General features: G+C 38.0%; 2 protein-coding genes across 2 annotated transcripts; both read left to right on the forward strand.

Moving 5' to 3' along the window:
- The first annotated feature begins 28,660 nt into the window (after window positions 1-28,660).
- On the forward strand, window positions 28,661-32,672 carry LOC140167825 (uncharacterized). The gene is made up of 2 exons (XM_072191116.1): window positions 28,661-29,630; window positions 32,554-32,672. Exons 1-2 carry the CDS (start codon window positions 28,661-28,663, stop codon window positions 32,670-32,672), a joined length of 1,089 nt encoding a protein of 362 aa, XP_072047217.1.
- Window positions 32,673-35,201: 2,529 nt separating this feature from the next.
- On the forward strand, window positions 35,202-35,900 carry LOC140167826 (uncharacterized). The gene has a single exon (XM_072191117.1). It carries the CDS (start codon window positions 35,202-35,204, stop codon window positions 35,898-35,900), a length of 699 nt encoding a protein of 232 aa, XP_072047218.1.
- The last annotated feature ends 36,189 nt before the right edge of the window (window positions 35,901-72,089 follow it).

A 72,089-nucleotide genomic window follows, 5' to 3' on the forward strand; every position in this document is an offset into this window, starting at 1 on the left:
GTCATACTATCACGGTGATCATATTGTTGAATGTTGTTGACTTTAAAATAATCATGATGCAGTCATGTCTACAGTAGAATTCACCACGACCTTTGAAGGACTTAAACCCCATTAAAAGCTATTAAACCAAGATAACACTGAATGAAAACAGCTCAACTATGTTACATCAGATCTTCTCTGGTTAAATACACACTGCACTTGTGTCTGATTTACCTGTGTAATGAGCAATGAGCTGGTATTATAGTTTCAGTTGGGTGAATGATTATAAAGCGAACGCAAGGTAACAATACTGTCTGGGCTTTTGTTTACGAAATGAGACAATAGTCTGCTTATTGTTAACCAGCGTTCTTGAAAATGAGAAGCATAATGGTTTGCAGACTTAACACGGTTTAGAAATAATTTGTTCATATTTTTTGGTGTTATCTGTCGTTTACATATCCTTCCTAAAACACAAAAGTACCAATATTTCCAAACACCTAAATTAGCTAAAAATTTAGGAAATGTTACAAAACTATATTTTCTAGAATTTCAGAGAATACTTTAAATATTGGCTGGTTATTTTTTACACAGTGACGTCAACTAGGCAATGACATAATACTTCTAACATTATACTAGGTCACGCGTCAATGGTGAGCGCACTGAGTATTGTGTATAGGAAAACGGGCAGTACCGTAACTACAGTATGTATGGCCTACTACTAGTATATAAAGTAAATCCGAACTGGTTTGCTGAAGGTCAAATTCCGCAGGCCACGCCGCGCAAGATGTACAAATCAGCTCCCGGCGATACACTGCAGATCGCAGAATTGTGTGCATAGTTTACCACCACTCTGCCTAGCTATATAGTTGTGTACAATACTGTATGAGTTTCTTGTGAGTGCATGTCCATCTTAATAATAAGTCGGTTCGTACTTTTCATAAACTACTTTTTGAATCATAACTTTCGTGACCGAGGATATCTTGCAACTACGTGAAGCTCGTCTGGCAAATTCTTAATGAATAAATTCGCTTCACGTAATGAGTAAGTCGTACTTGATTGGTCAGTTTTACCTCCGAGTAATGAAAAACTCTAACATGATTGGTCAATTTGGCTCCACGGAGCAAAAAGTCCGCTACGCGTAGCAGCTCCACGTTGTGGCGGTTGCGGCCTACCATATCAGTATCCCATATGATATTTCTATTGCAAGAAAATTTTATTTGTTGTCACGTAAATCACAGGTTTCGTTTAAATTAACTACCTGGAAATTAAATTAACTAATTAGTGAGGGGAGGCAGTGCCTAGCACTGCCGAGGAGCTGAAATTTACCCTTACCAGCACCTCTTGGTGCTGGGTTTCCCATGGGTTTCTTTTCCCATGGGGGCTCCATGGCACGGGACCCTTTATTTTTAAAGGCAGCCCGTGGAGGGACAGTGAGACACCCCTCCCCTTTCCATAGACTTGGGGGCAGTGCCCTGGGCAAGCACTGGGTACCCTCTTAGCCTCCCTGGCCAGGGTTACGGCGAAGACCAACGGCGGATCTAGCGAGCCAACATCATTAGTTAGCATCGGTAGTGAAGGCGAATGAGTCACGACCTCCAAAGTCAACGGCAGTTTACTGGCGGATGAACAGAGGAGAAGGGACATGGTGGTCATCCTTAGTCCACCCTGTAGAAGGCAATGGCGAACCACTACAGTATTAGCCTAGTCATACCATGAGAATGTCAAGAAAATGTGTTAAGACTAACAGCGTTAAGGAGAATGCTTGTATCAAAAGCAATCTCTCGCTCGGTAGGGACCCCCATTTGCAGTGGGTGGGACCCGATCGTCATCAAGATACCACGCAAAAGGGAAATATGAACTTTAATACGTAAAATGTTATTGAGACTTGGAACTTGGAATGTAAGAACATTGCACCAGGCTGGAAAACTGGCGAACTTAGTGAAAGAAATGGAAAGACTCAAAGTTAACATCCTTGGAATAAGTGAGACAAGGTGGACGGATGCTGGAGAGTATACAGTGATTTTCTCTGGGGGCACAACTCATGAAAGGGGAGTAGCAGTTTTGTTGGATAAAGTTACTTCGAGGAGTCTGATAGGTCATTGGGGTGTGTCAGACAGAGTAGTGCTTGTTAAACTAGCTGCAAAACCTTTCAATCTTGCAATCATCCAAGTCTATGCACCAACCGCAGACAGTGATGAGAATGACATTGCTGCTTTTTATGAGGATCTGGAGAAGGCAATGAAACAGTGCAAGTCAGATGAAATCACCATGGTAGTGGGAGATTTGAATGCAAAGGTCGGAGAAGGAAGAGTTGGAGATACGGTAGGGCCTCATGGTTTGGGTGCAAGAAATGAAAGAGGAGATCGGTGGATCGAATGGTGCAACGAACAAGACCTCATGATTGCAAACACATGGTTTATGCAACCACCTAGACGGAAGTACACCTGGGTAAGTCCAGGGGACAAGGTGAGAAATCAAATTGACTTTATCACCATTAAAAAGAGGTTTAGAAATGCAGTGAAGGAAGCAAAGACCTACCCGGGTGCAGATATCAGCAGTGACCATGTGCCAGTTATCAGTCAAATTCATTTGCAGCTCAAGAAGATACGGAAGCAAACAGGTGCTAAAAAACTTGAACTCGCAGCATTAAAAGAAGACGGCAACATCAGAGATATGTACAAACTCAAAGTGAGCAACAGATTTGAGGTGCTGGAAGATGAAGGGGACAAAGACAATACCAAATGGCAGATTTTCCTAGAGTCGATCATGGAGACTGCAAAAGAAGTGATTCCACCAAGGAAAAAACAAAATAAACATAGCTGGATGACAAAAGACATTCTAGATTTGATGGAAGAGAGAAGACAACAAAAGGTCAAAAATGAAAACAAGTACAAGGAACTTGATGATATGGTCAAGAAGAAGTGTCTTGATGCAAAAGAATCATGGTTCAACAGCAGATGCGATGAGCTTGAGAAGCAGAGGCATACAAGCCCCAAAGAAATGCACAGGATTATTAAAGAGGTTTGTGGAAAGAAGGGATGTACCTCAGCTGGATGTATCAAGTCGAAAGATGGAGATATCATTGTGGAGAAGGACCAGATCATCAAAAGATGGACTGAATATATCTCGGAACTATTTGATGATGAGAGAGGTGAAATGCCAACTATCAATCGGGAAATTGACGGCCCAGATATTCTGCAATCTGAAGTGCAATCTGTGGTTCACAATATGAAGAACAACAAAGCAATTGGTCCTGATGAGTTAGCAGTGGAACTGATTAAGAACTTAGATGAGTTGGGGATAGTGAAGTTGACAGAAGTGTTGAATGAGATATATAACTCAGGTGAAATTCCTCCAGAGCTGAGCAAGTCCATCTTTATCGCTTTACCAAAGAAACCTGGAGCTATATTATGTGAGTTACACAGGACAATAAGCATAATGAGTCATGCAGTGAAGATCCTGCTGAGCTGAAGGTGTTGATGAAGAGAGCAAGGAATAAAATCAGACCAGAAATACCAAATCTGCAGTGTGGCTTTGTGGAGGATTGTGGAACCAGGAACGCAATTTTCATGCTGAGAATGTTATGTGAGAGGGCAATAGAAATGAAGCAAGACCTGTATATATGTTTTATTGATTACACCAAGGTATTTGACACCGTAAAACATGAGGAACTGTTGAATATTTTGAGTGAGATTAATATTGATGGAAAAGACCTGAGAATTATCAGAAATTTGTATTGGAACCAGACAGCAGCAATCAGAGTGGGCAATGATGTAGGGGAGTTTGTTGAAATCAAGAAAGGAGTGCGGCAAGGATGTGTTTTTTCGCCAGATTTATTCAATTTGTTCAGCGAGTGGATACTAAGAGAACTGGAGGATTTACCAGGAGTGAAGATTGGTGGGACAAATATTAACAATCTAAGGTACGCAGATGACACTGTCCTGATAGCTACATCTGAGTCAGATCTTCAACAAATAGTCAACAAAGTTGTGACTGAAAGTGAGAAGAAAGGACTGTTCATCAACTGCAAGAAAACTGAGTGTCTGGTAGTTACAAAGCAAAAGGATGTTCCTATCTGCAACATTAAAATCCATGAGGGTAATCTGAAGCAAGTTGATGGGTTTAGCTATCTGGGAAGCTGGATCACAACAGATGGGAGGTGTGACAGAGAAATCAATAGGAGAATTGCAATGGCAAAAGATACTTTCACAAGGATGAGGACCCTCCTTTGTAATTTGAATATCACCATGAATACAAGACGCAGGGTCTTAGATTGCTATGTACTACCAATTCTGAAATATGGTTGCGAGAGCTGGCTAGTCTCAAAGGCAATGGAAGATCGATTGCAAGCAACGGAAATGTGGTTCCTCAGACGAATGTTGAGGATCCCTTGGACTAGTCACACCACAAATGAAACAGTATTGCATAGAGCTGGCAGGCAACGGATGCTCCTGAGGAAGATCCGGAAACTGCAACTTGATTTCCTGGGCCACTGTATGAGGAAAGATGATCTTGAGTGTTTGTTTCTTACGGGGAAGATTAATGGAAGGAGAGACAGAGGGCGCCAGAGGACAACATATCTTCAGAGTATCGCAGCCTGGACGGGTGTGGATAACATCAAGCTGTTGAGATTGGCAAAGAACAGGATGGATTGGCATTCCATGGTCGCCCACGTCACTGGATATGGCACATAGAGAGAGAGTGAGGACCGGTATTTTGCTGTGGATATGTTTAACTGCAATTTTGATGTAAAACATTTGAAATCCGCTGTAAAAATTGTGATAATATTCAACTCTTTGAGAAAATATTTATATAAAGGAATGCATGTAAAACCAGGTGCAATACAATGTACATTATTGACACACTATCACTCTCTTTATCTACGTCAATAATAGAATAATCGATTTCAATCGAATTGAATACGTTGCTCCATTTTGAGTTTGTAGTTGACTACTGAGCGACCTAAGCGATCGATTGCTAGCCAATCAGATAGAACTCCTTTTCTTGCGTTCAGTGAAATACCACTCGCCTGTCGCTCACAACCACTCGCCCGTCGCTCACCAACGGAGTATTAAATTTATATTTATCGTATAGGGCGTCGACACTGTGCGTCGGTCAGCATAGGGGAGGTTTATGTAGTAGATAAAGGGTGAGAATCAGACCATTACCAAAGATAATCGGTGTCTTGTTGAGGTATGGTGAGCATGTTAGTCGCTCGGAAGGCGAGACCCCGATGGGGTCGAGCCTTCCGAGCGACTAACATGCAAACCATACCTCAACAAGACACCGATTATCTATGGTAATTGTCTGTTTTGAACCGTTTATCTTACATATACGGCGAGCCAAAATAAACGAATTTGTTTGCACTACGATCTGTTTCAACACCATAAAATTTATATCTTAGAAAAATGTGAGTATAAGCAGATATTTGACAAATCTAGTAACGTTGTGTCCAATGGTGCTCCCCATTATGGGTAGGTCACGGTAAGGCTTTGCACCCCAGCCTCTTGATTTGTAATGAGTACCGCAGATTAGTTGCGAAGCTCCCCTGGTCGGGTAGTATCCCGGGGGTTCTTGCCTAGTAGTATTAGGAGTATTACCACATAAATATCTGAACTCGTCAATTTTACCAATAAGACTATGGACATTAATATGTGCAAATTGTATACCCTTGGTTTTTAAATGGGGAACTTTGCCATCCTGAAGTTGCAAGTAGTCTGCATGGTTTGAACAAAATCAGTCTTATCAGTGACATTTTCATCTCCATTTACATGAGTACACGGTGGTTCAGTGCTGGGTAAAACAACATTATTATGATTAACATGATTACCAGCAACATAATTATCGACAGCATTATTATGATCTACATGATTATCAACAACATTATTATCAACAACATGGTTATCAACAACATAATTATCAACAACATTACTATGATCAACTTCATCATTAACAACATTATTATCAACAACATTATCATGATCAACATGATCACCAACAACATTATTACGATCAATATGATTATCAACAACATAATTATCAACAACATCATTATTAATAGCATGATTATCATCAACATGATTATGAACAACATAATTATCATCAACATCATTTTCATCAACATTTTTATCATCAACAAGCTTATCATCAACATGATTATCAACAATATTATTATCATCAACATGATTATCAACAACATTATTATAAAAAACATTATTATCAACAGCACTATTATCAGTAACATAATTATCAACAATATGATTACCAACAACCATGGCAACATTACTATTAACAACATTATTATTAACAACATGATTATCATCATGGATATACATAGTATTATTATTGTCAGAGGAACTCAGACTAACATGATCATTAGTGTCGGCACCCTGGTCATGGCCTACACTTCAATTGTAAAATACATTATTTATCTTACAGTAATTTGCTTTGTGACCAAATTTGTGACATTTGTGACACTGCAGTCTTTCACGATGGAAGCAAGTATCAGCGTCATGATTTTTCAACCCACATTTGTGGCATCCTGAGTACATTGCGTGACTTCCATCGTGACCATAGTGAACATGAATGTCGCGATTGGCATGTCTTATATTGTCCCGTTTCAATGCCGCCGAATAAGTTTGACGACGAGTCATTGAGAGGTTTTCATCCTGACTATAGCGTATATCATTGTCCCGATTGACATTTTTTTCACCGTGTCTTGTATTGTCACGTTTCAATGCCGCCGAAAAGGGTTGCCGACGAGTCATTGAGTGACTTTCATCATGTCTGTAACGAACATCAGTGTCGCGATTTGCATTGTTTACACCACGTCTTTGATTGTCTCGTTTCAATGCCGACGAATACGACGCTTGCCGACGAGTCTTTGGGATTACCGGTTCCCAGCGCGATGTTTTTTGCAGGCTTGGAACTGCATCAGCAAGGACATCTATTTACAACTTGTCTCCGCTATCGCTAAGATGGAGTCCATCACAAAGTCTAGTTTTATCAACAGTGCCGTTTTTGTAAGTCATATCAGGTCCAATGTCCACAAACCCACAACCAAGCCGCGTGGCAAGATCTTTGAGTCCGGTGTTAAGTTCATCAATCGCTGCTGGTTTCTTAATACGAGGACAAACGGCCGAAATATGCAATTTGGTGGTTGGCGCTTTAACCATGAGGGAAGTGACGATTGCCTCCATGGCAGCTGATGATTCTTCGACACTTATTCCTCGAGACACGTCGTTGGTTCCGGCGTGAACAACAACATCAGTATAAGTTGCGATGTTGTCCAAGGAGTCAATTTCTTTGAATATATCTGAAATTGTTGCACCACTGAAACTTCTTACTCGGGCATTTGAGAAGTCCGAGTCCTTGATATTACGGAGGATTGAATCACCGATTATCAGTGTCTTATGTGGACTCTTGGGTTCCGCAGTTTGTTTTGTTTGGGTGGTCTGTATTTCTTTCATTAGCTTTTTTAGTTCACCGTTTTCTTTGGTAAGTGAAGTTTGAGTCTTCTTAAGCTCCGCATTTTCCCTTTGCAGCACATTCCGAGTTTCCAAAAGGGATTGCTGATTGGATTGCAACTTGGAAACCGCGTGCTGAAGGGTGTTGACAGTCTGGTTAAGCTTTTTTAAGATGACATTAATGTTGCTTTTACATTCAGGGCATGTCCATTTGGTTGATTTTGCCGGCTGTTTTTTCAAACCTACACAACTTGTGTGGAAGTCTTTGCAAAATACTTTGGTTGTGATGTTTCCGAGGCTAATGTTACTTTGCACGCGGAGCTTGAACACATTGTGGATGTTTCTGTATCGGAAATAACATCGTAAGTGGCCGCACCAGCAGATTGTTTTGGAACAGTTTGTGTATCGAGGATGGTGTTATTGCTTTCTTTGTCTTTTTCGGTGAGGGATGCAACATATTTTGATAGGCCGTTGGGACTAGCTTGAACCATTTTGGTTGGGGCGATTGTTTTTGGTGGGTTTCGTTTCAGTTCACAACCATTGCATAACATATAGTCACTTTGACGACTACTAACATCGTTTGATGTGGTGTGACAGTCGTGACACGAACTGGCTTTTCCTTTAGTGGGCATCTTTGTGAGAACTGCTTGGTCTTCGCTTGACTAATTTGACATAAAAGTGTTGATCACGCCTTTTCAGACAAGGATCTTGGGAGACGAGATGGTAGCACTTGAGTGTTCAAACTCACAAAGTCAAAAATCAATCACCAATCAATCACTTCAATAATCAATTAACTCACCGAGTGCGTAGAGTACTGTACAGTTTATGCTATATACGTGTATTAAGCAATGTAACTTGAAGACACACGATAAAAATTACAAGATATTTATGGCTGAATCAGATCAAAAATGACTAAATCGCCAGTTCAAAAGTGTCTTTATGTACTCACACGGGTAGTTGTGAAGAAAGCAAATCAACAATCAAAGAAAATCCTAGGAAATTCAATGTTATTGCAAGAGCGAAGTGTGATACGTGCCACCACTATCAATCAATCATAAACATGTTGTGATCCTTTCCATAGTGTTTCTAGAATATCCATGGTATTCCTTTTGTTTAGCTCGCTGCCCGAGACCGTTATCTTGAGCTATTGTGTTGATAATGGTCTCTCACGGCCCTGTAAGGTGCTAACACTTCAAAGTGTTCATAGTTCTTGTCGCTAGGGTTCAAATCCCCGCACAGACATGGACTCCTACGTAATATGTATCATGTTCGCTTCCATCTAGCGATCAATAACCTGAATAACCATTGTGTAATTCAATTCAATGCACAAGCTCATACACATGTGGTTCTTTGGTGTCAATCGCATACAATATAACCCGTGATTAATAATGAACGTTGGTCAAAAGACGAGCTTACTGAAGTGAAAATTATGTACATGCAGATTCATCATTTATGCATATTGCCTTGAAAATCATAAAAAGCAACTGCTTGATCAACTCAAATGATTTTATTAGCGTTATTTCTAAACCAAATTTCAAAACCACAAAGTGTTTTACCTGACTTTTGACCCAGAAATGTATGAATTTGATGAGAAATTGTGATGAAAAATAATATTTTACAAGTCAGATTCAGAAAGAGAAAATCTCATTACACACGTTAATTACATCACAATCCAAACATAGATGGTTAAGTACATGGAGAATGTTACTAACTGTTGTATCTTTTGCCATATTGTTTTTGTATAGTGTTACGAGTCGTACTTGACTCAAGGCCAAAATCACCTTTTACCCGAACTCACACGAATGCACAACACAAATACACTGTTTATTTTTAAGCTAACAAAATCTAAGTCTTTAATTGAAAACAGAGTATGATTGGTACATATAATAACAATATCGCATATACAGTAAAATCACACAATGACAGTTTTACTCTATGACTACTTAACCAGCTGTCTTCTTGTTGGTGATCCTAGAGTTCTTGCAATGTTCTGGACGACTGATGTAATATATCCTTATTCGCTTGTCCTGCGAAGTCCAGTGTACACTTGCGCTTATAAATCCTTGCGTATAAAATCCTCATACGAAAATGAAGATGCTTTCTCCAATCTCCTTTGCGCTATTATCTCCACAAATATATCTCCTTGCGCTGCTTTCTCATCAAAAATGGTGTTTCTTTCACCAATCACTCTTTTTCCAGGGAACCGGTTTCTTTAACACAGCTCCACTGTTTCTTGACAGATGCGTGGCCTTCACAAACCCAGCAAACTCCAGCAATTTGACAGAAGAACTTTTAATCCTTTGATGAGGAAGAGCACTTTTGTGTGCTCGCTGTCTTCTTCGTTGCTGTATTAAAATTAGCTCAATTATTGGCTATATAAACTGGTTAAAATGTACTTCTTTTTTGAAGCACGAAGACCATCACACACATGTGGAATATCTCAATCTCCCATGGCATTCTGTAAAGTCCCAACAAAAGTCTCCAGCTTTTTATATCAGTACTCATGCAAAAACCCATCATCTATTAATAAACCATTACTTCAATCACATTTTCACAACATTGCTGCAATCTTGGGATTTCCCAATATTAATAATACACATTCACCTTTCACATTACATCACTTCCTGGGGGGGTTTTCCTGATGGTGCAATAATGAACTGGGGCTTTCCAAGTTCCAAACATAGCTCTGACTTTGTTTACAACAATTTGGGGGAATTCCAAAAATGACTTTCCACACCATTATCTTGCACGTACAAGGGGCTTTCCCATCTCGTGAAATACTTTCAGCTTGTAAACAAAGTTAAATAATTAAATTAAATCAAATTACTCAGGGCACATCACACCCTCCCCCCTTAAAAGAAGAAAGTTCGAATGTAATGAAAACTTTCTTAAATATTTTCTTCCTTTACATCAACTTTAACCTATTATCAACTTTGAGTGTTTAACTCATCATACACAGTGACTACTTGTCACACACAACTTCCCTTTTAAAGGAAATCTTTGTTTGTCAGGTTTTTTTATGCAATTCTGGACAGGGCATCAGCCATTACATTGTCTTTTCCCTTAATATGTTTGATGTCCAGATTGTACTCTTGCAAGGTCAAACTCCACCTCACCAGTCTTTGGTTTTTGTTCTTCATCCTGTTGATGAAGGTGAGGGGATTGTGATCTGTGAAAACAAGCACAGGGTATACTGTGGTACCCAAATACACATCAAAATGTAGCAATGCTAATAGCAATGCTAGACACTCCTTCTCAATTGTGGAGTAATTTCTCTGGTGCTTGTTGAATTTCCTTGAAAAGTAACAAATGGGGTGATCTATTTGATCTTCACCCTCTTGCATCACAACACCTCCACAGCCTATGTCACTGGCATCAACAGTCAACTTGAACTGCTTCTGAAAATCAGGTGCAGTAAGTACTGGTGAACTCATGAGTATTGATTTGACTTTGTGAAAAGCATTTTCACACTGTTCTGACCAAATGAATTTTGCATCTTTCTTTAACAAATCAGTCAAAGGACTTGCTATCTCTGAAAAGTTTGGACAGAACTTTCTATAATAGCCAACCATTCCTAGAAATCTCATGAGTGCCTTCTTGTTTACAGGTGTGGGGTATTGCTCAATTGCTTCAACTTTGGCTTTGATAGGTTTTACCTGACCTTGACCTACAACATATCCCAAGTATGTGACTGTGGCATGGCAAAACTCACTTTTTACCAGGTTGACTGTCAATTATACTTCTGACAGCTTCTCAAACAATTGATGGAGTTGTTCCATGTGTTGTTCCCAAGTTTGACTGTAAACAATCAAATCATCTACATACGCTTCACATCCCTCTATGTCTGCCACAATTTGGTTCACCATTCTCTGAAATGTTGCTGGGGCGTTTTTCAAACCGAATGGCATAACTTTATATTGGTAAAGACCAAATGGTGTACAAAAAGCAGAAATCTCTTTGGCACGGTCTGTGAGTGGAACCTGCCAGTACCCTTTCAAAAGATCAAATTTGCTAACAAAGTTTGCATTCCCAATTTTGTCTATGCAATCATCAATTCTTGGAATTGGGTACGAGTCTGTCTTTGAATGAACATTTGCAGCTCTCATGTCTGCGACCAATCGGTATGAACCATCAGGCTTGGGAACAAGAATACATGGTGAACTCCATTCACTACTACTTGGTTCTATGATATCATTGTCAGCATATATTTAATCTCATTTTTGAGATGTTCCATTTTCAATGGATTGACTCTGTAAGGATGCTGCTTGATTGGTTTTGTATCACCAACATCTACATCATGAAATGCAGCATTTGTTCTACTTGGCGTATCAGGAAATATATTGTCAAATTTGTGAATCAAATTTGCAATTTGACTTTGTTGATCATGAGAAAGATGACCTAACTTTGAGTCCAAATTAGTGAGCACATCAGAATTGTTCAATTTTACATTATACTCTTTGTGCTCCAGCTCTTTATCCTGGTCAAATGTGACATCAGAATTGTCATCTTTACTCTTGTCTACATTGGCGATTTTGTCTACATCGGCATGTTTGTCTACATTATCAGTATGTTTTACTGTACACACAGGTTTTGGAATGCCACTGTCACTTCTTTCAACGTACTCTTTGAGCATATTTATGTGGCATAACTGCCTGCTCTTGCGTCTACCAGGAGTCTTGACAATATAATCTACTTCACCCACTTTTGACTCTACCTCACATGGGCCATGGTATCTGGCTTGTAATGGGTGTCCTGGAATCGGAAACAGTACTAGAACTTTGTCACCTGGTTTGAACACTCTCTCTTTGGCATGTTGATCATACCATTGTTTCATTTTGGCTTGACCCTGTTTCAAGTTTTCTTTGGCGATATCAGTTGCTCTGTTAAGCCTATGCTTAAAATTGGAGACATAATCCAATAAATTGATATCTGATTTCTCATTGAGCCACTTTTCTTTCAACAACTTTAAGGGTCCGCGCACTGTGTGTCCAAACACTAACTCAAAAGGACTAAATCCTAAAGTTTCCTGAACAGCTTCCCTAGCAGCAAACAACAACAAGTGTACTCCCTCATCCCAGTCCCTCTGAAATTCCAAACAGTATGTCCTGATCATGTTTTTCAATGTTTGGTGGAACCTTTCTAGTGCACCTTGTGATTCTGGATGGTAAGCACTTGAGGTATACTGCTCTATACCTAATTGATACATGACCTGTTGAAATACTCCAGAAGTAAAGTTTGATCCTTGGTCTGACTGTATGGACTTGGGGAGCCCCACAAATGTGAAGAACTTGGTTAAAGCTTTCACTATTGTCACTGCTTTAATATTTCTCAAGGGTATGGCTTCAGGAAAGCGTGTTGACGCGCACATAATTGTCAGAAGGTATTGATTACCTGACTTAGTCTTTGGTGGGGGCCTACACAATCAATAATAACCCTACTAAATGGTTCATCAAAGGCTGGAATTGGCTTTAATGGAGCAGGAGGTATTTTCTGATTTGGCTTCCCTACTACTTGGCATATGTGACATGTTTTGCAATATTCAGAAACATCTTTTCTGAGAGTGGGCCACCAGAAATGTCTCAGAATTCTTTCATGAGTTTTCTTAACACCCAAATGCCCTGCCATGGGACTATCATGTGCTATATGTTAATAACTTCAGTGTGGTAGACTTTTGGTACCACAATTTGGTGCACTACCTTCCACTCTTCATCGGCAGGTACATCAGGGGGCGCCATTTTCTCATTAGCACACCATCTTGTTTGTAAAAACAGACAGAATTTTGTTCTGCTTCTTCTAGGGTCAATGCCCTTTGATTGATCTCTTTGAGTTCTGGGTCATTTTGTTGCTCCAGAATCAGCTTGTCATGACTTAATGGGTCTTTCATGGTTTCCCCAATTTGTTCATGCTCAGAGGCTGCGTCCTCTTTAGGGGTATTTTTATCCCCAGGGGAAGGAAGTTTATCTTCTTTCTCATTCAACTTTGACACAAATGTGTCTTCCAAATTGTAGCCTAAGTCATCAATTTGGTTGTCCTCAATTGTTTCTAATGAGGCTCTCTTACTCATTGCCCGTGTCACTGCACATGCAGGAAATATCTCCTCTTCCTCACTATTATCATCCTGTATACAGGGCTTATCTGTGACTATTGGGTCAGGAAAAACCTTCCCCCCTGCCAAATCATTTCCTAGCAACATGGACACTCCCTTGACTGGTAATTCATGTCTAACTCCTATGGTTACAGGACCAGAAACTAAGTCAGATGTCAAGTTAATTTTGTGGAGAGGTACCTTAAGTGAGTTGATTTTACTAACGATATCACTAGTATTCCAATACAAAAGTATTTCCATCCCAATACCCTGGATCAAAGCATTACCAGCTGAACTATCCTCATTAAAGGGCAAAGTTCCTTCCAGAATCATAGACCGTGCACAACACGTATCTCGCACAATCTTAATGGGCTTTGGACTACCATTATCACCAAGTGATACTACTCCCTCTAACACAAATGGTTCAAATTCTTCACACACCTTGTCTGTCTCACCTCCCTTTTGTGGGAATTCTTGTTTCTTGATTTGACTGACTTGTTTCTTTGACTCAAGTGACACTGCACATCCTACAGTATTACTAGCAGTTTGCTGCTGTTTTTGTGCGTCTTGTTTGGCTTTTAAAGTCCGACACATGGTCACTGTATGTCCTGGTTTCTTACAGAAATTGCAAAATAATTGGGGTCTGGTACCTGAACTCCATGGGGTCCCTCTACCACCAGCACTATGCTGTGAATTAGACCAGGATCTGTGATTGGGCTGAGATCTCCCTTCTTGTGTGCCACCCTGATTTGCTCTAGGTTGGTTTTGGCTGAACCTGTTTGAATAACTTCTGTTATGACTAAATCTACTCGCATTCAATTTGTGAGTTAAACCATAGTCGTCCGCCATTGTCGCCGCTTCGTTTAGCGTCTTAATTTTGCTAGCGCTTTCATCCAAATGGGTTTTAATGTCAACGTGGACACATTTCTTGAACTCTTCTATAAGAACTAATTGCTTAAGTTGGCCGAAATCATCTTTGACTTCTTTTGACCCAAGCCCCCTGTCAAACATCTGTTCTTTTACTCTAGCAAATTCTACATGGGTTTGATCTGCTTGCTTTCTTGAATCTCTGAACTTTTGTCTGTATGCTTCAGGCACCCGTTCATAGGCCTTAAGGACTGCCTGTTTGACTTCTTCATAATCATTACACTTCTCTATTGGTAGAGCTGAGTAAGTTTCCCTGGCCTTCCCCACAAAACTACTTTGTAACAGTAGGGTCCAATGCTCTGGAGGCCATTTCAAATTCGTAGCTACCTTTTCAAAATGTTGAAAGTACTCGTCAACTTCTTTCTCTTTGAATTTAGGCACAAGCTTTACATACTTTGTAACATCAAACCCTGACTTTGAGGAGAAACTTGATGAGTATTTGTCACCTAGCTTTGCCAACTTCTCTTGTTCAAACTTGTACTTTTCCTCAATTTCTCTTTCTTTCAAATGTGCTTCCAAATTGAGCTTTGCTTGCCTGTCCTTTTCTTCCATTTCTAGTTTTGCTAAGTTTTCCTTTTCTTCCATTTCCAATTTTTGTTTTTCAAGTTCCAATTTTGCTACCTTTTCCTTTTCTTCTGTTTCTAATTTTTGGTGCTCAAGCGCCATCTTTTCTTGGCGTGCTTTGTCTTCCATTGCTAGTTTTTGTTTTTCAATGTCTAGCCGTTCTTGTTTTTCTTTATTTTCATTCTCTAACTTGATCATTTCCAGTTTTTCTTTTTGGTCCATTTCTATTTTCTTTTGGTCCATTTCCATTTTCTTTTGGTCCATTTCCATTTTCCTCAATTCTAATTGAATTTCCAACTCTTTCAACTTAAATGCTGAATCCCCACCAATTTCTACTTCAAGTTTCTCTTCCAAATAGGATTCATCAAAAATATCTTCCCCGACCAAAACATCATTCAAGGCATTTTTGATTATTTGCTTTCTTGTAGCTTGCTTAACTTTCAAGTCATAATGTTTGGCAAATGCTAATAAATCAGGCTTCTTCAACTTATCAAATTTCTCCCAATCTATAGTTTCAAGAAACTCTTCTGCTTTGAACTCTGCCATACTGTACTTTCACTTTCAAGACTCAGTATAATAATGTCAACTTTTTTACAGTGTACTTCCCGGACGAGCCCCCAATTTTTGTTACGAGTCGTACTTGACTCAAGGCCAAAATCACCTTTACCCGAACTCACACGAATGCACAACACAAATACACTGTTTATTTTAAGCTAACAAAATCTAAGTCTTTAATTGAAAACAGAGTATGATTGGTACATATAATAACAATATCGCATATACAGTAAAATCACACAATGACAGTTTTACTCTATGACTACTTAACCAGCTGTCTTCTTGTTGGTGATCCTAGAGTTCTTGCAATGTTCTGGACGACTGATGTAATATATCCTTATTCGCTTGTCCTGCGAAGTCCAGTGTACACTTGCGCTTATAAATCCTTGCGTATAAAATCCTCATACGAAAATGAAGATGATTTCTCCAATCTCCTTTGCGCTGTTATCTCCACAAATATATCTCCTTGCGCTGCTTTCTCATCAAAAATGGTGTTTCTTTCACCAATCACTCTTTTTCCAGGGAACCGGTTTCTTTAACACAGCTCCACTGTTTCTTGACAGATGCGTGGCCTTCACAAACCCAGCATACTCCAGCAATTTGACAGAAGAACTTTTAATCCTTTGATGAGGAAGAGCACTTTTGTGTGCTCGCTGTCTTCTTCGTTGCTGTATTAAAATTAGCTCAATTATTGGCTATATAAACTGGTTAAAATGTTCTTCTTTTTTGAAGCACGAAGACCATCACACACATGTGGAATATCTCAATCTCCCATGGCATTCTGTAAAGTCCCAACAAAAGTCTCCAGCTTTTTATATCAGTACTCATGCAAAAAACCCATCATCTATTAATAAACCATTACTTCAATCACATTTTCACAACATTGCTGCAATCTTGGGATTTCCCAAGATTAATTATACACATTCACCTTTCACATTACATCACTTCCTGGGGGGTTTTCCTGATGGTGCAATAATGAACTGGGGCTTTCCAAGTTCCAAACATAGCTCTGACTTTGTTTACAATAATTTGGGGGAATTCCAAAAATGACTTTCCACACCATTATCTTGCACGTACAAGGGGCTTTCCCATCTCGTGAAATACTTTCAGCTTGTAAACAAAGTTAAATAATTAAATTAAATCAAATTACTCAGGGCACATCACAATAGGGAATAATGTTTTATATTCATGATAAATAATTATTGCTCCCTAAAAAAGAAATGGTTAACAAATGGTTTGAATACATCGCACGACCTTATAGTAACTGTATCTAGAAATGTGTGCAAGTTACTTGTCAATTTTCGGCAGAAGCGCGATATGGGATATTCTTTACCTCGAGTTTACTGCCCTCTGTTGACGATAGGGCTTCGAACTCTTATCAAGGCGATCTAAGAAGTGCAGGGCCGTGCTCTGGGCAGCTAGCTACCTCCATTACTCTAGGTAATGGTCGAGGCAACGAACCTTAAACAAAAGGAATACAATGGATAATCTGTGAATAGAAAAGGGCTAGGCGTATATAGACGGATAACTGCAAAAGAACTACAGAACACTGAAACGAAAGAACTGGAACAAAAGTTGTAAACGGTAAAGAAAAGAGTAATACATACTACTTCCATTATTGGACAAAAAAGTTTGGCTCACAAACCCGTACGCGTAAAGTAAACTGAGCTCAAAAAGAAACTTATAATTTTGTACAACTTATGAATCACAAGGTCATATCTTAATACTGTCAATCAAAATGAACCAAAATTACACAAAGGATTACTTTAATACTCTACTCAAAACACATGTCAGTAACCAAGCAGTTGTCCAACAGGAAGCTGTTCCATGTCAGTGCATTTTGCTGTTGTGTCAGTTGGATAACTGTTTGGTTACTGACATGTGTTAAGAGTAGAGCATTGAAGTAAACCTGTGTGTAATTTTGGTAGAATTTGATAGACAGGATTTCAAGATATGACCTTGTGAAAAATTATAAGTTTCTTTTTGAGCCCAGTTTATATCAAAGCCATCCTACCGCGTAGCTCTATAATTGACCTATAGACGAATCCAACGAGCCAAGTCATCGTAAGGATTTGGTCGGCCATGTTTGGGTCCCCCGCAACACCAAAAAGTCGCTTAAAAATCGATGTTAGATTCTTTTGTGTTGTAAATTGTCATCATTCTTTTGTCTACGTGTAACACGGGTGATAGAATTATTTCACATTTTAGATGAGATTGAGCCGACGGGGACCCAACTTTGGCAGCCATTGAGGTACAGGAATACATCAAATTGGATTCGTCTATACGCTCTGGGCTTATGATGCTTTTCTTAATTGTTAGTAAAAAGAAAGAACAAATATTAAGTGGGTAAAAAAACCCAATTAAAACAAAACAATCCAAAATCTGCATAGCTCATAGCTTGTTATACTTTTTAAAACAAATTAATAGCGACCTACCAAAATTTACCTTTATTTTGGGCAAACATAGTCTAACATTGGCAACCTTTCGCGAACTGTCCCAGTAAAAGCGCCACAAAATAAGATTGTCCTCCTCTAAACTTTATTGATTTGTATGAAAGAAAAATTAAACTACCACCAATATTAAAACTATTTGTTATCCATCTCTTTATCCAATTTATTTACAACCTGGTTTGTAACAATACCCTTAAGTTTACGTATTGAAAATTCTTGTTCCAAATTATCTATTTATTAAATGATTTTCTAAGAGGGCGCTTGGGTCATTTTATAGGACACGCTATGGCTAGCAGACACTAAAACTGACTAAATGAATCAATTCCATACACGTATGCAGCTAGCTGTCAAAATTCGCAATTGTTTATAGAATTTGTTACAGTAACATGATAGTAATGTGTCAAAATATCACACATTTCAAACAATTAAGGTTCAAAATGAAGAGGATTTTGGACAATGCGCATGTCTCATAAGATAAGAAATTTTACCACAGAGTTTGTAAAAATACCGATATTTTAAAAATACCTGTAATATGCATCTACTTACTCTACTCTACTTTTCTTTCTTTCTTTCTTTCTTTCTTTCTTTCTTTCTTTCTATCTTTCTTTCTTTCTTTCTTTCTTTCTTTCTTTCTTTCTTTCTTTCTTTCTTTCTTTCTTTCTTTCTTTCTTTCTGAACTGGGCGACCAAATGCCTTTAAATTAATCAAATCATGGTACAAAGCATACTACTTCCATTATTGGATTAAAAAAATTTGGCTCACAAACCCGTACGCGTAAGTATATCAAAGCCATCCTACCGCGTAGTGCTATAATTGGCCTATACGCTCTGGGCTTATGATGCTTTTCATAATTGTTTAAAAATACGTGTAATATGCATCTACTTACTCTACTCTACTTTTCTTTCTTTCTTTCTTTCTTTCTTTCTTTCTTTCTTTCTTTCTTTCTTTCTTTCTTTCTTTCTTTCTTTCTTTCTTTCTTTCTTTCTTTCTTTCTTTCTTTCTTTCTTTCTTTCTTTCTTTCTTTCTTTCTTTCTTTCTTTCTTTCTTTCTTTCTTTCTTTCTTTCTTTCTTTCTTTCTTTCTTTCTTTCTTTCTTTCTTTCTTTCTTTCTTTTTGCCCATAATATATAACATATGGGGCTCATATATACTTGAATTTATAGAGTACCCATGGGGCTATCAGTGTACCAACTCAGGGCCCTGAGGCTGCTTCATCTGATAAGAAACGGCATGATTTGTGTTTTTACCTTTCGACCCCTGGGGCCCATGACCTTTGACCTCTGGGGCCGAGATGGGCAAAAGGCACTTCTACGGGGTAGGGCCCATAAGTGTACCACATATGGGCCCTGGGGCCCTTGTAGTTTTAGCGCTAGCCTTGACAGAATGATGTGTTTGATGGAAGGAAAAGGAGAAGGAGGAGGAGAAGAAACCACAGGATGGGAAGATACCCTGCATGCTATTGCATGCGGGTATAATAAGAAGACATGATGCAGTTATGTCTACAGTAGAATTCATCTCGACCTTTGCAGGACTTAACCCCATTAAAAGCTATTAAACCAAGATAACACTCATTGAAACAGCTCAACTGATTAAATCGGATCTTCTCTGGTTGTGCACAAGTGTCTGTTTTCATGTGCGATATCGCAATAAAGCTGGTATTCATAGCTTCAGTTGGGTAACCGATTATAAAGGAAACGAAAGGAAACAATGGTATGTGTACCTTTGTTCACGAAATGAGACAATGGCGTGCTTTTTGTAAACCAGCATTCTTGAAAATGAGCAACATAATGATTGTTGACTTAACACAGTTTGGAAATAATTTCTTCATATTTTTGGTGTTATCTGTCGTTTACATGTCCTTCCTAAAACACAAAAGTACGACCCTCTCCAAACACCTAAATTAGCTAAAAATTTAGGACATGTTACAAAACTATATTGTCTAGAATTTTAGAAGAGTACTTTTAATATCGTCGGCCGCATCACATACTGACGTATTTGCAAAATACGCATTTCGAGAAAATCGAACTTGAAAATTTAGCGATTTTCATTTGCCTTATAATCTTGATTAAAATATTATTGTCGATTAAAACCAGGTTAACAGTAATGCAAATATGTCATATTTTCAATATAATTCACTTATCACTATCAGAGCATAACTCATTCTGCAAAAAATCAATATTAAATAAAATACGTCACTATGTGAAAAGGACTAATGTCAATTTCGCCGTTCAAATGACAAATACGTCGCGCAAATACGTCAGTATGTGAAACAGTTGCGCAAATACGTCAGTATGTGAAAAGGACAAAACAGCAATTTTGCAGTGAAATGAAAGAGTCGCGCAAATACGTTGCGCAAATACGTCAGTATGTGAAACGGCAAATTCTTCAAATTGCAGATACGATATACTGGGCTTGCGCAGTATAGGTGATCGGCAAATACGTCTTTATGTGATGCGGACATTTCAAGGTTTTGTAAATACGACATAATTAAATTAATTAATATCTTATTAATTAAGCCACTTTGAGGCATGGTGTTTGGTGAATATATAGATTAGAACATAACAAACTAATATACCAATTTTCTCAAAAATGTTAAAAATGTCGAATACGTCAGTATGTGATACGGCCGACGATATTGGCCGGTTATTTTTCACACAGCGACGTTAACTAGGCAATGTACTATTACCTATAACATTAACTAAAACACCAAAGACGAATATTTCCAAACATCTAAATTAGCTAAAAATTTAGGACATGTTAAAAACTATATTTTCTAGAACTTTAGAAGAGTACTTTTAATATTGGCCGGTTATTTTTCACACAGCGACGTTAACTAGTCATATCCCCATACTTTTAACGTAGGGCTATTTGTGGAGGTCACGCGTCAATGGGAAAGAGCACTGTGTATTGTGTATAGGAAAACGGACAGTAACTGCAGTATGATACCCTGCATGCTCTGCATGCGGGTATAATTAGCAACCTTTCGCGAAATGTCCCAGTAAAACCACCACAAAATTAACTTCTCCTCCTCTTAACTTTATTGATTCTGCCGCCGCTGAAAGGCGACTACTAATATGCCATTTGTATGAAAGAAAAATTCAGCTAATACCAACAATATTTGAGTGCAAACATCGCAAGGTCATACTCCCCTCCGACGCGCCTTAATTGCATTCTTTTTGTCATGGTGGTGAGGGCAGCATAACGAATTTACACCTGATATTTTTATAGTACTATAGCAGGGTGTGCTTGTTAGGTAAAACTGAACTCCTATAGTCCGGTCTTGCAGTACTAGCTAGCATTTTCTAGGGGCATCCAAGAGGGACCAGATTTGACAAAAATGGTCAGAACTGGGCGACCAAATTAATCAAAGCACGTCGGTCAGCATAGGGGAGGTTTATGTAGTAGATAATATGTAGTAGATAAAGGGTGAGAATCAGACCATTACCATAGATAATCGGTGTCTTGTTGAGGTATGGTGAGCATGTTAGTCGCTCGGAAAGCGAGACCCCGAAGGGGTCGGGCCTTCCGAGCGACTAACATGCAAACCATACCTCAACAAGACACCGATTATCTATGATAATTGTCTGTTTTGAACCGTTTATCTTACATATACGGCGAGCCAAAATAAACGAATTTGTTGTAATGGTGTATTCATTTTCCAAAAGACAAAATCGAAAATACTGATGTATTATTTTGTAAAAGTTGTGAGGTTTTTCCCAAAATAAAAACACCCCGAGATAGTTTAATATTCTTCCCATGTGTCCTGCATGCGAGTCTAAGAGTCTATTTAATGATAGCAAGTGATTTAATCAAATCAATACAGAATTGATCTCAATTGAAACCTGTATTTGAAGTGGTTTGGTAGGTTATCCACCTGTATAGTTAATCCGATGGAGTGTATTCACCCCGTGACCATTGTTATTCAAATGATTAATGAATAATGCAAATTGTATAGAGTTGTCAACGTTTGCACTACGATCTGTTTCAACACCATAAAATTTATATCTTAGAAAAATGTGAGTATAAGCAGATATTTGACAAATCTAGTAACGTTGTGTCCAATGGTGCTCCCCATTATGGGTAGGTCATGGTAAGGCTTTGCACCCCAGCCTCTTGACTTGTAATGAGTACCGCAGATTAGTTGCGAAGCTCCCCTGATCGGGTAGTATCCCGGGGGTTCTTGCCTAGTAGCTAGTTTGCATGGACCGTTGAGTGTTTTTGGGTTGGGTAAGGATAAAGACAGATTCCCTTCTAAAAACCAATGGCAATGGCATTTAACGAAACGGTTACTTGTTAATTATGAATATTTACTTTGTTATAAATTTAAATGAGCACCGGTGGTGTTATGAATTATTGTTATACGGACTGCAGGAGCCCTCTATTATTTTCTCTTGCCATGTAACATTTGCATTTAAATCGAGCTGCAAATGCATTTGTTCCGTAATTCTATCTGAGACTAGTAACCAACTCAGATTCTACATGTATGTTGTGATCCTTTCCATAGTGTTTCTAGAATATCCGGGGTATTCCTTTTGTTTAGCTCGCTGCCCGAGACCGTTATCTTGAGCTATTGTGTTGATAATGGTCTCTGGGCAGCTAGCTACCTCCATTACTCTAGGTAATGGTCGAGGCAACGAACCTTAAACAAAAGGAATACAATGGATAATCTGTGAATAGAAAAGGGCTAGACGTATATAGACGGATAACTGCAAAAGAACTACAGAACACTGAAACGAAAGAACTGGAACAAAAGTTGTAAACGGTAAAGAAAAGAGTAATACATACTACTTCCATTATTGGACAAAAAAGTTTGGCTCACAAACCCGTACGCGTGAAGTATATCAAAGCCATCCTACCGCGTAGCTCGATAATTGACCTATAGACGAATCCAACGAGCCAAGTCATCGTCAGGATTTGGTCGGCCATGTTCCCCGCAACACCAAAAAGTCGCTTAAAATCGATGTTATATTCTTTTGTGTTGTAAATTGTCATCATTCTTTTGTCTACGTGTAACACGGGTGATAGAATTATTTCACATTTTAGATGAGATTGAGTCGACGGGGACCCAACTTTGGCAGCCATTGAGGTACAGGAATACATGAAATTGGATTCGTCTATACGCTCTGGGCTTATGATGCTTTTCTTAATTGTCAGTAAAAAGAAAGAACAAATATTAAGTGGGTAAAAAATCCCAATTAAAACAAAACAATCCAAAATCTGCATAGCTCATAGCTTGTTGTACTATTTAAAACAAATTAATAGCGACCTACCAACATTTACCTTTATTTTGGGCAAACATAGTCTAAAATTGGCAACCTTTCGCGAACTGTCCCAGTAAAAGCGCCACAAAATAAGATTGTCCTCCTCTAAACTTTATTGATTCCGCCGCCACTGAAAGGCGACTACTAATAAGCCTTTTGTATGAAAGAAAAATTAAACTACCACCAATATTAAGGGGGTACTACACCCCTGGCCGATTTTGTGCCTATTTTAGCATTTTTCTCAAAAATTATAGCGCATTGGTGACAAGTAAGATATGTATATTATATGGGCAAGGACTACAATTACTGCACTGAAAATTCAGCAACTCAAGACAAGTAGTTATTGATTTATTGATCAAATATTGGTTTACCTCATTTTTAATGTAACTCCACAACTGTTGCCTGTGCTGAAATAAAATTTATAGTGCAGTAGTTGTAGTCCTTTCCCCTATAATATATATATCTTACTTGTCACCAATGCACTATATTTTTTGAGAAAAATGCAAAAATAGGCACAGAATTGGGCAGGGGTGTAGTACCCCCTTAAAACTATTTGTTAACCATCTCTTTATCCAATTTATTTACAACCTGGTTTGTAACAATACCCTTAAGTTTACGTATTGAAAATTCTTGTTCCAAATTATCTATTTATTAAATGATTTCCTAAGAGGGCGCTTGGGTCATTTTATAGGACACGCTATGGCTAGCAGACACTAAAACTAGGGATAACCATCAAAATTTCATGTTGACCCTATTGCTACAAAAGATTGCTTTCTGAGTAGAACTAATCAACAGAAGTATTTTGGTGGTTAAATGGTCAAAATCGGTCAAAAACTTTTCGAATTATGAATTATCAAAGTTTCCCATTCTGACCGGTCATTGGAACGAAATAAAATGACAAGGTCCAAAAATAGCAGTTGGGAGCAAAATTGGCATAAGCATATATTTACCTTTATATATTTCTTTATTTTAACATATTTGCAAACATGAAACAAGCATATTGTGAAAGTATCAAAGGGTTTCTTATGAAATGGCACTTAACTAGTCACGGGCATAGCTGATTTTTTCAAACCAAGGCATTGAAATCATGCATTTAGAGGACATTTGCCAAAAATCATCCAAGATAGCCGATATGGCACAAAATCAAAATTGCACTAAGTAGGTGAACTTTTTTTCACAACCAAGAATTTCAATGTTATTGGGTTTAATATGACCAATTAGTAGGTGTATGTAAACAAAATCTTAAGTTTTGAAGGTCATTGACTCATTCACAACAATAGAGATTATCCTCATCATGCTCATGTGTATTCCTGTAGTATTCCTCATTCAAACCAAAGTAGCACTCAATACATTATGAGTATCTTTGTTCAAACCAATTCAATGCTTGACCTCGGAGTTACCTGCATGACTATCGCGGGCTATTTTGAAACAGTTATGGTTGCACATTCAGGTACTTCTTTTGAAAGTCCTAAACAAGGTATAGCCAGCAGCAAGTTGTAGATATTATAGGCCTAAATATAAGAAAACGTTTAGGGTTAAGATCAGGTGAACAATACATCGAATGAGCACGAAACTTCACATTTATGTTCAGAAAGGTGTCTTCTTAACATGATTTGAAAGGAATATAAAAATTCCAAAGGGAAGCTGGTGATTTAATTTGTAACTCGAGATCTACTTGTTCAATTTTTTAACCTTTTTACAGAGGGTATGATAGAGGTATTACTGGCAATTCTGCCAAATTACAGCTCAGTAGGCTACGTTTTTCACCTGATCTTACTGATTTGAATATTTTGTGCCATTCTTGAGCAGTGCTAAACTCAGCCACTGGCAATTAAGCGCACTGTGGCGATGGACCAATTTTGACTCGCACTTACAGAAAAACAAAATAAGTTATGTTGCTGTAATTTGCAAGATAGTTACAAAATATAATTGGCAGTAACTTCCCCAAATTTTACAGAAAAATATTGAAAAATAAAAGAATGAGATCAATTTAGAAATGTATGTGCAAGCAGTGCACAGTTGAGCTCCCTGCATGTCTATGGGAGTGTTCTAATCAAGTTGATGGTTCATTGGTCATCCCTACTAAAACTGACTAAATGAATCAATTCCATACACGTATGCAGCTAGCTGTCAAAATTCGCAATTGTTTATAGAATTTGTTACAGTAACATGATAGTAATGTGTCAAAATATCACACATTTCAAACAATTAGGTTTCAAAATAAAGATGATTTTGGACAATGCGCATATTGTCTCATAAGATAAGAAATTTTACCACAGAGTTTGTAAAAATACCAATATTTTAAAAATACCTATAATATGCACCTACTAACTCTTTCTTTCTTTCTTTCTTTCTTTCTTTCTTTCTGTCTGTCTTTCTTTCTTTCTTTCTCTCTCTCACTCTCTCTCTCTCTCTCTCTCTTTATTTCTTTGTACTACTTTATCAATACGCAGATCTACAGTAGACGTAAACAATGTACTACTTCATCAACATACATATTTACAAGTAGATGCAAGTAATGCACAACTTCATCAATACACAGATCTGCAGTAGACGTAAGCAATGCAATCAATATACATAATATTTATGCACTACTTCATCAAAAGCATAGACCAGATATAGATATCTCAATATTTGAGTGAAAAGCCGCTATGTCATGCTCCCCTCCGACGCCCCTTAATTGCATTATTTCGTCAATGAGGTGAGGGCAGCATAACGCATTTACACCTGCTATTTTTATAGTACTATACGCTGGCGAAGTTATGTAATAATCGGATTAACTACCATAGCAATAGGTGAAAACAATTTTTGCACATACCGCGCTTCACTGAATGCGGTACCTCTTCATTGAACCATATCATGCTGATTACTTGCACCTGTAAGATTAGTATCTTTGAAAAGACCAGTATTGTATTCAATCTGTTATTGCAGACATACACAGGTGATAAGTGTAACCTGCTTGTAGTGCAGCGCGATATGTTCAAAATTGTTTTCACCTATTGCTATGGTAATTAATCCGATTAATTACGTAACTTCGCCAGCGTATAGCAGGGTAAGCTTGTTAGGTAATCTGTCCGGTCTTGCTGTACTAGCAAGCCTTTCTCATGGTCATCCAAGGGACATGATTTGACAAAAATTATTGTCAGAACTGGGCGACCAAATGCCTTTAAATTAACGAAATCACGGCGGTCAGCATAAGGGAGGTGCAAGAGCGATAACTGTAAAAGAACTACAGAACATCGAAACTGAAACAAAAGTTGTGAATAGTAAACAAAAGAATAATGATACAAATTATACTGCTTCCATTTTTGGACAAAAAGGTTTGGCTCACAACCCCGTACGTGTAAGTCAAAGCCATTTTATCGCGTAGCGCTATAATAGGCCTATTATGCGCTCTAGGCTTATGATGCTTTTCTTAGTTGTCAGAAAAAAGAAAGAACAAAAAAATAAGCGGGTTTAAAACTCCAATTGAAACAAAACAATCCAAAATCCCGTGTATGTATAGCTTGTTGTACTTTTTAAAACAAATAAAGTAGCGACATACCAAGATTTACTTTCATTTTGGGCAAACATAGTCTAAAATTGCCATTTTTGTGTCCCAGTAAAGCTGGCACAAAATATGCTTGTCCCCCCTCTAAATTGTATTGCTTCTGCCGCCACTGAATAGGCCATTTGTATGTACTAATAAGCCATTTGTATGAAAGAAAAATTGAAAAATGTTGTTCCAAATTGTCTATTTATTAAATGATTTCCTAAGAGAGCCAATGATTCAATTCCATACATGCACGCAGCTAGCGGTCAAAATTCGCAATTGTTTGCAGAATTTGTGACAGTAACATGACAGTGATAATCCAGGTTGTCGAAAAATCCATAATAATTTCGACATAAATGTGTCAAAATATCACACATTTCATACAATTAGGTTTCAAAATTAAGATAATTTTGGACAATGCGCACATTGTCTGTTAAGACAAGAACTTTTACCAGAGAGTTTGTAAAATTACCGATATCTTAAAAATACCTATGATATGCATCTACTTCTCAGTTCTTTCTTTCTTACTTTCTTTCTTTCTTTCTTTCTTTCTTTCTTTCTTTCTTTCTTTCTTTCTTTCTTTCTTTCTTTCTTTCTTTCTTTTTTTCTTTCTTCCTTTCTTTCTTTCTTTCTTTCTTTCTTACTCGCTCGCGTACTACTTTATCAACATACAGATATATAAGTAGATGTAAGTAATGCACTACTTCATCAATACACAGATCTACAATAGACGTAAGCAATGCACTACTTCAATACAATGATGATTCAGATCTACAGTAAGCAATACACTACTTCATCAACATACAGATTTACAAGTAGATGTCAGTAATGCACTACTTCATCAACACACAGATCGAGGGTCGGTCAATAATATCCCGCAACCATTATTTATCTCCGCTCATGCATGACTTAGATGACTGTTACTTACGATCAATAAAGTTTGTACTTTGTCTTTCAAAACACACAACAATTAGTATCAGAGTACCTTTAATTAAGTAATCTCATTTGCATAAAGTCATTGCCATATGTACACTGACAATTGTCAACATTGGCGGGAAATTTGAATTGTAGTTGAGGAACGTGTAATAAAAAGAACCAGAAGTGAGGACCAAAGCAATCTACAAGCCTTATTTTTGATATGAGGTAATCTGAGTATATTCAATTGATAATTGTGAAAGAAGAAATGTATCCGTCAACAGATCATGAAAGAGACTGTCTTTGAACTTCACCAAAAATAGGCCTTAACGACAAACAAAAATGGTGTGAAAATCGGGAGAAAAGAGCCCACACGGTAGAAGAAATAATCCAAATTATCTCCAAAATAAAACAAAAACAAATATGATTATTGGTATGGTATGAGAGATCATAGTCAGGACAATAGAATTTGTTGCAAAAAATAGAAATATGCGCATGCGTTGATGGTACGCATGATTGAAAGTACCAAAATGTATGAAAAAGTAAAATTTCATCAAAAAGCGCTAAAAATATGACTAATACAAGGTTTGCGGAACAGTAGCTGGGTGAGTGAATTGCTATATCAAGTCTTATGCTAGAATTAGACATACCTTTCGAAATTCAAATTTCTTATTCAATCCAGAGCCTCTCTATGGTGTGCTACTTTGATTACAAAAACATGACCGTTTGAAAACAAGAGTTCATTCATAACCGGTTGAAGAATGATACTTCTCTCGCAGAACGCTCAACACTCAACCCTGACCAGATCATCGAACTGTTAACGTTTTGTTTGAAAACAACCTACTTCCAGTTCAATGAGTGTTTTTACCAACAACAAGAGGGGGCGGCGATGGGCTCCCCGGTTTCGCCTATCGTGGCAAACCTATTCATGGAGGACTTTGAGCAACGGGCCATTAACACCGCTCCTCATAAGCCGAAGATCTGGTATCGTTATGTTGATGATACCCTCACGGTAATGCATCAAGATCACGTGAATGACTTCACCGAACACATCAACAGTGTGAACAAAGCCATAAAGTTCACCATCGAAAGAGAGGAGAACTGTTCCTTAGCTATGTTGGACACCAAGATCCGTAGACATCCGGATGGCTCATTGTCGTGTGTGGTGTACAGGAAACCGACCCACACGGATCAATATTTAAACTTTAGATCCCACCACCCCCTCCAGCATAAATTGGGTGTCGTGAGAACACTCACGCACAGAGCCAATACCATCATCACGCGGGATGAAGACAAACAACAAGAACTCAATCACATTCAAGAAAGCCTCCAGAAATGTGGGTACGAGCCTTGGGTGTTTAATGTAAGTGACAATAAGCAACAAGACCTTCAGAAAGCGAAGAACAAAAATAGACCACCTGCCAAGGGTAATGTAGTCCTCCCTTACATCCAGGGGGTGTCGGAGACAATGGCTCGCTTGTTCCAAGCTAAAGGCATCAGGACTCATTACAAACCCGTGAACTCCATCCGGCAACACGTGGTAGCGCCAAAGGACAAGACCAAAACAGATCAAAGATCTGGTACAGTCTATCACATAACTTGTGATGACTGCGACGCGGCCTATGTAGGAGAGTCGGAACGTTCACTGAAAGCTAGGTTAGCTGAGCACCGAAGACCTAGTAGTACCTCCTCCCCTGTGGCCCAACATGTCAAAGCGTCCAAACACACCATCGACTGGAACAATGTCAAAGTATTGGATCAAGACTCCAACTGGTACAACAGAGGAGTGAAGGAAGCTATTAATATTCACAGACACCCCAGCAACCTGAACAAGGACAAGGGACGACACGACCTGGCACCAACTCGTCATGTGACACTCATCAAGATCAATAACATCAGTTTGAAAAAGGCTTAGCGACCGCAAGCCGAAAGCTCACGTAAGTGAACATTTTTGTTGTGAGAACAGTCATAAATTCATCAATAAGAAAGAAATGCTTGTGATTTCGCCACTGGGATCTCCCTTTTTAATAATCAGTAGATACCCAATCAAACCAGGTACCATTTGTTAAATTTTGTCATCGATTAATCCTTCTATCTCTTATTATGTAAAGAACAATGGGTGATAAAGCCTACTCAAAATTGGAGATATTCAACACGACCTCTTTTCTTTAATAAAAATGGTATAGATCTAAAAAGAGTACAGCATCATTCCTATGTTATCGGTCTAAAAGTTGCAAAAACCGCGCCAGATTCCATACTTTTATTCTCGAGATATTTGGAATTATGTAACAATACCTCAATTTGACGCGAGATTTCCTTGACTATTTTTCACCATAAATCAGGCAGTGCCCATACACTATTGTGTTTATGCTAATGTCATTACGTAATCAAGTATTCAGTATCGCTAATACATATTTGTTTTGAAAGACAAAAGTACAAACTTGCATTTAGCGTAAGTAACAGTCATCCAAGTCATGCATGAGCGGAGATACACCATAGTTGCGGGAACTTATTGACCAGCCCTCGTACAGTAGACGTAAGTAATGCACTACTTCATCAATACACAGATATACAGTAGACGTAAGTAATGCACTACTTCATCAACACACAGATATACAGTAGATGTAAGTAATGCACTACTTAATCAACATACATATTTACAAGTAAACAGTAACATGACAGTGATAATCCAGGTTGTCGAAAAAAATCCATAATAATTTCGACAAAAATGTGTCCAAATATCACACATTTCATACAATTAAGTTTCAAAATTAAGAGGATTTTGGACAATGCGCACATTGTTTGTTAAGACAATAGCTTTTACCAGAGACTTTGTAAAATTACCGATACCTTTAAAGTACCTATGATATGCATCTACTTACTCTTTCTTTCTAAATGTAAGCAATACAGTACTTCATCAATATAAAGATCTACAGTAGACGTAGGCAATACACTACTTAATCAATACGTAGATCTATTATAGGCCTAAATGTAAGTAACCTAGCAAACACAAAACGTTTTCGACATCATTCGCAAAAGGTTATAAAAGGTTGTCAGAAAACGTTTACATGTCGGGTTATATAAAGGGTATATTAATAGTATAAAACGTTTTCATAACATTAAATAACATTTGTTGGTAATTTACTGCACAGCAAACACAAATGTTTTACAGAAAACATTTAAATGTCGGGTTATATAAAGGGTATAAAAACGTTTTAATAACATTCCAAAAACATTTTTGAAAACTTGGTACAAATCATTCTAAACAGAATGTTATTTTGGAGTTGAAAAAATATTTTGCAAAAAATTTTTGCCCGAAATATTTACAATAATGTTTTTAAAATGTTTTCACAACCTTTATATAACCCGACATTTAAATGTTATTAAAACGTTTTGTAAAAAAACATTTTAAGAACATTTCTGTGTTTGCTGGGTGCAAATATTATAACATAATGTTATTGAAGTGTTGACAAAATATTTGGCAATAAATGTTTGCAAAAATAGTTTACAATGACATTTCAAAAACATTTAAAAATATTGTTGTAGTGTGTTTTCATACAAAACGTTTTAAAACGATTTCATGACCTTTATTTAACCCGACATTTTAATGTTATTAAAACGTTTTTACCTAAACCAAAACCCAAAATATAACTAATTTAAAACGTTTTTGTGTTTGCTGGGAATGCACTTCTTAATCAATACACAGATCTACTGTATATGTAAGCAATACACTACTTCTTTAATACGTAGATATACAGTAGACGTAAGCAATGCTCTACTTCATCAATACACATATCTACTGTAGATGTAAACAATACACTACTTCCTCAATACACAGATCTACTGTAGATGTAAGCAATACACTACTTCATCAATACATAGATCTACAGCAGACGTAAGCAATACACTACTTAATCAATACACATATCTACAGTAGACGTAAGCAATTAATAGTATGTAAATGTGCACATTATGTGCACACGTAATGTTTATTTGCGTTTCTTTTTTTGCCTTAATTAAAACAAAACCGTTCTAAATGAATTATTAACTCATTTTAATTTTTGTATAGACAACATTTAGCTAACTATATTGGCATTACTCTATATCGCACGCCACCAGATGTGTTATAGATGATTATTCCTGTATGTTAATTGTGCGCGAAATAGCATGAGCAGTGTTTTTTGTGACTGCTTCCTAAATAAACAAGCATATTTTTACAAAATATAACATAAATCATAAAGCTCACATTGTACTCTGTTATTGTGGGAAACAAGAAGTTTTTCTAACAATCCTTTCTGGAGTTATAAGCCCAAAACGAAATAAAGATGCAATATTTAGGATTTCTCTCAGACATGTCTAATTGTGCGCGAAATAGCATGTGCAGTATTTTTTGTGACTGCTTTCTAAATAAACAAGCATATTTTTACAAAATATTACATAAATCATAAAGCCCCAATTGTACTCTGTTATTGTATGAAACAAGAAGTTTTTATAATAATCTGTTCTGGAGTTATAAGCCAAAAACGAAATAAAGGTGCAATATTTAGGATTTCCCTCAGACAATCAAGGAAATTAATATTGGCACACTCTGGCAATAACTGTAAATCGCTGCCCCTCTCCCCCAATTCAATGTTGATGAAAGCAATTTTGACATTGGGCTCCAGTTGGTTGAGGGGGAATGGAGGAGGGAAGGGGAAAAGGGGAGGTTTGTACTTCTCATCAAACATAGTTATACTAACTTAACTGAACTCTCAGAGCAGCAATGAAGAGTTCCAACATATTGTCAAAGTGTGCCAACTAGTTTTTTTTCTTTGATTGGAGGTAATCACGACAACCAAGAACGCTTCTGTGAGATTTTGGCCCGAAATTATGCTCCAGGAGCAGATGCTCCAGGAGCACATGCTCTAGGAGCAGATGCTCCAGGAGCATGTTTTGAATAGCCCCCTTCCTTAATTCTGCGTGACCGTCACTTGTAGCAATGCATCTTGCTGCTCTCGTCTTCAATACAATTATACTGAGCAATTATTACATATTCGTTTCTAATCCTACAAATGAAGGTTCTTTTATTAACTCTACTGTACAGGTATTTGGATATAACATTCTATTCAATTTTCTAAAAAGTGGCACAAAAGAGTTGTCATACATTTGTGTTTTGAAACCAAAATGAATGAAACAAACGGTATTTAAAAGTTAGGACTGCTCCCTTGACGATGATGTCACAACAGTATTTTCTAATTGCCAAAGATGACGCTTTCTACTTGCACAATTTTTTTTGAGACAGGCTGCAGATATACTTTAAAGCTCAGTATAGTTACTACTTTATACCTACTGGATGGGAATCTAAATATTGAATTCAAAACTTTCTATGTACATTTGCTGATATATTTATTGTCCTTTTTCTTATCGAGTTACTACTGAAATAACTTTAATCTGAGCAACGAATTAGTTTCTTTATGTTTGTTCACCTTGTTCACAGATGGTCATGTCTAACATATTCTTTTCCTACGGATTCACTTCAACAAAGAATGGGTTACCCAGGTTGTCCTATGCTTGTGTTTTTTCTTGGTAAGTGTGTTAACATTTGGAATTTGTGACAAGACATATTTTTAGAGTGTAAGTTTAAAATACATTATTTACGTCATCTGGCGAACATAATAAATCATTCCCATTTTACATCACTTAAGGTTTTGGTTACATGTCAAGAGTACAAAGGGTCAATAATCTGAAAACTCAACATCTTTACCCTAAATATATCCCTAACCTGCACAACCCTAACTTATAACCTATGTACCTCAGCCCTAATCCTAACTCTAAACATTTACCCTAAAACCCTAACCCAAAACATGACCATAGCTCTCATCCAAACACTTACCATGCTTACCCACACTTTAACGTAACCATTACCATATCCCCAACAATACCCATAACTCTAATGTTTACCAACTTATACCTAACCCCCAAAATAAAAATGCCCTACGCCCTAACTGAAACCTTTTTGACTAATGACCCTTCGGACTAAAGACTGCTTTGTTGTGTCATTGATATCGTAATTAGCAAAATTTACGTCCAAATCCGCAACACTTATACTAATTATATTTTCACTAAAACTAATGGTAAACAAACATCTAGTATAATCTTACTAAATTTTCAAAGATCTCTTACCAATATTTACACTGATACTTCAACTAACTATCGCTGGCCTATATGGTAATAATGTAAATGGTTTTGATATTGAAACACGTAGTCTAAAGGTCCGAACAAATTGAAGTCATGATGTTCTGATCTGGAGGTCTGTATACATGTACATAGTACACATTTTCAATGTTTGATCTTCTGAATTCAGTTTCTATAAACAGAGTTACAGTATTTTCAAACTGATTGATCGGGTTCAGATCTCCTCTACCCTTTTATAAACAAAATTATCATAAATGTTTAAAAGCAGTATTCATTTTTGGTTTAACTATTGTTTTGTTACATAATTTACTCTGATACTACTGGTACAATAATAGTAGTCTAACACGTATATACTTGCTGATAGCGGACTATTCGAGTTTCGGGGGGATGCTATTCATTGTTAAACAATTCTTGTTCTTTGGGACATTTTGCTCGTTACGCCGATGGAAGTGTGACTTCATGGTGTGGGAGTTCAAAAAGATTGGAACTCAAACCTCACAACGCTAAAAATTTTTTAATCCATAAACAGCCCATTAGTTTAAACCATGCAACTAAACACTAAAGGTCCCATTCTCCTTCTAGTATTTCTGTCGCGTCAATAAAGCGACATTCACGTAGAGCTTCAAGTATCTTCCGTCTCGTAGCATCTTGGCCATTTTTCTGTCGCCAATGGAGTAAAACTGCAACTGATTGGCGTTTGATGTCCGAGGTGTCAGCCCCTTTTATGGCGCATTCAACCTCTGTTGAAGGAATCCCAAGTTGTGTAAACAGATCCATGAGATTGTAGGATGTAAGGTTAGCTTTCCCCGCTACATCACCGATGTCTGATTCAGACACTTGTTCCATACCTAAGCATAAGAGGTGTTAGAAGCATAAACCAAAGAAAGTCAATTGGAGAGCAATATTTCTTTTGATGTGGTTTGTGGTCGGCCAGTTCAACCTTTTGACACGGAGTGGTCTAACCATTTTGTTTAATCTTCGTTTGTTCTAGGGCATGATCAGCAAACACAAAGAACGCTTTTGAAACATTTTTAAATGGCCTCACAACAAAGGTTATATAAAGGGTACAAAGCGTTTTAAGTACATTTCAAAAAATAATTGTTCTATTGTTGATACAAAATATTTGAATAAATTCATCGGGCCTATAGTTTATCCATAACATCAAGAATTTCATCACATCAAGACCTGTCAAAACTTACGTTTTTGGCGTTTCTGGACTGTCTTCTACAAGATTCAGCCAACCATGGATCAATCGCCATATTAAGGCGTTATCCAGGAGGAAGAAGAAAGGATACATGAGAGATACCAGGTCAAATGATCCAAATGACTGGACCCTATATAAGGATCACAAGAAACTCCTGCAAAGAGACTGCAAATCAGACTACCACAACTACATCAGTGACATGCTGTGTGTTGAAGGAGATAGCAACCCTAAAAGGTTCTGGTCCTACATCAATAGCAAACGATGCGAGAATTCCGGTGTTGCGCCACTGATTAAAGACGGTGTTCTGCAAAGTGACAGCACAGCTAAGTCAAACATGCTGAATAATCAGTTTGCTTCCGTCTTCACCAATGAGGAAGCATCAGATTTACCAGATCTTGGCATCAGCCCGCACCCACCAGTTCCATCTTTCTTCATCGACAGTGAAGGTATTAGGAAACTCCTTGCCAACTTCAAACCGCACCCAGCCAGTGGTCCTGTTAACCTGTCTGTCTATCTTCTTAAAGAAACAACGGATGAGCTTGTACCAATTCTTTGCCTTCTCTTCAACGCCACCCTCCATCAAGGAAAGATCCCTCGTGCATGGAAATCTGCTGATGTGACTCCTATCTGTGTAACAAACACAAACCCAATATCTCTCACATCAATTGTCTGCAAAACAGCTGAGCATATCATCCACAGCCAGATCATGCAACACCTCGATGCACACAACCTGCTTTCTAATGCCAATTTGGATTCAGGAAGAAGTGCTCCTGCGATTCGCAGCTCCTGATAACAATGGTTGACCTGGCCAGAGGACTTCGATACAAGCAGTATATCGATGCACTTCTTTCAGATTTCTCAAAGGCTATCGATCGTGTACCGCATGCACGTATTCTTTTGAAGCTCCATCACTACGGGTTCCGAGGCCAACTACTCTCCTGGATCCGAGACTTTTTATCAGCACGAACCCAGAGTGTGATTCTAGATGTGGAAAAGAGCAGCGTTGCCTGCATAACTTCAGGGGTGCCCCAAGGCACTGTTCTGGGACACCTGTTGTTCTTGGTCTTCATTAACGACATACCCGATTGTGTTTTCGTCAAGCATACGACTCTTCGCTGATGATTCCCTCCTGTGCAGACCAATCCAATCTTAAGATGATATCACTCTTCTTCCCCAAGACCTCTCCAACCTTCAGGAGTGGGAGAAGACGTGGCTAATGACATTCAACGCTGACAAATGCGGAAGTTCTCAGAATCTCCAACAACCGAAGTAACATCCTGGGTGCAACCCCGTATTTGATCCATGGGACTGCATTTCGAACTGCATATGGAAAGGTTTCTATATAAAAACGATTCTTATAAACCATCATGCGCACGGTTTCCACCTCGATACACCTGAGCACACATTTTCGCCCAAGAGCTCTCAAGCAAGCAGTGAATTGTCTCCGCACAGTATGTGATTACTCTACACTACGCATAGCAATATAAGAACATTGGAGCTTCTAGCTGAAAAATGGGCCTCTTTGATTGGTTTTTGTCGAAACCTCAAGTTTTCCCTTCATCCAATCAGAATTTTATTTATATCAAACGAAAGCTACACTTCCCCCTAAAAACACTTTTCGTCACTAGGTCAACAGAAACGCAATTCAATGTTATAGCAAGGCGAATGTAAAAACTTTAAGTGTTCCTTACAAATTTTATGTCATTAAATAAAAAAGCACACTTGTATTATCCATATACTAGCGTCACTAGAATGAGCAATGGTCAATTCTCTGTAAATCGCAAAGCTTGCAAAATGGTACTATTTTCGCCTGTTTTGTCATACGGTTGTAAATTCAATGAACTATGACTTTGCTAAAGAGCGCTTATAAATTCATATGATGATGAGGCAAAGTATCTGGGTGTCACTCTCCACCGAAACCTCAGCTGGAAGCCGCATGTTCAGAACATCTGCAACAAAATCAACAGCACCCTCGGCTTTCTCCGCCGCAATCTGAGGAAATGCTCTCCTAAGATCAAGGAACGGGCCTACAAGACATGTTTGTCCTACACTGGAATACTCATCTACGGTGTGGGATCCACATACGCAGCACCTGATTGCCCAGATTGGCATGGTCCAATGGCGTGCTGCTAGGTCCGCGATGGCCGACTTGTCTACAATGGCAGACACTCTGTGAACGTAGGGCCCACAGCAAAATCATCATGCTGTACAGGATAGTGCATGTTCTTGCCGCCATTCCTGCTGCTCTACCGTACTTGTTCCCTTCTTCATCGGACCAGACCAGACTAGAGGTCACAATCAACAGTTCAAACAAAAACACTTCAGAATTCTACCTTATCAACACAGTTTTCTCCCAAGTGCCATCTGTATCTAGAAATTTTTACCAGTCACTTTTGTGTCAGCTCAGTCACTGGATATTCTCCGAAACAGTCTGGGACCACTCACCCTCCGTTAGTACGCCACAGGGTCATCTTTTTACTTGCACCGTTTTTAGTTATCTGCACATTTCGTTGAAATTTGTTCCCGTGACTAAGCACCTTTTGCACCAAAGTACGACTATACTCCACTACAGAGGGATGTGCTCAGGAAGAAGAAGAAGGTTAATCACCGATTGACTTCATCAGCAGTGTTGCTGTTTTGAAGTGCTGTGACATCCGTACCCTTTTCGACCGCATGGAAAAAATTGGACAAAATAGACAAAGTTCGCCAACAAACTTTTCACAAACCAAAGAAAGAAAGAAACTAGACTTAGCTGTGGTCTAAGACCACGAACACAGCCGTGTTGTGACCTCTTAATGACCTTTGACCCCAAATGAAAACCCCATAGGCATTGGCTAATGTCAATGTATGCGTGCACGTGGCATTATTTTGCCATGTTATTTGTGGCAGAAGGGGCATTTTGAAAGTTTTTCGTCTCAGACCGGAAGTGGCCCCTTAATGACCTTTGACCACAAATCTGTGTACACCCCATAAACACTGGGTAATAACAATGCATGTGTGTAAGTGGCATCACTGTCCTGAGTAATTTGTAGGAGAAGATGCATTTTAAAGGTATTTCGTTTTATACCGGAAATGACCCCTTAATGACATTTGACCCCAAATAAAAAAAAAATATCATATATACATTGGTTAAACACAATTCATGTGTGAACATACCATTACTCTCCTATGTTTTTCTTAGCTAATAAATTTTTTGAAGATATTTCAATTTATACCGGAATTGGCCCCTTAATGACCTTTGACCCCAAATCTGTGTACACCCCATAGACACTGGGTAATAACAATGCATGTGTGCAAGTGGCATCTCTGTCCCACATAATTTGTGGAAGAAGATGCATTTTAAAGGTATTTCTTTTTATACCGGAAGTGACCCCTTAATGAGCTTTGACTCCAATTAAAAAAAATACCACATATACATTGGGTAACTGCAGATCATATGTGAACATACCGTTACTGCGCTATGTTTTACTTAGCTAATAAAAATTTGTGAAGGTTTTTCGTTTTATACCGGAAGTGACCCCTTAATGACCTTCCTTTGACCCCAAATAAAATAATACCACATATAAACTGGGTAACCACAATTCATGTGTGAACATACCGTTACTGTCCTATGTTTTTCTTAGCAAATAAAAAATTTTGAAGGTTTTTCGTTTTATACCGGAAGTGACCCCTTAATGACCTTTGACCCCAAATCTGTGTACACCCCATAGACACTGGGTGATAATAATGCATGTGTGCAAGTGGCGTCTCTGTCCTATAGAATCTGTGGAAGAAGATGCATTTTAAAGGTATTTCGTTTTATACCGGAAGTGACCCTTAATGAAATTTGACCCCAAATAAAAAATACCACATATACATTGGGTAACTGCAGATCATGTGTGAACATACCGTTACTGTCCCATGTTTTACTTAGCTAATAAAAATTTTTGAAGGTATTTCGTTTTATACCGGAAGTGACCCCTTAATGACCTTTGACCCCAAATCTGTGTACACCCCGTAGACACTGGGTAATAACAATGCATGTGTGCAAGTGGCGTCTCTGTCCCACATAATTTGTGGAAGAAGATGCATTTTAAAGGTATTTCTTTTTATACCGGAAGTGACCCCTTAATGAGCTTTGACCCCAGATAAAAAAAATACCACATATACATTGGGTGACTGCAGATCATATGTGAACATACCGTTACTGTGCTATGTTTTATTTAGCAAATAAAAATTTTTGAAGGTTTTTCGTTTTATACCGGAAGTGACCCCTTAATGACCTTTGACCCCAAATCTGTGTACACCACTAGGTAATAGCAATACAGGTGTGCAAGTGGGGTTGCTGTCCTACGTAAGTTGTGGGAGAAGATGCATTTTTAGTTGAAATCACGTTTTTGAACCCTGTGACCCCTGCGTGACCTTTGACCCCGCGAGTTTCATGTGACATGTAGGGGCACGGTCAATGATCATTGTGACCAAGTTAGGTCAAAATCGATGTAAGCATGTTAGTCCTAGAGCAAATGTAATAATGGTTGACAGAAAGAAAGAAGAAAGAAAGAAAGAACCTGTAAGAAAAAAGACACAGCCGTGACTAACGTCACGGCTAACGTCACGGCTGTGTAAGGATGACCCAACCAGCCCCAACAAGACCAAGAGTGTGGTAGTTATACCACTCCAGGGATATGAGACCATACATAGCTGGTGTATCAGAGCAGGTCCAGAGAGTCAGTCTGCGAAAACACAACGTTGGCATTGTCATGTGACTCCATTGTACTCTATGTGGGGGTGAGGTCATAAAATTTATGTTGCCGAAATGGGAGGGGTCGCAACTTTATTGACGCTGACTTTTTGTAAATTTGGGACCCCCCTTCCGAATAAAATGCCAGCCCCTTTGTCCACCCCAAAGGCAAGAACACGTGTCATGTACGGATGTAGTCTACACACACCGACATCGCCCGGTTAATAATTACACTATACAGCAAGAGACACTGAAATGAATACACGTGATCGATACACGTGGATGTGCTATGCACGATTGATATTCAGACGATAAATCTTTGGATACCGGGTTTGAAAATGATGAATATCTCCGTAAATGATTTCGTATAAAGAAACCAGATGTGGTTCCTTGCACTTGAATATATATTTTAACAGATATGATAGTCGTTAGTTTGCGCTTTGAGATACTAGCTTGCGTCTTGAGTCAAAACTGACAATAATTTTGATTTATATGTGCCGAATTATATAGCGCAGTGTATAGGCCAATCGTGAAGGTAGTCTAAAACCATATGACCTATGGTGTACCATGCTCGACTAACACACAGCGAGGACAGTAACCGGGCTAATCGGGGCTATTGTCAGTAGCCTTAGTCAGATGTCCTTCGGGCCATGATACGACACAAAACTATTAAACAGGTCGATATAAAATGGCTATGCGTGGCGGTGGATTCAACCTACCATGGCGATTTCTGCCATTATGATATCGGGGCGATGTCACTCTGTACCAGGACAGATACCTTGTCAATCATGTGACACATCCGATATTGAAGAGACTGGTAGGCAATTTAAGACCAGGTTGTCGAAATAACTTGGGAGCTGTAAAGAAGGCATCTACACAAATTATTCACCTGATCCAAAAGAAAACAATCATAAACTGATCAAACCAGATCAGCACGTTGCTAGAAACAATCATGGTATACGAGGGACAGGTGAGTAATTAATGAGCGTTGACTTGTAACCCCATATATGGATTATTTTCATGGCATTTCTTTATGATCACATAAACACTGTACCTTTGTCTTTCAAACAAGATGTAAAAATTATATCACCCACTTGATTACGTAACAGCATTAGCATAAAATCAATGGGCTACATGTCACTGGCTGAAAATGAGTCGTTTTTTAAGGGAAATAAGAGATTGAAATGAGGTATTGCTGTATATTGTAGGTTTTCTCGTAATTGAAGTAAAGAGAGTGCTGTTTTTTGTAGACCATTAACTTCTAGCTCATATAAACATCTTTGTCTGGCTAGAAAGGTTTTAGTTTATTTATAATGTGTAGTCAAATATGTGTTATTTTTGGCAAAAACAAGGTTTTTCATTCTATAGACACTTTTATATTGCCAACAATAGCAAACATGGAAATTAAATTTTTTCTGCCATATCTGTTGACTAATCCCCAAATATTAAAACGTGAGTCTCCTTAGAAAATATTTTTCATTTTCCCCATTTTTGCAGAAAAATTTTGCTTCTCTTCAAGTCCTAAAGTTGTTGAAGGTCAAAGACATCTCATAATGGCAAGTCTCAGATTTTACCAGATTTTAGCCATATACATCATGTACTTTGCTGTGCTTGTACGTTTTAAACATATGCCTTTGCTGTAATTTAAAAGGCCCGACTTTTTGCGTGATTTGGCAGTGTTCCTAGTCTATTGATTTCAAGCTAATGCTGTTACGTAATCAAGCATGTGATATCATTTACACATATGTGGTTTGAAAGACAAAGGAACAGCCTTTATGGGATCATAAAGAAATTTCATCCAAATATTCAATATATGAGGTCAAAGGTCAACTCTTATTACATACTGGCCAATTTTGAATGCTTATGAGTTCAATGGTAAGAATATTTCCATGAGGTGAAATATGGACCGTTCCATTCGACGAGGCTTTGCCGAGTTGAAGGGAATTATTTCATATTTCACCGAATGGAAATTTTCTTTCCATTGAACGAATTCAATATTTTATATAACTCATATATAAGTTTCCTTTCTTCCACTTAATTTTATAAATCACCAGAAAAACAAAATAAATTAGAAAATATCTAAATGAATATTTATTTTAGAAGCAACACCTGCACCTATAGTTGGTGAGTTGAGGTGGAAAACTCGCGGTATACGCTCTCGCGTCTACCAGCGTTGCTATGGTAGCTTAGTGCAATGGAAAAATGACTATTGCAATCGCGCGGAGTGCAATTATTTTCCTTTTGCAGCTGGCCGCCAAAAATAGCAGAAATACTCAATAGTAACTAGCCAATCAAATGACAAGAAACTTGTATGAGTTATATAGATAAGGAAACAAGCAGCAAAACAAGATCGATAAAAGAAGCAATCTGAATAAGGAGGAACAACGGCAAGCTCCAAAACAGAGGGCCTACCAACTTTCACACCTATACGATCATGTGTTGCACAAGAACTTTGACACAGGGAATGGTGCTCTTCAAACTCTGAGGGTTGCCGGATCAACAGAGGATGATTTAAGGAAGCCCCATCATGCACTGCGAAAGTGTTATCACTAGACTTTCAACTGCCACTTTACTTTTCAAATCCCATTGAACTATGTGCAAAAGATGCTGTTTTAGAATTGTGTGTGTGTGTCATTATTACTTGGTCGATTTCAGAACAAAAGTGATGTGTGTTTAAAGGATAACTCACACCTTCTGTAGATAACATAAAATGTGAAATCGACCAGCATCTTCACAGCGTTTTTTATGTAAATATAACTGTACAAATTCAAATTTAACCATGCTCTTCTATTCAGCATAGCAAAGCAGTGGTGTCATGTTACTCACACTGCTCGTCTGCTGCACAGTAAACCCAGTGGGGTGGTGGGTAGTACTTAAATCATCCTCTACCGGATCAATATCATACAGCACTTCAAAACAGCAATCCTGCTGATGAAGTCAACCGATGGTTGATGAAACATCCAGAAACGTAAGTTTTGACTGGTCTTGATGTGATGAAATTCTTGATGTTATTGCCACAAAACATAATGTGAAAAAATAGATGTGCAGTTGTCATTACAAAATGTTTTTGAAAATTTGAAACATTTAGTTTTTTATGTGTCAGAAAATACGCTTTATTGGTACCAAACATTGGATTTCAACACAGCAATTTTAACTGTGTAATCGACACACTGGCCATAAGTAAAGCAATATCGCTGAAAAATCCAAATGCCAAATGGTTTATTTGGAATCTATTTGGTTTCTGCAAGGTATCAGGAAAATGATAATGGGAGAATGATTCCCAGCAAACACAAAACGTTTTCGACATCATTCGCAAAAGGTTATAAAAAGTTGTCAGAAAACGTTTAAATGTCGGGTTATATAAAGGGTACATTAATGGCATAAAACGTTTTCATAACATTAAATAACATTTTGTTGGTCATTTGCTGCACAGCAAGCGCAAATGTTTTACAGAAAACATTTAAATGTCAGGTTATATAAAGATAAAGGGTATAAAAACGTTTTAATAACATTCCAAAGACATTTTTGAAAACTTTGTACAAATCATTCTAAACAGAATGTTATTATGGAGTTCAACAAATATTTTGCAAAAAATGTTTGCCCAAAATATTTACAATAACGTTTTTAAAATGTTTTCAAGACCTTTATATAACCCGACATTTAAATGTTATTAAAACGTTTTGTAAAAAAACATTTTAAGAACATTTCTGTGTTTGCTGGGTGCAAATATTTTAACAAAGTTATTTAAGTGCTGACAAAATATTTGGCCAAAAATGTTTGCAAAAATAGTTTACAATGACATTTCGAAAACATTTTAAAAATATATTGTTGTAGTGTGTTTTCATACAAAACGTTTTAAACGATTTTATGACCTTTATATAACCCGACATTTTAATGTTATTTTAATAACATTAAAACGTTTTTACCTAAACCAAAACCCAAAATATAACTTATTTAAAACGTTTTTAAACGTTTTTGTGTTTGCTGGGTTCGTGGATGTGGATGAAATTACCAGCCTTAGAAGACAAGATCCTTTAAGGTCTGGGGAACTCAGAAGAAGAAAAAAATGTCACGTGGCATACCCATAGGGTATCGGATGACCATGAATTGCACCAAAACATTATGAGTTTCAAGGAAAAGTCATTATGTCCTTTACGGAGAAACCACGTGACCGTTATAATTGCAGTTGAAATACCCCGAGTTTCCCAAACCTAAGACGTTGGCCATCTTTGACTGCTATTTTCGTCCAAGCAACACTTCCGTCCATCTTTCGATCATCTGTGACTATTTTCCTAATACTATAAAGACATTAATTAAACTATTGGCGAGCATTCAAAAGACATCTGGACTTTTTGTAAGATACAGTTTCTTCGTCTCTGCAAACGGATTTCCATTATTCCGACATTTTAAGCATTGGAATACGCGTATGATGTAACCACATATGACACCTTCCATTCCAGCCTAATTAAAAACCTCGGTCGAGGTTTTGCCAACGTTTAAAAAAATAACGGTTGGTTAATGAAAAAGAAGAAGTTAAATTTAGCAACGCGACCGAGGTTTATTTACCCGAAATATAGTTCCACTACAAATCTATTGAATCCGCTATTGTATTCTATTCTTAAGAACTAATGCAGGAATCGCGGAAATTGCTGAGTTATTCATTTATTGCTGGTCTCTACCGCCGGCATTGCGCAATTATTAACATTAAAAATGATCCAATAATCTTACAATTAGAGACTATACGTGCTTTTTTTTTTATCATATTAACAAATTGCAATTTTGAAAACTAAAAACTTTAAAAATGAAAATATATTAACCATCAAAAATATATTTTAATAATTAAGAGGAAATAATAATGGCAATAAATCCGTCTTATAAAACTGAACACAGCGCAATGTAGCCTACTTCCTGTACATCATGTAAATGTATTATGTTATGCAAATGTCTATCGATAAAAAATATCCGCAATGCCCTGTTGATGCAAATCTTTGAAAGCCTATGGGGTTCAGCTATTTAATGTTAATAAATATTTTACCCCACAGAATATAGAAACTAGTATTTTGATCAGTAAAATAGCTGGATGAGGTGTGGGGCTGTTTGGGGTAGTTACGGGGTGTTAAAACCACTAACCGCGAAATATGGATATCCAACTAGTTTGCCCCGCAGGGCTACAAAGAACCACTAACCGTGAAATATGGATATTTAACGAGTTTGCCCCGCAGGGCTACAAAGAAAATCACTAACCGCGAAATATGGATATCCAACAAGCTTAAACTATAAATTAGCACCCGATAGAGGACAGGGCCAGAAGAATGAGTGAAATTATTGGGGGAAAAGTAAAAAGTATGAAATGGTGACGTGCTGTCGCTAAGTATGACGGGCTGTCGACAACGAAATGCCGTCACCCTTAATTGGGGCCAGTGTCAACAAAAACATTAAGGCCCAGGGCCGGTAGGCCCGAGACAGACGACTCCCATACGACGATTTAGCCTTGTTCAAGGCCTTCTAAGATTTCCTCCCTGCTTGAACTGTTTTGGGGCTCGCGAAGTCAGTGGGGCAGGTACATGAGGGCTACAGATTACGACTATTAATGACCGTGCGTATGCTGACAAATCGAACTTGGGCTTAGTCTACGAACCGTCAAAACGAAGGCCTTGTACAAAAAGACTAAAACCGTTGCAATTCCAACGGATTCTTCGCGGGGGATATATTTTCTAGTATTCCCTTGTTTAAGGATGTATTTAATTTACCAGCCGAGAGGCAATGTCCAGTGGAAGTAGTTCCGGCAATGAATAATTTGTCTTGAGTTTGTATAGGTGGAAGGGGGGTGGGGGTCATACAAATTTTCAACCCAAGATAGGGGGGTCGTAAAAAACTTTTGCCCGCGATAGGGGGGTCATAAAAATTGACTCCGGTCAGTAAACATACTAAATATTCATTTTACTCTCCTTATATAGAATGATTAACGTGACAAGCAGGCGGGCGCACAAGTACCCGGTGGCCAATGAGATTACTGATTTCAGTCAATGTTGACGTCACTTGCAAAAATTAGTGACTGGATCGTGGTAATATATACAAGGCTCTCGTCTCGCCCTCCGGGCTCGTAGGCTCAACCCGATATCGATCGTTCAACTTACGCATGATTATATGTAGCCGCAATCTGTGCCCTCATATCATGGACTTGGCGAGCCCCAAAAGCAGTGCAGATTATAGAAACTAGGATTAAAGTGCTGGTCATGAGGGAGGAAACTTAGAGGGCCTTGAACAAGGCTAACGACAATTAAACACTCCAAGTGGGACCCCAATAGAAGGGTCCCGCAGGGCAAGAAAGCACGAGTAACCTTAATTGTAAAAAATAAAAAGCATCAATATCTACCACAAAACGTTTCAAAACGTAAAAAGAGGCCAAAGTTCAAAAAATCTTTCCTGTGTGGCTTTTTACCCTTTTTTAAACTTGTTCGTATTTGTGAAAGTTTCTTAAAACCTACAGAGTCGTCTATGCTTGTTGGTTTTCTTAGTTAGCAGTGTTTATTTCGTATAGTGAATGAATTAATGTTTGTGCGTGATTGAAGGTTTTCCGTATAGACGGTATTATGTATTTTTTATTCAAGAAAAAGTAGAAAAGACTCACTTTGTTAAAATCCTCATCGTCATGTGGGATTCTGCGCCGTATGTTCAGTAGGTTGACAGATGGTCAATTTGTAATTAATATTCTACTACTCTTTATGAACACGCTTTTCTAAATGCATTTGATAATACACAGCCTACTGCCTACCGCTTATTATAATTTGTGCAAATTGTTGCATGTAAAAATAACATTTATGACCTGTTCTTATGACTTTACTAAATGAGACCAAGTTTTAAAAAGGGTGACAAGCCACACGGGAAAGATTTTTGGAAAACTTTGGCCTCTTTTTACGTTCTTATACATTTTGTGGTAGATAACACTTATTCCATGTAAAGCACATTGCCATTTAGTACGTCAATTTGAAATCGACATGATATTGGATTAATGTTCAACTTAAAATTTGCCGAATTCTTCTACAGCGATGATGCAAAAATATTCTTCTGAACAGTACGCGTAGTTTCAGATTTAACACTTATTTTCATAACATCTCAAAGGTTTCAGAAAGACCTATTTATAACTGTATCACAAATTGCTTCAAAATTCTTCATACGTTCATATCAATTAGTGTTTTAGCTGCTACGTGTTATCATATTATCTGTTGCCGTTTTTGCAAAAAGCAATCGTAAATAATACAAAATTAAACGGAAAAACATGTTATATTGTTTTTACGGTTCACTGTGTGGCAGACAACTCGTGTGATAATAATCTACCAAAAAAACGTTGACAACGTAAAGAAATCAGCAAGTTTAAAAAAACCCACCTCGGCTCACTTTTTGAAACTTGGTCCCATTCGTAAAAGGTACTGATTTAAACTTTATCATATTTATATAAATCTAAAACATTTCCAGAAGTGTTATGTATCTTTAATGTGCAGATGCGATATTAATTTGTATGCTTTCTGGAACGACCTGAAAGGTTATTATCTTGTTCTTGCATGGTAAGCCAATATCCTATTGTGTTTTGTTTTATAATAATCATGACTAATGATTGAATAACAAGTAGGCTTGTAATCTTGTTGGAAACGTTGTATTCTGTTGAAATAAAATAAAAACACTGATTTGCTGTTGGTATTCAAAATGGGACCAAGTTTCAAAAAGTGAGCCGAGGTGGGTTTTTTTAAACTTGCAGATTTCTTTACGTTGTCAACGTTTTTTTGGTAGATTTCTTTTCTTTTTATGAATGTAGCCAAGCAGCTCCAAGCTTGGAAAGTCATCAGGTTACGAAGTGCTCCATAAAACGAATAAAACGAAAAATAGATGTTTGAAGTTGCTATTCTTGATTCATGACAATAAACAATTAAACAAAACTTTATCAGTCGTTTAAAACTTGATCGTCACGCGTGACTGTAATGTAATGAGGCGTACACAATGATCAATATATATTTTAATATACTTTAATTATTCAAGGCAACGTAAATAATTATGTAAAGAAAATTTAAATATGAACAACACACACCCAATGTTGACAATGCCAGAGAGACACAGAGAGTAAGTCCGATTTAGGCCTACTTCAAGTCGGAACTGGTAAATGCGCATAAGCGTCTAAATACCCCGACTAGGCAAGATAATCGTGTTTTAATATTTGTGGTTCTTTGTAGCCCTGCGGGGCAATATACTTGGCTATCCAAATTTCGCGATTGTTGGTTCTTTGTAGCCCTTCGGGGCAACCTAGTTGGATATTCCTATTAAGTGGCGGTTGTCGGCGATCTTTCGTGGTTTGTGGTTTTTATCAAGCCTTGCCATCTATCAGGAGCTAATTTATAGTTTAAGCTTGTTGGATATCCATATTTCTTGGTTTGTGGTTCTTTGTAGCCCTGTAGGGAAATCTAGTTGCAGATCCAAATTTCGCGGTTTGTGGTTCTTTATAGCCCTGCGGGGCAATCTAGTTGAATATCCCTATTAAGCGGCGGTTATCGGCGATCTTTCGTGGTTTGCGGTTTTAATTTCTCTCATCAAGCCCTGCCCTCTATCGGGAGCTAATTTATAGTTTAAGCTTGTTGGATATCCATATTTCGTGGTTTGTGGTTCTTTCAAGCTCTGTGGGGTAATAGTTGCATATCCAAATTTCGCGATTTGTGGTTCTTTATAGCCCTGCGGGGCAATGTAGTTGGATATCAATATTGAGCGGCAGTTGTTGCCGATCTTTCGTGGTTTGAAGTCTTAATTTGTTAGATATCCATATTTCGCGGTTTGTTGTTCTTTATAATCGATAGGCCTGCGGGAAATCTGGTTGGATATCCAAATTTCGCGGTTTGTGGTTCTTTGTAGCCCTGCGGGGCAATATTGTTGGATGTCCCTATTAAGCGTCGGTTGTCGGCGATCTTCCGCGGTTTGTGATTTTAATTTCCCTTCAAGCCCTGCCCTCTACCGGGAGCTTAATTTATAATTTAAGCTTGTTGGATATCCATATTCCGTGGTGTGTGATTCTTTGCAGCCTTACGGGGCAATCTAGTTGGATATCCAAATTTCGCGGTTTGTGGTTCTCAATATCAATATTCAGCGGCAGTTGTTTGCGATCTTTCGCGGTTTGTGATTATTAATTTGTGACAATTTATAATATTTATTCCAAATATAATTTCAGTCTGAGCTGTGAACAGAGACACTGATAAATGGGTTTTAAATGACGAAGATGTCATGATAGTCAGGCATGGTGAAAGCATCTGGATGGTGAAAGTAGGCCCTAGGCCTAGGCCTAAATGTGAATAAAAAATCAAACATGTTTGTTTGATGAAAAAAAAATACAATATCACAATAGCAATGGATGTTCGAAATGGTGTTATTCTTAATTTATGACAATAAATTGGTTAATAAAACATTTTAAAAAAAGTGGTGAGAAGTTTCGAACTTGCAAAAATTCATAAATGGATTAGAAGTCGGTGGCCTTAACCCGCTTCGCCACAGGGACGTCCCGTTATAACGAGGTGTGAAAGTGGAGTATTTATTAATATGAATGTATGCTGTGGTCCGGAAAGAATAAAAGAATTGTGAAAAAATTGATTTGTTGGCGAATGGGATCCAGAATTTGTATGTAGGGTATCCAGGAAAATGCTAGGGTATATTTGAAAGTGAATCTGAAAAAGTGGTGCGACAGTGACAGCCATGTATGGTTGTAGCAGTGACGAAAGATTGTGGATATCAGTATGATTAGCTACATGATGCACTTATGGTCCATGGCAAGCCCGATTCGACCTTTGTGGCATTAAACCCAGTTAACAGGAAATTAATCCAGTAAATCGATTCAATAAAGCAAATAAGCTCATGCATTCGATCACTAACGGCAACCAGCTTCGGTCGATTACCCCAGCTGCAGCGTGTGTAAACTCTAATTTGCATAGAGGCTGTACGTGAAATTATTGATTTGCTCCAAACAAAGGATTTGAACCGGTGCACGTAATCATGGCACAGTGCAGTCCATTCAATCAAATGTTGTCATCAACCTATTTGATCGCAGTGCATTGTTATGTGTGTGCGACGAACTGTCGCGGTTGATTGCAATCAAACAAACGATGTCTTATGTATTACTTTGTTCCGTGATGAAAATCGTGATGTTTTATTTAATCACTCTCGAAAAAAGTATTTCTTTTGTAGGCCTATTACTTTGTTTTGTGATGAAAATCGTGATGTTTTATTTCATCACGCTTTAAAAAACAAACGATTTCTTATGTATTACTTTGTTTCGTGATGAAAACCGTGATGTTTTATTTCATCATCACGCTCTAAAACAAACGATTTCTTGTGCATTATATTTGTTTTGTGATGAAAATCGTGATGTTTTATTTCATCACGCTCTAAACAATAATTATAGCAAATACTTTGATTATAGTTACATGCATTTCAAGAAAAAAATCTTATTAAAACGGTAGGCCCTATGTTGTTTAGAAAAAATGTAGAAAGTGATGATGATGATGATGTCGACGATGATGATGATGATGATGATGATGATGATGATGATGATGATGATGATGATGATGATGTCTCCAAAAGTGTCCGGTTTTTTTCTTGCCCTAAATCGTGCGTATCTATTAATAAGGCACTTCAATAATCAATAATCAGTCCCGTGACGGCCTCCACTAACTAGCTACTAACTTGGGTTATGGGCCCTGATTTTCATGTTCACTGTCACTTACTCATCAGCGAAGTACGACCCTTTGTCAATTACCTACAGTACCAAATTTCGGCATACTATTTAAAAAACTCATCATGATGATCGAACAGAGAGTACTTTAAATGTAGCTTGTACCGTTTTCGTGTGGCATTCTTCAGGAGTGAGCGGTCCGTTTACCAACATTTTCGGTCAAATCTCCATTCAATTAACACGGGATTTGGCTAGCTATGCCTTGCCCTCACTCACTGTTTTACCAAAGTACGAATATTTCTGAACATCTAACCTAGCTGTAATTTTAGGTCATGTTAGAGAAATATATTTGCTAGAAGTTTTTGAGAGTACTTTTAATATTGGCCGGTTATTTTTCACACATTGACGTTAACTAGGCAAATGCCTATCCTTTTAACGTGGCACGATTTGTAGAGGTCACAGCTCAATGGTGAGAGCACTGTGTGTTGTGTATAGGAAAACGGACAGTAACTGCAGTATGATGATTTGCCACTAATTTTGGCTATGAAATACCGCGTGAAATAAAGCAAGAATGTTTGTTTATTATCAAACAATCGCATTGACTGTAAGATTGGTGTAACTTTTTTGAAATAATGAGTTATTAAAATATGACACTTTGGACAGTAAATAAGATTTAGCATGGTTTTAGATACATTTTGTACCCAGCGAAAAATATCACAGAACAATAGCGTTTTGTTCCGTGTAAATATAGTCTTGCGGTGCATCTGTTTATTCTTCTTTATCAGTCGTTTTTTAAAACTTGCTGGTCATGCTACCGCATGACTCTAATTATACACTTAGGTCACAAAAAGAAAATTGTTTGACTGGCATGATTGGCGTAACATTAAAAAAAATCGGATTACGCCAATCAAACAATTTTTGGGGCCTTATTACCTCTTATTCTTTCTAACCGGCTTCTTGAGAACTTTTCCGTCAATGGTTCCACATCTGTAAAGCAAAATTTTAGCAAAAGATCGTGTTAAAAACACACTAGTCAGGTGGTGCGTAAAAAGTAAGATACTTTCTACGAATTTGAGGTAACTTGTGCACGGTCATCTTTTTCTTTTGCTAAATTAGAAAGGTGTTACGCATTGCTAAGTACCTCGCGATATTAACAAGAGTACATTAGGCGACGAAAAACCCTAGTTTTATGGTCGGTCGGGATTTTTTTCGGGAAGAGGCTAAATGACAGCAGAAAATATCCGCCAGCTTGAACAATCTAAAAAAACATAATTTTGAAATGTCAAAAAACATCAGATGATGTTAAAAGGGCCCTACACTGATCCGTGTCCATGACTCCCGAGTACCAGTACTAGTAATACGTTGGCGGAATTCCCGACTTAACCAAATGGTCCAAGAGATAGCAAGAATTTCTTTGACAAAAATGACCAGGTTTCAACTAAAAACTGTTGAAATTATAAGTTTTATGTCAGGTCAATTTGCAAAATATGGGTAAAAATGCTAAATTTTGACGTTATTGGCTCAAAATTAGGGTCGAAACATTGTTAAATCTCATTGATATTGGTTTTGTTTGATAGATAATTTCAATATCTTTCATTAGACACCACAAATGTGAAAATCGAGGCTGTTGTTAATAAATGGCATGCATAATACGAATTATACAGGAAAATGGGTCAAATTTGAGGTCATTGACCTCTGATGTCACGCTCCACCGCTCACGACACTCAAGACTTCACTTTTCAGATGTCCCATGGGATGTTCTATCCAACTATCATGACAAGACACCTGGTCATTTTTGTCAAAGAAATTCTTGCTATCTCTTGGAAAAAGGGACGTAGGGAGAGAAGGAGGGAGGGTGAGAGGGAGGGAGAGAGGGAGAGAGAGAGATAGGTGGAAGAGGTGGAGAGTATGAGATGTGTTTCTCACATCACACGAGATAGAGAAGATCAAAACTACAATATGTTCGTAATACAGGGTGTCCCAAAAAAAAGAGGCCCCTCATTGCGCCCTCTTTTTCTCCTATTTTTGAAAAGTTGATTAAATATATTTTGATATGTAAAGAAACCTTTAATCGTTAGCTTTAATAAACCAAAACAATTATTTCAATCGGTTGACAACTTTTGAAGATATGCCCTTTTGAATAAAAGTACCCGTTTTTCACTCTGTCCACGGATAGCAAACAGTGTGGTTGGGATGGATCATGCTGTGGAGTGGCCTGCACGATCACCAGACCTCACACCACTTTTTTTTCCTTTGTGGCAAAATCTAAGATCTTCGCAAACGTATTACTGCATGCATTCGCAAGTATCCGGCGCAAAAGTATGGAACGCAACGCAATTGATGCAATGAGGACCAGGGCTGAAACCTGTCTTCGCCAAGGAGGCAACCAGGTAGAGGGCAGAGCAGCACAGTAAACGCAGTTCAGAAGAACCAAAGACAAACCAAACAGCCTTTTATAGGGAAAAGGAGAAATGACGTATGTTGTAAAATAAAAAAAAAGAAATCAAGAAACAACAAAGTAAGAAAGTAAGAAACATAATAAAACAAAAGTAAGTAAAGTAAAGCAAAAGAAGTCCCATTCGGCATCCATTTTACCAACAAATTAATGACACTATTAACAAAATCCATTGCCCATAAACCCACTGGTAAAGCCCATTCCATAAATAAAGTTATTTTATAAAGTTATCATTGAGGAATGTTTGATATTCATGCATGGTATGTGTACTCCTTTTCAATCTTTGAAGTAGCCAAACCTTCTCCGTGGACAGAGTGAAAAACGGGTACATTTCTTTAAAGGAGCATATCTTCAAAAGTTGTGAACCGATTGATAAAATTGTTTTGGTTTATTAAAGCTAACTACTCAAGGGTTTTTTACATACCAAAATATATTTGATTAAATTTCAGAAATAGGAGAAAAAGAGGGTGCAATGAGGGGCCTCTTTTTTTTGGGACACCCTGTATATGCCCTATTGGGCCGGTTGGTCCGGTATATTGGGCCTTCAATGAAGTTGGTCAGGCGCGTTAGGTGATGCAGAAAAAGACCTATGATTTTGCAATTAAAGATCAACAAAATATGTGCGTATCCCATCACCTCTTCTCATCGCGCCCTTCATCAGCATAAGCGTAGATCCTCGAGGATGGGGGATAACCCCCCCCCCCCCAATATTTTGCTAGGGGTATGTTCCATACAATCACCTTCCCAATGTTGACGCCTATGTGCTTTTCTGACCAAATCAACCTCATATTTGGCCATTTTAGCCATAAAAGTGCCAATTGTTGCGTGCTTCGCGCGAATTTATATTTTCCAACCCCATCCCCCTCAATTTCAAATAGAAATGTATGCCACTGTTAATCAGAAAAAAAATGAGATTACGGCAGGTTGGCAATTCAGTCCCCTCCCCTTCTCACTCGACAGATATGTTGTGACAAAATTTACGATTTGCATCTTCCTTTTGGTCTATTTTAGACCCAAAATTAACCCATTTTCGCCTTTTTAGTATCAAACGCCAAATTGCCGCGCACTTCGCCGTCATTTATCTCGATAAAGCCAGTATGTGAGTAGATCTGTGAGACGTCCCCTTGGGAATTCCTTTTTTATTTTCATCTCGAACTTGAACACGAATTCCAAAAAAATGAGAGTTATAATTCCATCCTATCTATACTAAATATAAATCATAAATAATACGGTATGAGTGCTAGGGCAGCTCCTCTTGCCCCTGGCTCGGTGACTCCTATACACCCCCTTTAAATTTTAGCATTGAAATAATAAATTTTCGCGCGCTACGCACACTTTATCGAAGTTTCGTGCGCTTTAAGTTCCCGGTAAAGGACTTCTGGGGCCAGCTTGGAAAAACTTCGGTTACAATTATGGGGGTGTGGGTGTGTCTTCTATCCGAAGAGCCAGAGGTGGATATAATGTTGCCGTGCCCAGGGGCCATCAAAAGATTAATCCGGTCATATACCAGCAAAATTTTTGATGGCAAAACTGCCAAAAACGATCATTTTATGTTGACCTTTGATTTTCAAGAGGTCTTAGGTCAAAAGTTGCCATGATTGACTTTTTTGATGTGCGCCTTCATACCTATGTATTGGTATAGTTTTTATTTCAAATATTTTAATTTTTTTAATACCATTCTTTACCATGTAAAATTAACTTCTTTTGGACAAAAGTTAACAAATTCATCAAAATAACTAACAATATTGCATCAACATATAAAGATGAAATTGTTTTGTTAACGAATATTGAATATATACATGTGACATGTTTTCTCCTCCGCAAATAAGAAGTTCATACTTTATCATGTTTATTGACTTTCGAAGTTATATCTGTTTTAATAATTGGCATTTTTTTGGTTTAAAAAAAGGAAAACAATCACAAAACTGCATTTCTGAACCCAAATATCTCAGCTTACGTCACATTTTAGAAATGCCAGGTGGGTTAAACAGAAAGATGAGACTCTAATATTAATTTAGACTATGCCATAGTCTATTTTTGATGTTAATCATGATGAAAGCATTCAGTTGAACTCGAAATTATACTGATATTAATTACATCATAAAATTGTTATGAAAAAGTTTCTATAATTATATTAGTGACAGTAAAAGTAAAGTATACCTAGGCTTATATTATTAAATGCCACATATCATAATGTCATAATTGTATTGGCACTTCAATACTGAACAATTCTGATTTTAGAATCTGCCAGTTTATTAATCGCGAAATTCCATGTTAAAAAAAACTTGGGAAGCTAACAAACAGAGGGAGTAGGGTGACTGAAAAGAACACATGTGAAAATCTATCAATTGTGCATACATTAATTAAATCAGAGTTTTAAGATTAAATACAATATCCAGAGTATGCACAATGGGCAAGTGGACTACGGGGTAGTCTAATATTAATTCTAACCCGGCTTTCACCTTTCGTTAAAAATGTTGCGCGGAAATCTTCGCAGATATACCGCAGAGTTGAATCGAGGGTTTCTTCGGAAATTATCGATGACTAAATCTAATATGATACCAAGATCTCATCAATAATGAGGAAAATCGGGGAGGGGGTGGTGAGGCTGCCGATCGGTCATGAATCAGGAAATAATACCTTTGTTATCCTCAAAAAATCCCATATATACACGCACGTCCACTGAATGGGGGTTGTCATCTTGGGAGACACTGACGATACCATCTATGGGCACGTTATCTGGGAATGTGTCAACACGGTGTAACTTAAATTCGCAGCACGAATTACTACCGCCCAATTCCACGTCATGTACGGATATTTCCTGCAAAATGGATAATAAATAAACGTCATTATCTGAAAGAAAGAACAACAATGACAAGTATAAGAAAAGAAGGAAATCTCATTTTTCATTATTTACAATCTTCCTACAGCTCAACTTACCGTACTTTGCCTAACCAGACAGTCCATGCCAAAATTGTTACTACACCTTTACATTTCATCGAATCTCTTTTTGATGTCTGTCATTTTGAACATCACACTTGAAAGATGTATGCTATGTAGAAACTTTATTTTGCAATTTCATAATTTGCATATTATTAGCATATTTGCAAGAAAAAACATGAAAATCAAATACCTATATTTTTCACAATTTCAATATTTTATTAGAAATTAAGCATGTAGGCCGTTTGTTATGACTTGATGAATGAAGCTGTTAAAACAGATTTTGATATTTTTGCTTATTTTTCCTTTTTTGCCCCAAAATGTGTAAAAATCAAACATTTTTGGATGACCTATATTTTCTTTGAATATTTATCAAATTTCTTAATTTAGGTATAATACAGTGCAGAAAAATATGTCAAAAAAATCTGTTAAAACAGATTTCCAATAAATTGTTCCATTTTCCATTTTGGGTTAAGGATCCAAAATGAGCGTTTATTGCATTTCGACAGTATTTTTTGTGGGACATGAGAGCACCTCAGAGCTATCGAATTGCAGTCTGAATACCAAGCATGTCTTTCTGATATCAAATAATTTTCATTTTTTTTAAATCACAATATAATACAAATTTTATGACAAATTATAAAAAATTGATATTTTTCAAATTGTTGATATATAACAGTCCTCAAAGTAAATTATATAAATCAAATGATATATTCTTAAAGTGTATGTAGCAGGAGGAAAAGCCGACGGTCAATTGAAAATTTTGACCTTTCATATTGAAGATATGGATTTTTTCCCAAAAAGACCTAATTTTTTTGGTGTTTTGGGAAAAAATCCATATCTTCAATACGAAAGGTCAAAATTTTCAACTGATCGTCGGCTTTTCATCCCACCTGCATACACTTTAAGTATAACTCATCAGATTTATAAAGTTTACTTCAAGTACTGTTAAATATCAAAAATATCAATTTTTAATGATTTGCCATAAAATGTGTATCAAATTGCGAATTTCAAAAATCTAAATTATTTGATATCAGAATGACATTCTTCGTATTCAGAATGCAATTCGATATGTCTGATGTGCTCTAATGTCCCAAAATAAATACTGTCCAAACGTTCATACCCCAGCCCTTAAATACTCAATTTTCATGTGCGGGATATTTGAAACATAAAATGAAAACATGTCCATTGCACTTTTTCCTCGAGATGTACTATAATATCAAGGTTACGGATATATTATAATCCTTCTTATCTTCACTGATCCATCAGATACCTATTGTTATGAATGATCAATGAAAAGGTTCAGAACTGGGCTATTAATGGTCTGTCAAGTATCTATAGTTATTTTCATGACTGTGTCAACTCAAAAATCATGCAAGGTCGAATGTAGGAAAAGTATGATCAGTTGAGCTGTGCGGCACGCTTAATTTCTTTCTGCAACCATAATGGGCCGCAATATATCACTAACCGCATCTTCCGAGGCAAGGTTCATTATTGTCAGGGTTAGGGGTTAGGGTTAGGGTCTTATGGTTTAGGGTTAGGGTTAGGGTTAGGGTTAGGGGTTAGGGTTAGGGTTAGGGTTAGGGTTAGGGTTAGGGTTAGGGTTAGGGTTAGGGTTAGGGTTAGGGTTAGGGTTAGGGTTAGGGTTAGGGTTAGGATTATATTCGTATTTATTAGTACTAATATACTAGTAATAGTATATTGTGCGTATGCACTTTATTCCGTAATCAATAAGTATCATAAACAAACACCTTTCTGGCACCACAAATCATAGCACAGTCGTGTAGGCATTAGACTATGGATACATAGGTTGTGGGTTCGAACCCCAGGTAAACCTTTGTATAATTTTAATTCTATCGATTTCTTTTTTATTTTATTAAGTAAGAGGAAATAATAATGGTAATAAACTCGCGTTATATCTAGCCTCATAGGCCTATAATTACATGTATGTACTACGTGTTCTCGCATTGCGGCCCATTATGGTTGCAGAAAGAAATAACGCGTGCGGCACCCAGGAATATCGATCCAAAATGCTACTACTAGCTTCAGATTTCACGCGTTGATTTAGAAAAAAATTTAGCCGGCAGTAAAAAATGGTGAAATCAAAACGGAATTTTTGACAAAACTATGATATATCGCTCACGGTGATGTGCGTTAGAAAGAAAGAAAAAATCCTTCATTAGCGAACTATATTACTTTGACAAGGCAAAAGGTTGATCAAAAAAAAAAGGGCTCGCGGGCAGAGTTGAAGCCTATCAAAATCAAAAACCTTACACTAAACGACTGAATTTCACGCGTAAGTTTAACACTAGGATTTGAAAAAAAATAGTATCAAGCATTAAAAAAATTTTCCTGACATTACTGAAAAGATGAAAATTATTGCTTTGCATTTGGCCGAGAAAATTAATTTTATATTGAAAAGGTGCAACTGAACATTTTGCTCATTTCAACACCAAATTCGATCATTTGTATTCTCATTAAATGACTGAGTGAGCCTTGTACAACAATAGATATCGGTTGACCATCGTTCAGAGTGTTAAAGCTAGCATTTCAAGTATCTCCTTAACTAATAGAGAGATTGCGAAATTTACGTAAAACGCGATACGGGAACGCCAACCGCATGCTACATTAGTCGAAAACTAGTTAGTATGTCCTCTAGTGGGTGAAATCTATTGTGAATTGGTCAGCCGTGGAATTCCCGTAAGGCAGTTACGTTGCGGTTAGTAGCAAAAAATGACGTTCCAAAATGACAAAAAAAACGCATTACAAAATACAGAAAAATTTTATGTTTGTCGTGTATGAAGCAAATCAAAGTATCCAGTAGAGTCCGACATAAAATCGATTTGGGGGGTTACAATATGACCTAGTATAGACAAGAAGAAGTGAATAAATTTCGATTATTTTCGACGCGAATTCGAACGGGCAGATTGCCTATTCATTGAGAGTGTACATTCAACGTCCAATTTTCGAAATTGGATGACTTGTGCTTGGTAGGTGTGAAGTACATCTGACTGGGCGTTTTAATTACGTAACGCATAATAGCATTGACATCATCGAATGGCTGCCTGTAGGGCTGTTAGTGTTAGGCCTATGTGGGGGGGGGGCTGTGTTTAGTTTCTTTAATAATTATTGTTAGGCCTACATTTTTCATCCCTTTCTTTTCCTTTCTCTGTACTTATTCTTTCCTGGCTAAAGTATCACCCCTCTCCTCTTCTCCCTTCCCTTCTCCATCCCCTGTTACTTTTTGTCCCCTCTCATTCCTATCCTTTTCCTTATCTTTCTATTATTTTATTTATTTTTATTATTTTTACTCTTCATTTTTTCCTCTTTCTCTCTTCCTCCAGTCCCCCTCTCATTCTCCATATCCCCTCCTCCGCCTCTTCCTCCCTCATTCCCTCCCAAGACCTCTCACAAAAGAGCTGCCCCCCCCCCCCCTTCGGTACGCCACTGGGTATGCCCATCTCCTTTTTAAAATAAAATTAAATGTCAATTTGTGAAACAACTTTTATATAGGCCTACACCAGTACTTATTATATGTTACATACGTAGCTAGTATTACCATTATACAGTACTAAAGACATGTAGACTTGGCAGCCTTAATTATGATGTGCAATCGATTTAAATGAAGCACCTAAAGTCAGTGGCTGATAACGAACTGTACACCCACGGCTAATGTGTGCCTTTTGTGCCTATACGGCTACTTAATTACACCCTTTGGATGTATAGGAACAAAAAGTACCTCTCGCTAGTATAGGCGCTTTCACGTGACTTTCGTTTGATCACTTATTGACAGTAACCTGACTATTATAGCGTTAATACGATGTCAGGACAGTTACCGATTTAATGGCGGAAGCCCTTTGTCTCGAACAAAAGGTACCTCTCTATGAATAGCGTTTCGGAAACTCAAATAGGCACAAAGGAACAATATGCGTTACGTAATCTATTTCCTCTCCTTTCTATCTAACCTCCTTGGATTCGTCTATAGACGAATCCAACGAGTCATGGTCAGGATTTGGTCGGCCATCTTTGGGTAGCCGCTAGCACCAACCTGGTGTTTTGAGTGCCCAATTGTGCAAATAAAAGCCGCCTAACACCTAGAGAAGATGCAAGGACGAGGAGGGTTAATAGAATAATATATACAATAGAGATAATTCCGTAGGTAATTCAGTCGCATCTATTCATACATAGTCCTTTTGTTCGCAAGTACATCCATATTTTGTAGCGTTTGATATGGTCTCGTTTTATCTTTTCTGTTTCGGGAGCTCTATTGTTCAGAAACGAAAACGCAAGGGATTGTGTGAATGGATCTGTTCCTTGAATTCATTGTTAACTTTGAAGTACCAATCAGCTTATTTCAATAGAGGTAGATACCTGTTGTTAATAAACAAGGAAGGATAAGACGAGATTATGGGATACCCACTGTGTGTGGAAGACCGGTGTATTTAGTGGTCTAGCGCCCCTTTCGCTTGAATGTCCTCTAATACCGATAGGCCTTTGATGTTGGTAAACTTTGGGCTTTCTTAATTCTTCTTTTTGTTGGTAATTTTACCCTGCTATGCAGTTGGAAAACTTAAGCAGTTTGCCTATCATCAACATGGACAAATTTTAATAAACTGAATAAACTCATCACTCCTCTACTCGCCCTCCTCTCCTCTCTTTTCCTTTCCACTCCTCTCCGCTGCGCTCCTCTCCTCTCCTCTCCTCTCATCTCATCTCATCTCCTTTCCTCTCCTCTCCTCCCCTCCACCCGATCATCTCCTCGTCTCATCATCCCCACTCTCTCATTTCCCCTTACTTCGCAATTTGCCATCTTTAACACGTTTAACCTGTGTCAATAAATAATATACATTTAAATAGATTTGAGTCAGGCAATTTTGCCTGAAGCAATTATTATCAGATTACCAATTCCAATGAAATAAATCCATTTAGTTTCACTTCAACGCACTTCTTTGGTGTTGCATATTACCAAATTTTAGGGTGTATTTGGGACAAAAATAATTCCCTGTTTCATCTCTACATAATCATAATATGACCGATTTTTGCGCGATTGCGCGACCAAGTAAGCCCCCTATACCTAATTCTTGGCAACACTGCTTACTAGCGATTAATGTATATTAATGTATATTTCTACGCTGGGCTATTTTCACAAGCAACTCCCGCCTAGGCTGAAGTAGTCTAAGAAAGATAGATAATTGATTTTTTGGCTTAAGGGATGTAGCCGTCAAGGTGACACTCTCTGTAGAGTTTTTCGATAAATTCATTAATTTCTCAAAAAGTAAAAATAGCAGTTTAACAAATAATAGTTCAAATGAAAGCCATTATTGAGGGCATAATTATCGTATCATTAAAATAGGTCTGACACCAATTAAAACATGTATTGTGATGTCCCAAGTTCACAGTAAAATATGCTCACGCTCTTTTTTACAGATGGCCTGGAATTTCATATTTCGGTTGCAGCGATTGCCCAAAAATAGGTGGTATGCTTATGAAAAGCGTTTCCGCTTGGAATGTAGATAGTTATTGTTGCTATTACTGTTCGCTATTTTAATTTATGCACTCTTTAGCCGACAATTTTCAATGCATTTTACACATTCAAAATGTCGCTCGCGTAAATACTGATATTTTAAACAGTATCCGTTTTTTAAACAAAACAACTGTCCACATTAGTTCCCAAGCCTTTGATGAAAACATAGATACCAAATCAGACTGCATGTGACGAACAGATTTTAAACTTGAAAGAATTGAAAGAACCAGCGTATGCCCTATGAAAATGCTGTTTCGTAATTGTGACGAAGGAATAGCGTGGCCATTAACACACAAGTACACTTATTGATGTTTCTATCTCTAAGCATAACTATTTTATTTCTGAAGATAAGCTTTTCACATTTCGATGGCGTTTTAAAATCTTCTTCGAACCCCTCAGTGAGGTGTTCTCTGAGTCAAGTTGTAGATTAGACTAACTTATCTTGGGATTGATATAAAACTATGTGGAACTGATGTTAATAATAGGTCACCCCAAAATATACTTTTAACCAATGAGGATTCTCAAAAGTAAGGGTTGTCCCCTTTAATAGCCAATCATATTAATAATTAATATTCATCATGTTTGATTTCCAAGATGGGCAAGTGGTCAAGTAGGACCAATTGTGGTCCACTGCCATCTATTGTCTTTCTTCATTTTTTGGCACATTTCCATTACCAAGAAATGTGGGAAGAACATGACGATATCATTTCTTTTGTTATCAAAGCCTTGAGGAGGTTAATAACTTCATGAAGAGGTTAATAACTTCATGAAGATCATTCTATATTATTACTATTCATTTTACTTTTACTTTTCATTGTGATAAACTGAGATCCACCCATAAGCTCTTTGGGTCAACATCCTCTCTTTTATAGAAATATTATTGATGCCAAAATCTTATGTTTTTAAAGAACTTGTTTTTCTCACCAAAGGTGACCAGTACTATGTATCAAATTTGGTCTTTAGATATTTTTCCAATATTTTATCAAATATTGTACAGCAATTAGTATTTTCACTTTAACTATGTCACAGTCATAAATCGCGTTGTGATAAAAAGAGGGAATTTTGGACATCCTTTTGGCTGTTTTTGATACCAAGGAAATGCGTGACCTACCCCAAACTTCTCATGTAGCCTTGACCTAATGTCCGTGGCTGTTTGATATTATTGAATTTAGACGATTTTAACTATTTACTTACATTTAACCCGATGTTTGGCCAGAGAATGTTGTATTATATTCCAAAGATGGCGACGGCTACAGACTCACTTTAAACCAGTAAAAAGGACACGTTTCTGCTCAGATGTTTCAGAGTTTGAGACCCTATATTCACGGTTTTCTAATAGCAATTCAAACCTATGATAAATTTGGCTGGTTTGCGATATGCGATTTTTCATCCTGATGTGGTAGTGATGTCAGTACAGAGAGCATTTAATTGGGCACAGCCAAATAATTAGGCCTACTAGCGTTCGGTCAAAGCGCCGGTGTACACATGCACACGCTTAAGACGCCACATAGATGCGCGAGCGAAACAGCTGCTTCAACGCGTTGACGTTGACTGCCACATCAGGGTGAACAATGGTAGGCCTACATGTATGACTATAAAACCTCAATAAAGGTTGGCAAATGAAGGAGGCGGCAGTTTAGCGAATATGCGAGTGCAAGCGCCGCCATAACCGTGGAAGGTTTCCGCATACCGAATATAGGTTTATATCATGGCCTCTAGGCCTCATGGTTTATTTTTCGAAAAGAAAGCATAATCAATTGAGAAGGGAATGGATATTGCCATAATAATATCAAAGTTAATACCTGTCGTCCATGTAAGAAGGAATGCATCACGATTGTATAATATCCAGCTTTGGTATTTCATTTGATTACACTAAACATGAAGCTTTATCTTTACTAGATTTATGCACTGAACAATTGCAGACCAGGCCTTCTACATGTAGTGAGCACCACATTAGATTGTGTTTTCAAGAAATATTTATAAAATAAATAAATAACATTAATCCATATAAGATTTATATAGCGCACCAGAGGATACAAAGCGCTGTAATTTCGCTGCTACTAGTGAATTATCAGAATCAGATATCATCAACTATGCCGATTGTAGCCGATTAGATTGTAACATCCACTTATTATCTCAGCAGTTCCCCAAAGTCCATTGGATGAAGAAAGATGTGAGCGTTATGAATTAATAAGTGTCGCCTCCTAGAAATATCCTAGATCACCAGCTTGGATGATAAAATATTATCTAGAACCACGCATCTGTTTTTCAAGGTCTCCCTTTCATCTATTGACCTCAAAGAAAGGATTAAAATTATTGAATAGAGTCCATGACCTGATGCAACGCATTATTAATGAGTACCTATTAGGGACAGTCATGCTGTTATGGTTGAGTGAGCGACCACTACACAGGTCAATGGCCTGATTGCGATCTGGCGGGTTTTTAAAAGCACGGTCCCTGAACTACGGTGTGCCATGAGGGACATGCAAACTTAAAATAATTTTTCACAAACTCAAATATTTTTTTACAAACTGAAATGATTTTCTACAACTCAAATAGTTTTTTTACAAACTCTAATAATTTTTTTACAATCTCAAATAACTTTCTACAAACTCAAATAATTTTTACAAACTTGAAATATTTTTTGCAAACTTTCGACTTTCACGAGAGAGCAAGACTCCCAGCGAGACTCAGGCTATCGAGATTGATCCTTGCGCAATGCGATAATATGATTTTTTTTTTAAAGAAGGGTCTTAGACCGCTCGGCCACACGACTTGTTGGTATCCATCTTGAATTTTTTTTACATATAATCGCAACCTCAACATAGGCTTACCAAGCAAAGACAGAAAACGTACCATATTTTGGAATTTTATTTGCTTAAAAACATTAATGTGTATTAATAGCGCGCAATTGTTGTTAAGAGGCGCACCATTTGATTTCCAGGGGCATGGGAGTTTTTTGAAAAAAACTTCGCCCACTAGTGAGACGAAAAAACAACTTCGCCCACTAGTAAGATGGACATTTTTTTTGCCTCACTGGTGAGTAAAACAAATTTCTCCCACCCAACTTTGTATAAAGGTATACAATGTATACTATACATTATAATTGAAAAATAAATATTTCGCCCTTTGGAGGCGATAAAAAAAATACAAAATTCGCCGCCAAAAAAAAAAAAAAAATTCTGCCTGACCCAAACTCCCATGCACCCCTGAGAATCTAATGGTGCGTCCCCTGTGTGATCTAAATACAGAAATCCGACAATAAATGGGCCTCTACATGCACAATACATTACATTAAAGTTTGCAACGCAAAATATTAAAGTTTGTAATAATTATTTGAGTTTGTAAAAAATCATTTGAGTTTGTAAAAAAATATCAAAGTTTGCAAAAATTATTTTAAGTTAGCATGTTCCTCATGGTACACCGTACTGAACATAACATATCCGTGGGCATATGACCGAAATTGCCGAGCAATTGACGTCTCATGTCAACACAGTCTATAGTGTGATCAGAACATTATTGTCTGGTGATCATTATAGTATGATCAGTACGAAAATTCCAGATTTAAAAGAACCACTTTTTAGCGGGAATTTCCGTAAGTTACACAGCTGAAGTTATGAAAGGGTTGAAAGACTACAATATTATGGCATAAACAAGAACATGTTCGATTGGTCTTTATTCCTATAGCCTGTACCCTTAACCTAGAACTAATTGCAACCATTTTTAGTAGAGGTTTTTCTTCACAATGCATTTCTTTGAAGTACCCTTTATGACATACTAAATGTCCAAAAAAATCCAAGTTGCGGAAATATGCCTAATTTGCATAAATTCAAAATGGCCGACAATTGATGAATTTTTGGCCATATCTCGAGATCTGAGGCTCATAAAAGAACAATTTTGGTGGCTATACCTATGTTTTCCTATGAATACACATATAGCATTATAATTAACATAGAGTTTTGGGTTCAACCTTAATTTGCATAAATTAAAAATGGCCGCCATTTTAATGCAATTTTCATCACATCTCGAGATCTGGGGTTTGTTGGCAAGCACATAGACCTGAAAGTAGCTTCTATTGGATAAGCTACAATACAAACGACCAGGGTCATGATATCGCCTCTTCAACTTGGTCTTGGAATCCAGCTTCACCATCATTTTGCATCACGGTTTTTGATTGATAGTCTTCATGCACATGGCTACTCCTGCTCATATGCCGAGGTGAAGAAATATGAGAGGAGTGCAGCTGTGTCACATGGTACCGATATATTAGATTTCAAACCTGGCCAATTTATTTAGTACGCTGCAGATAATGTGGACCACAACATCTGCACCATTGGTGGATCGGGCACCTTTCATGGCATGTGTACAATAGCTGCAACAATCCCAGGTTCCAGGATTTATTGGACAGTGCCAAGGACACCAGTAACTTCTGATGATATTGCAAATGCTAGAAGAATCAACATTAAGTATTGGAAACCATCTCTTCCATTAAAGTCACTTACCTATCAGCCTACATGTATTCAGAATCTGGGGATATTGGACCCAAATACCTAATCTTGATGTGCTTGGGAAGGCGTCATTACTCCTTCGATCCCAACGTCCTGGTCTGGAATGATGTAGATAGTAAATAAAGGAAACCACCCTGGAGAATCTTTTGTGATGTTCTTACCAATGATTGAGTTAAATCCTAGTGACCCATCATGTGTGTTATCAATGCTTGAGTTTGTATGTGCACATGCCAAACGTTATAATGTCACTCCCGTCTTAACCTTTGACCAGCCATTATAGTGGAAAGCTCTATCAATCATTAGAAGAGAGCCATGTGACAGCAGCTTGCACAAACTAGTTCTCAGACTTGGTGGCTTTTACACAGAGATGAGCTATCTGGATCTTTTGGGCATCTGATTAATAATTCAGGTCTTCGTGAGCTTCTGGAAGTGGTGTATGCCGCTAATGCTGTGGACCACATGTTACGAGGAAAAGCAATATCACGTGCTGTGAGGGGACATTTGCTTGTTGGTGCTGCTTTGAACACAATGCTTATTGAAGATAATATATATGATGTCCAGGTGATGACAAATGAAGTAAATCAATATCCATCAGAACCAGATCCAACACAAGACCCATCCAGAAGTTCACGCAATGTTCATGAAAGGTTACCATGTAGTTTGGAGGAGTCATCGCATTTGGGCAGGATTGTCTATTGACTTGATAATAGAGCAGGTTCTTATGCGGAGTGTGAAGACCAGCGGAGGTTTGACAAGGGGGACTGGTATGTCCGAAACGCAATGCAATGTTTGGTTGATGTCAAAGCCAACTCGTGCTGATGTTACTGATGCAATGCAATCTTTTACAAGCATCAAATTTGAGACTAGTGAGCAACACAAAGACAGCAGCAATGCAAGATGCAAGTGATACACTGGAATTACTTACCTATCTCAGGAATCGTAGTCCATTCAGTAAAGAACTTTCTCTTCGGAACATCGCAGTGGTCTTACAGCAGACTTAAATGTTAATGTTGAGCGGTCAAGAGTCATGGGTCAAAGGATACTAGATTCTATGGTGTGCAAAGATATAGAAGACTTCACTTTCAGAAAATCTAACCAGTCTGTCACCCTGGGTATGAGAACACAATGTACAGGATGGTGTATTCCTTCCAAGTTGACCCACATTTGATATTTCAGAGACTGGTAGCTATTGGCAGGGGACGCTCAGATTATGAACAACAGGAAATATTCAAATATGAGCTATGTACCTTCCCTCCTGCCCTGTTTGGGTCTTCAAGCCTTCCATTAGAAGCCAAGAAAGCAGGCTTAGCAGACACGCTTTAGAAAGAGGTCAAACGTACACGAAGAACCTCTTTCTAGGAGTAACAATGTGCACTACATACTTGATGGTGGGGTACTTACGCACCAGATACTGTGGCCACGTGGAATTACTTACAGCAAGGCATGTCAGATGTATGTCGACTATGTCTCTCCAAGAGATATGCTAGCTCCACAATAAAAATTGTTTTTGATGGATACTCTGACCAACCAACCATCAAGGATGCCACACATCTCCGACGGTACGGAGGCGCTCAAGGATTGACATGACAGTTTAATGAAGACATTATGTTAAAGTCTCGGAAGGAAGAGTTCCTTTCAAATGCAATTAACAAGCAATGATTTATAAGCCTTCTCAGTGAGAAACTGGAGAAAGCGGATTGCTTGATAATCCATGCAAGAGGGGATGCTGATCTTCTGATAGATCTTCTGTATGAACTTAGATACAGACAATTTTGTGCTAAGGTTGTATCTAGCCCCATCCCAGTAGAGGCTAAATCATTGCCACCAACATCGTCAGCAGCAAATTACCAGTGTCTTCGTGTGTACTACCAGCTTCTTGAGTGGAAGGAGCAGTCAGCAGGTCTTTCTTCAGAAGACTGGGGTTGGAATGTACAGAATGGGAAATATGTCCCGAAACTCACTGACCAAAAACCTGCACCACAAGAACTGTTTGAGGTCATCCAATGTGGATACAAGACAGACTGTTCAACACGTCGATGCAGCTGCACGAAATCTGGCACTGCCACGGTATATCATGTGACAATTCCACACGGCCGGAAGTTGAACTTGAATCAGAAGACGATTCCAATTCTTAGGACTGGTACGTGATGTTTTTGCATAAAGTCAAACCATTCGCTGTGAGGATCAAATTACATGCCCTTCAATGAGAAAATAATATTAGGAATTCCACTTTTTCATGTGGCGGCCATTTTGGATTTTGCCAGTAAGACCTTATCCTAATGTCCCAAATGATTGATACTGTCATATTTGCATTCGCAGTCCTATCAAACATTGATACTAGACAGATAATTTTTCTTTAATGAGCTCCAGATCACAAGATGTAGCAAGAATCCCTCAAAATTGCGGCCATTTTGAATTTATGCAAATTAGGTCTAAACGATACATCCCTTGTTACTGTAACTGTCATATTTGGATTTGTTGCCTTTGAAAACATGGGTGTCGAGCCAACAATTTTTCTTCTACGAGCCTCAGATCTCGAGATATGGTCAAAATCAATCACAATGGTGGCCATATTGAATTTATGCAAGTTAGACATATTTCTGCAGCTCGGATATTTTTGGACTTTTGGTATGTCATTTTGGGCACATTAACAAAATGCATTGTGCTAAAAAACCTTTGGTTGCAATTAGTTCTAGGTTAAACGTCAATTTTCTTAGACTACCTATACACCCAACGTAAGTCAATTGAAGCCGTACAATATAATGTCACTCCCGTCTTAACCTTTGACCAGCCATTATGGTGGAAAGCTCTATCAATCATTAGAAGATAGAGAGCCATGTGACAGCAGCTTGCACAAACTAGTTCTCAGACTTTCCATTGCCACCAACATCGTCAGCAGCAAATTACCAGTGTCTTCGTGTGTACTACCAGCTTCTTGAGTGGAAGGAGCAGTCAGCAGGTCTTTCTTCAGAAGACTGGGGTTGGAATGTACAGAATGGGAAATATGTCCCGAAACTCACTGACCAAAAACCTGCACCACAAGAACTGTTTGAGGTCATCAAATGTGGATACAAGACAGACTGTTCAACACGTCGATGCAGCTGCACGAACTCTGGCACTGAGTGCACTAGAGCATGTCTTACATGCCACGGTATATCATGTGACAATTTCACACGGCCGGAGGTTGAACTTGAATCAGAAGACGATTCCAATTCTTAGGACTGGTACGTGATGTTTTTGCATAAAATCAAACCATTCGCTGTGAGGATCAAATTACATGCCCTTCAATGAGAAAATAATATTAGGAATTCCACTTTTTCATGTGGCGGCCATTTTGGATTTTGCCGGTAAGACCTTATCCTAATGTCCCAAATGATTGATACTGTCATATTTGCATTCGCAGCCCTAACAAACATTGATACTAGACAGATAATTTTTCTTTAACGAGCTCCAGATCACAAGATGTAGCAAAAATCCCTCAAAATTGCGGCCATTTTGAATTTATGCAAACTGTCATATTTGGATTTGTTGCCTTTGAAAACATGGGTGTCGAGCCAACAATTTTTCTTCTACGAGCCTCAGATCTCGAGATATGGTCAAAATCAATCACAATGGCGGCCATATTGAATTTGTGCAAGTTAGACATATTTCCGCAGCTCGGATATTTTTGGACTTTTGGTATGTCATTTTGGGCACATTAACAAAATGCATTGTGCTAAAAAACCTTTGGTTGCAATTAGTTCTAGGTTAAACGTCAATTTTCTTAGACTACCTATACACCCAACGTAAGTCAATTGAAGCCATACAATATATCGCGAATTTACGACCGTAAAATTTAGACACTTCTTGTCAGAAATTAACATAACTCCCGAAACCGAAACAGAACTTATCTTCGTTCAACTTTTCTATACGCTGGCGAAGTTACGTAATAAATCTGATTAACTACCATAGCAATGGGTGAAAACAATTTTGAACATATCGCGCTGCACTACAAGCAGGTTGTACTCATCACCTGTGTATGTCTGCAATCATAGATTGAACACAATACTGGTCTTTTCAAAAATACTAATCTTACAGGTGCAAGTAATCAGCATAATACGGTTCAATGCAGGTGTACCGCGTGAAAGTATCAGTGCAGCGCGGTATATTCAAAAATTGTTTTCACCTATTGCTATGGTAGTTAATCCGATTATTACGTAACCTCGCCAGCGTATAGTCAACAAAAGACTAGAATAAAAGGATTGTTCACACGTACCATGCTAACACTTCAAAATAACAATGAGATCCGAAACCGAAAACTGAAACCGAAACAGAAACAGAAAAGACGAGGGATGGTGTATGCATAGATACCGCGTGTAGTTAATCCGATTATTATATGGCACATCAACAGCGAATAGACCATGTAGAAGCTGTGTGTTTTGCCGAAGGGAACTGTATTGTGCTGTAAACTTTAATCATTCTTTTGTCTACCTGTGTTTTCGGGGAAGGTGTAACACGGGTGCTGGAATGCAGTTTCAAATGTCCGCCAAGGCCGAATCATTTCACATTTTGGGTGCATTGTAGCCGACGGGTACCCAACTAAAGGCTGCTAGTCAGGTGTAGGAATGCGTGGATTTGGATTCGTCTATACGGATCCCACACTATAGAGCTGTATTCGAGTAAACAGGGAGGAAGCACATGACAAATACTATTGCCGCGGGCGCCATTTTGGAAAGTCACGTGAAGTGTCAAATGATTTTTGTGACTTCAAATACTCACTGTATTTCATATCTTATGCTTGTCGTATATTTCCTTATGTATTATCGATAGTTAGTCTTAAGTTCGACATTACTATATCAACAAGACACACAGTGTCATCGCCCCGATATCTCCATGGTAGAAATCGCCATGGTAGGTTGAATCCACAGCCACGAAAGGTCATTTTATTCCGACCTTATGAGACGCATATAATTAGCCAAGTGACCTGACTAAGGCTACTGACAATAGCCGGGGTAATTGATTTCTCGCTGTGTTATACTGCCTCCACTGGAGTAGTGAGTGCAGATTATAGCCTGCGCGCTGTAGTCCATACAGGACCAACGCAATATAAAATTAGCGATTTTGGTCAGATTTTGAGTTCAAGACTCACGGCCGTTTCTCAAAGCGCAAACTAACGACTATCATATCTGTTCAACACGTATTTTCAAGTGTATGAGACCAGATCTGGTTTCTTGAGACGAAATCATTTACGGGAGATATTCATCATTTTCTAACCCGGTATCCGAAGCTTTTCGTCTGATATCAAAATCGTGCATAGCAATTCACGTGTATCGATCCCGTGTATTCATTTTAGTGTCTCTGCTGCACCAAATAATTATTAGCCAGGCGATGTCGGTGTGCAGGGCGTTAGTCCGACACGCCGCTAGTCCGACAATCCGCTATTCCGACACACCGCTATAGTCTGAATCTGAAATGCACTGCACCAGTCCGATACGCCGCTCGTCCGAATCTAAAATACACTCTGCCAGTCCGAGTGCCGCTAGTCCGAAAATGAAAACCACTGCGCTGGTCCGAAACTGAACATCACTACGCTAGTCCGAATCTGGAAAACACTCCTTCAGCCGACACTGCGCTTGTCCAAAAAAATAACTGCGCTAGTCTGAAACTGAAAACCATTGTGATAGTTGATTTTTAAAAACATTGTGCTAGTCCGAATCTGAATTTGAAACATGCGCCAGTCCGATATTCGGACCAGCGCAGTATTTTTCAGATTCGGACCAGCACTGTGGTTTTTAGTTTAGGACTAGCGCAGTGTCGGACTGAAGAAGTGTTTTCCAAATTCGGACTAGCGCAGTGTATTTCGGATTTGGACTAGCGGCGTGTCGAACTGAAAAAGTGTTCTAAGATTCGGACTAGCGGCGTGTCGGACTGTTGCAGTGGTTTTCATTTTCAGACTAGCGCATGCTTTTTTCGGACTAGCGCAGTGCTTTTTATTTTCGGATTGACGCACCCCTAAGTATAAGGAATTTATGTAGTTGGACCAGCGGCATGTCGGACTAGAGGCGTGTGGGACTAGCGGCGTGTCGGATACCCTTATCTGCCATGTACGTTCTGGTTCTACTTGAATATTTGCGCGCGCAGCGAGCAAACA

Source organism: Amphiura filiformis, chromosome 13 (assembly GCF_039555335.1).
Source record: "Amphiura filiformis chromosome 13, Afil_fr2py, whole genome shotgun sequence".
Classification (NCBI taxonomy): Eukaryota; Metazoa; Echinodermata; class Ophiuroidea; order Amphilepidida; family Amphiuridae; genus Amphiura; species Amphiura filiformis.

Coding starts and splice junctions, on each gene's coding strand:
- LOC140167825 (XM_072191116.1), top strand. CDS start 28,661: ATGGAGGACTTTGAGCAACGGGCCATTAACACCGCTCCTCATAAGCCG. Junction 29,631..32,553: donor CATCAAGATCAATAACATCA/GTTTGAAAAAGG, acceptor CTTTGATTGGAG/GTAATCACGACAACCAAGAA.
- LOC140167826 (XM_072191117.1), top strand. CDS start 35,202: ATGAGAGATACCAGGTCAAATGATCCAAATGACTGGACCCTATATAAG.